The 72089-nt window shown below is 39.8% G+C and overlaps 3 protein-coding genes across 5 annotated transcripts in view; 1 reads left to right on the top strand and 2 right to left on the bottom strand.

The window, feature by feature from the left end:
* Window positions 1-3734: 3734 nt before the first annotated feature.
* On the top strand, window positions 3735-48149 carry EPB41 (erythrocyte membrane protein band 4.1). Its single transcript, XM_053454773.1, has 21 exons — window positions 3735-3840; window positions 14667-15126; window positions 15348-15533; window positions 19154-19258; window positions 20431-20473; window positions 23323-23398; window positions 24003-24221; window positions 24928-25015; window positions 25642-25794; window positions 26205-26302; window positions 27093-27265; window positions 33536-33720; window positions 35186-35245; window positions 35804-35848; window positions 37418-37480; window positions 38595-38774; window positions 44689-44817; window positions 45150-45251; window positions 46258-46338; window positions 46414-46522; window positions 46909-48149. The coding sequence occupies exons 2-20, from the start codon at window positions 14674-14676 to the stop codon at window positions 46513-46515; spliced, it is 2541 nt and encodes an 846-aa protein (XP_053310748.1). The 5' UTR covers window positions 3735-3840; window positions 14667-14673; the 3' UTR covers window positions 46516-46522; window positions 46909-48149.
* A 7012-nt stretch (window positions 48150-55161) lies between these two features.
* On the bottom strand, window positions 55162-57671 carry TMEM200B (transmembrane protein 200B). Of its 3 annotated transcripts, none has more exons than XM_053454787.1 (2): window positions 57569-57671; window positions 55162-56221 (listed from the first exon to the last, which is right to left on the bottom strand). In XM_053454787.1, the coding sequence occupies exon 2, from the start codon at window positions 56205-56207 to the stop codon at window positions 55380-55382; it is 828 nt and encodes a 275-aa protein (XP_053310762.1). In that variant the 5' UTR covers window positions 56208-56221; window positions 57569-57671; the 3' UTR covers window positions 55162-55379. The 3 variants fall into 3 exon arrangements, 2 of the variants coding, with proteins under 2 accessions (XP_053310762.1, XP_053310761.1); XM_053454786.1 differs by having other exon boundaries at window positions 57471-57671; XR_008346216.1 differs by lacking the exon at window positions 55162-56221 and adding an exon at window positions 56857-57053 and having other exon boundaries at window positions 57471-57671.
* A 4194-nt stretch (window positions 57672-61865) lies between these two features.
* The window catches only part of IFNLR1 (interferon lambda receptor 1), a 17140-nt gene continuing 6916 nt past the window's right edge, over window positions 61866-72089 (bottom strand). The window contains exons 2-7 of the mRNA XM_053454800.1: window positions 70950-71067; window positions 70165-70343; window positions 67987-68132; window positions 66079-66232; window positions 63123-63247; window positions 61866-62648 (exon numbers count right to left, since the gene is read on the bottom strand). Coding sequence (XP_053310775.1) covers window positions 61920-62648; window positions 63123-63247; window positions 66079-66232; window positions 67987-68132; window positions 70165-70343; window positions 70950-71067 — 1451 coding nt within the window. The 3' untranslated portion in view covers window positions 61866-61919. The remainder of the gene's footprint in view (window positions 62649-63122; window positions 63248-66078; window positions 66233-67986; window positions 68133-70164; window positions 70344-70949; window positions 71068-72089) is intronic.

The raw sequence follows: 72089 nt of genomic DNA on the forward strand, positions 1-72089 counted from the left end.
TTTCTCATATGTTGACGATCTGTATTTACTACGTTTAAAAATAAGTAAAAATGTTCCGTACATGTGCAGTGGCTTGGCTGGATCTGATGCGAGAGCGTATAGTTGGAAGAAGTTGCAATGGCTGCTTAGTTTAGGTAAATTGACCTGTATTTGCGATAGTCAGTGCCTGGTGATAGGCAGCGCTTTCGCTGCGTACTGCTGTTACCCAGAGGTATGTTCTAAAAGCACAATGGAATCCGGTTCTAGCCGTTTAAATGCACCCACATCACAATAGTATAATCTTCCTGTAGCTATGTGGTGCTCTCCCACCAGCTTGGACACCTGTTTTCTTTTGTATCCACTTACCGTATTTATCGGCGTATAACACGCACCCCCATTTTTGAACAAAAAAACTGAACAAAAAAAACTCCATCAGAATCACTGCTATCTGGGAAACCACACACACACACTCAGACACACACACCCTAACCCCCCTTCTCAGGATCTCCCCTCTCTCTCCCTAACCCCACCCCGGTCACTTACCTTCAACTCCTGTGTTGGAAGCGTGAGGCGTTTGTCTCTGGTGCCGGCGCTCACTGCTGAGCGCCGGCACCCGAGACAAACGCCTCACGCTTCCAACACAAGAGTTGAAGCGCTGGAGGCAGGCGGCGGAGGCTGGAGGCAGGCGGCAGGCGGCGGAGGCTGGCGGCAGGCGGCGGCGGCTGAGGCTGAGGCAGGCGGCGGCGGCCGCCGCCAGCAGAGGAGTCCTGGATTTCTGTCAGTCAGGGGGGCCCGAGAGTTGCCGAGCGGTCGTCTTCAGCAACCGCTCGGCACCCCTTGGGCCCCCCCTGACTGGCAGAACTCCAGGGCCCGGTCGCAGTTGCGACCCCGGTAGTTCCGCCACTGGCTCTAGGATTTATCGGCGTATAACACGCAGGTAGGATTTCAGCTTCAAATTTTAGTTAAAAAAGTGCGTGTTATACGCCGATAAATACGGTATGTGTAATATGATGTATGCAATGCTCCAAGAATACTACAGAGATGCAGGCTCACTCCAGACACCATAAATTGACGCACACATGCACTCATGCTAACATACACCAACACACACTCTTAATGCCATATAATAACACGCTCATATGCTAACACAATGTGCACAAATACACTTACCTCATACAAATAAACATACATGCTAAGATCATATGCTCATTAACACCTTACAATTACCATGTGTACTAACACCATAAACACACACTCTTTAACACCATATGCTGACACACCAATGCTGATGCCATACAGTAACACACACCATGCACTCACACATCCACAGCACCACACTGTAATACACAGGCACGCACACTCAACCACCCTCCAACCACCACACTCAACATGTCTTTACTGCAGGTCACACTTTGTATGAGTTTCTGCGTTACGCGAGCCCACCGGGCACCTGGGTGCTGTGCACCCGCAGCACCCACCTTAGCGTGCACCTGGGATGGAGCAGCGCCTGCCTTACTGACCACAGCCTCTTAACTGTTTTGCACATTCTAATGCCAAGTAGCTGTGCCTTTGTTTGAGTGTATTGTATGTAAAAGATCTAGTCAAAGAAAGCTGGGGATGTATAGTTCACTATATGACCTTCACTTAATCTACCATCATCTTTAAGAAAGGGTTGTGTTGATTCCTTTGGATTTTTTCTTTTGCTAACTTAAAATGAGCTCCCGCGGGCACTTTTGTTTAAAAATGCATAATGATGTGGAAATGGTAATGACAACTTTCCAAGAAGGTTCACGAAAACAGTGAAGTGGCAGCTTGAGAAGCAACCATCGCAATATACACAAAGCAATGCAAATAGATCTCCCCAGAGGGATGGGAGAGAGTCATGCGCCGTGACTCTTGGGTATATTATTTATTTCAGTGAAGTGTCATTGTCCATCTGTATTACAGAGGCCACCCGGCATCTGCTAATGAAATCCAGACTCTTTTGTCAGGGAGCCAGCCGTGTGATCCCGTTTTGTTACCGGTATTGTGTGTTTGTGTGTGTGTGTGTGTCTGACTTATTTACTGAGCTATGAGGACTGACCACTATGGAGCTCAAAATTGCAGGACCACAAATAACTGCACGGGTCTGGGAAAAATGGCACTTAAAGGGGTCACATGAACTTATCTTTTGAACTTATCTTTTGCTACCTAATAATGTATTAGACAAGACTTATTTTTCTTATTGCTTTAAACTTAATCGTATTGTTATGCTTTTGAGCCATCATATCCACTTTAACGCATAGGATAGATGGGGGGATTTTGCTTCTTTGCCCTCGCCCTGCATTTGAAATACTTATTGGCAGTGACTTCCAGTGCTTGATTGGCGAACGCTGTGGTCCCTAAAATAAGTAGCTTTTTTTCCCCTGATTTGAACAATACCCATGAAAAGTCACGAAGTATTATTTGTTTAGGGGGCTCCCGGCAACACTAAAGCAACACTTTTTATGCAAGGTGAGAATTCAGTAACGCTGCAATGGAAAAATAAATGCAGTGTTGCCTGCTGCAGGATAACTCGATCTAAAACGAGTAAATTGCCTTGAAAGCCTGGCCGCTTCACAAGCTTTCAGAACACTTTGTGTACCCGTGTACTGGGAGCGGTACAAAGACGCTGCTATTTTAAAGTGCGAGTTCAACCATGGACAGCGTTATCTTTAAGGTTCTGACAACGGAGTTAAAGTAATTGAAATAAATATACTATATATATATATATATATATATATATATATATATATATATATATATATATATATATATAATGTGTGTATGTATATATATAATATCTTGCCAATAGGTACAGTGTCACGTGTTAATGTTTTCAAGAAGGAAGTTCTTGTACATGTAAGTTCATTATTGCCAGGTTTCAGAAGGGGGTGAGGGAGGACCTACTACTTATTATGAGTAGTGAAGAAATGCAGTAAAGAGTGGCGGGAAAATAATATTCTTCCTCTTCTACAAGGGCTATCTAAAGTGATTATACATTTTTACCTTCCTTTATTTCAAAGAACAGCCTGTAATGATGCTCTCTGATTTTGGTGCACACAATTTAGACATTTGAAGATGGTGTTTTTGATTTATTTTATTTTTTTAATCCGAAAGCTATGGTTTTTCGCACTTTGTCCCCTCTTTGCATAAGGAAGGTACATATTAGCCGATGTATTTATTGCATCTGTCTGTGTATCAGCTACATGTCCAAATCTGAACTGCATGCTAACAAAACAGTATTCTAATAGTTTTGCTATAAAACAGGGCTGGGCATACATGTTCGGTGCCAAACAGACAGATCTAGCAGCCAGTTCAATATATACTTTATGAGACAGAAAGGAGTACGCCCATAGAGTGCCATATAACATGGTACAAAAGGAGTCCGATCTAAAATTCTAGGAATCATGGATACCAGTCTCCTGGGCTTTGATGACCCCTGCTATAAAGTATTATCATTTCTAGTTTTATATAGTGCCATCATATTCTGCAGCATCACCTCTAAGCAAACATCAAGATGATATGCTGTCATATGTTTTGTTTGTTCAGTTATTGCATGCTAGGAAAGGAAATATTGTGTATAGATGCATAAAGAAAATAGGAAATGTGTTCAGCGGAGGTGACTTGTTGAAATATTTGCTAGAGAAGGGTTTTTGCAATGTGGGTGAACTAATGATCCGGGAGGGGCTGGCCTTCTGTACGTAGAGTTTTCTCTTCCTTTACTGGGTGTGGGTTTAACAAAGATTACAGCGGTCTCCTCTCATTGCCTGCTTGCACTTTTCTCCGCTTGTATATCATTACAAACCCAGAGGGAATATCTTTTCTCGCTACTGTGGAGAGGTAAGAAGATCTCTTGCATTCACGTGACCGCGGTCTTTTTGCTTAACGTACAGTTTCAACTACCTTTTGTAAAAAATGTTTGCTTTCTATGTGAACCTGGCTGCTTGTCGGAACATGTGGGCTTTTGTACTCCCATGGCAGGATTTACAAGCAAATGTTAACTTTTGGAAACTTTGCTTCCTTAACTGACTAATAAATGCAATGCATACATATACACTCTCTCACCTAAAAGAAGGTGCTGGTCATCTACCCATCTATTCTAAATGCGTGTGTGTACACGAGAATATAACGTAGTGCTTTAACACTCATGGTGGATGGGGAGATATCTGTGTAATTGTTTAACATGCCGGGAAGTGTAAATACAATTCATCTTGTCAATCAGGTTTGTCATATTGTTGTCTGTAACTGTTGGCTTTATAGCATCCTAAATAACTAATGACAGCAGGTAACATAATATAATATAATTTATGGCTTAATGCCTCTGAATTAGTTGCTTATCATGTTTTTTCATGTAAAAGAAGGAACGCTTGATTTTACTATATACGGATGCTGGATTAATTTTCGTATCTCATATGCATGTATATATGTGTGTGTGTGTGTATGTATGTATATATATATATATATATATATATATATATATATATATACGGTGTATATATAATCTCATAAATGTATTATTATTATTTATTGTATATAGTGCCGTAATATTCTGTAGCGTGCATTATTGGTATTTTAACTACGTATTCTATTTGGTATTTGAAAAGCCGTTGCTTGTATACTGCATAAATGTAAGGGCTTTCTGGAGCTGTTGCTTATATTTGTGTCAGTTCGTTGAATATCCCACCCAAGCGCATTGCCTACCTGGTGCCTGACTTTGTGCATGCGTGCCGTATAATGAGCGTGGGTATTATGCATGCGCAATTACACTGCACATTTGCTGGTGAGAAATGTCTACCCTTCCCTGCTTGTCCAGCAGAGATATTGTCTCCCCGGTCTTTATCTTTGCCCATTTGTCTTCTCGGGACAGAAGTCTCCCTTCTGTATCTCGCAGCTGGAGTGCACGTCCGATAATGAGACGTTTGTATTTTGTAGCAGATCCTGCACCTGAGGCAGGCGTGCGCTAGGCCTCGACACAGCCTTCTGGAAAACAGATGGTTATTTTTATATTTTTTCTATAAATAATAGCTATAAGCTTGCGAGCAGGGCTCTCTCCACCTAATGTAATGGTTTGTCTTAGTCTGTCAATTCTACTATTGTCATACCCCTTAAATATTGGTATTGTATTTAGCTCTGCTTAAACTGTTGGCGCTATATAAATTAAAAATAATAATAATGTGTGCAGAGCTAGAAAAAAAGTATGTACTACTTAACACGTATATCGTCAAACGTCATCCTCTTCCTTAATTCAGTCCACGGAATGTGGAAATGGCGGACACCCTGATTAACATTATATCATTATTGACCCTGTATATCGCAGTACAGTAAACATCCACGGTAAGCAAGAGGGACAGTTATATATATATATATATATATATATATATATATATATATATATATATATATATAAATAAATATAAAGAGAGAGACCAGTACTAATGCAAACTTAAAGGAGCACGCCTCAATTTAAGTGAAATTGATATTGGGGTCCATCTTGCATGTACTCTTAATGACTTTTCTGCATGCATTGGATACATGCAAATCGGTGCATGTTGTCTTCTCTTGTATTGGAGTTGGAAAATGATAATTTTTCTGCTCCCCTACTTAGGTGCATTGCCTGCAGCGCAGGTTTTAGTACCTGCAGTCTCGAGGCACATGCATGCGAGTAGCTGCCGCTTCTCTTGTGAGTACACTTCTGGCTGTAGTAGAAGCAGGAGTCCCGCTTTCCAGTTTCAATAAAAAGGAATTCCTCTACCAATTAGCGCGCGCTATAAATGCATTGGAATCCATGCGAAACGGACTCCCAATATGAAATAAACAACTGGGATCTGGACTGCCGCTTTAAGGCATCTATCGGCTAGACCCATACATGGAATATGATGATATGCAGAGCTTGCAAAATAGTCTGCTGACTTAATCCTGGTGTATGGTTTCTGGCACAGTTAATGTTGCAATTTGTTGTTTTGTGTAATCTCTGTTTAGAATGGTTCACTGCGTGCATGTGATCCTTGCATTAGCGTGGCATGCGGTTTTTGATTTTAGTATCTGTCGTAATCGGAGCGTTTTAAGCCAGTGTAAAATAGGGAGCCATTGTTTATCCGTATCGAGGATGAAGTCTAAGCCGTTGGGACTTATACACTCTCATTTTGTGAAACATTAAATGGCCACTTTAAATGTCCCGTCCTGTTCTCTGTGGTTTTCTTTCTCCTCCTTGGAAATATTGTTTAGTGTTAAATAAATGACAAGGGGGAAGAAGCAAAGGTCCTCTCTACCGAAATCCTTTTCTGTTTTTACAAACTTACCGGCATTACGCATTGCTGGTAAGTTTGTAAAAACAGAAAATGCTTGCATAGAACGAGGCTTGGCTTTTCCATACCAGACATGAGGAGCTGCCTATATATCTGTGTTACTTTGTGTAGGTATTAATATTTATCTAGGTAAAGCAATTCTTGTCGTTCATGGATTTAGAAATTTGGATTGACCCGGCATTTTATAGATGCCTGTAGGGGAGCAAAAAGTTGGGTCTGTTGCACCTCTGCCTGTGAAGCTTTGAACGCGATGTGCATGTGTCCAAACCTGTGTATTCACAAAGCAGACTCCTGAAGCCCTGTTTGGAGTTTCCATTTCCGGTCATTCTATGACCTGCAGCCATGTTCCTTTCCACTTGCGACAGAGTCTTGCAACCATGCACCTTCAGGATTAATGTTTGTTTATTTGACCCCAAATAGGAGCCATTTCAAATGCTACAATACTTATAGATGTCGATGGATTCTTTGCATTGCTGTGCCAGTGGCATGTTATTGGAGTTCCCTGTAAAGGGAGATGATACCTAAAGGTTTTTGGAGGTTTTCTTTTTTTTGAAGGTGGATAGCTTTTTACTGGGACATTATTCCATCTGGTAAGCTCAGAAAGCTTATGTGATGCTAAATCTTTTTCTGTGTGCGCCCAAAAAAGGTATGACCATTGACTAGAGAGTCCATCTTCTCTTGGAACAAATGTTTTTCTTTATTAAATTGTACGATGCATACTTTCCACGCACTCCTTACCTGAACACTCTGATCTCTCCTGCCCTCTCATGTGTGTTAGCTGCTGCTCTTAATATGAATAAATAAAAAAATAATTTAACTGTCTCTTGAAGAACAGATCTGTCAAAGGATTGGCTCTGTTGTTACTTAAAGGAACTGTCTAGCTCACCCTTTTTTTTCTCAATGCATCTTATTGCATGCAAATGGGGCATGCATTACATTTTTGCAGTTAGAACACGAGTCGTCCCGGCTGCCTTTTCTGAAGCCATTTGCATGTAGACTTCATGGACACGCACAGCAGCACTCCCGTGGAAGTCATTGAAGCAGCAGCTGTGCTAGCAAAATGTTTGCTGCTATTACCATTGGTTGATATTCAAGCTCCCATTGTCCAGAATGGGAGATCTTCTGAGCATGTGCAAGAAGAATACTAAGGTATGCTCCCTGCTTTCAGTGTCGGGATCTGGGGGAGGAGTCAGAGTCAGAAGTCTAGTTTTCCAGTTGGTAAAGAATGGCTGCAGCAATTTGCATGCAGTAAAAAGGACTCCAATATGCATTTTAATGTTAAACTATGGCTGGAATGCTCCTTTTAAGATCCCAATGGAGCAGAATAGTTTTACTGTAGGGGATATAAGTTCTCTTTAATGTATTATCCTGGTGTGTATAAGTGTGTCATAAAGTCAGGTGTGTGCATGTATGTATGTATGTATGTATGTATGCAGCTTTCTCAGTGACCTTTAAGTCACTGCTCAAAGAGAATGGTGTCTTTGCTAGCCGAGAATTATCTGGAGGAGCTGGGTGGGCAAAGAGTATTTGCCGTTTGATGCATTTTTCGGGTGGGTGTTGTAAGCATTTCGTTCTTTTTTGTATTGTATTACAAGGCCGCGGAATGCGAGGAATCAGGAAAGGTAGTGGCAGGATACATTCAGGAATAAAGTGTTCTTCCTCGTTGATTTGAAGAGCAAGCATCCTTTGATAGAAATGTTTATCTGTTTATTTAGAATTCGGAAGTGCACAGGATATTGTCATTATCTTTATAAAAATAGACTCAGCAAAAAAAAACAACTCCTCCTCAGAGGGTGTTTTCCACATTCATTTTCAAGAGTTTTAAAATCTATTATTTAAAAATACTACTTTTCAAAGCATTATATATATACCGGTGTATATATATATTTTTTTTTTAGGCATACCTATTCCTGCATAGACTTCTTTAAGGACATTATGTTCTCATGGCACAAAATGATTGGTCAACGTATGCTTGCTAACTATTTCTGTAGCCCAGAGAAGGAAGGTGTTTGGTATCAACTGTGCTGTCTACCTACAGTAGCGATGTCAGAAGGCCATCGGCAAGAGGCAACATGTTTTGTACATAGTAAATTAGGTTGAAAAAAGTCCATCACGTTCAACCATTCCACAAAGCCATATTGGTTAATCCAGATGAAGGCAAAAAGTAACCCCACTGAGACAGTTACTCGTTTAGACAATTCATGGTTGGAGCTACTCCAATGCATTTCAAAAGGGAGCTCTGCGTCACCTTCAATGGAAGCCATACACAGCATGCGCAGGAAAACATGTACTTGTTCCCAGTACAGGCGGCAATATATTGAGGAAAATGAGGACATGATTTTATCTTCTAGACCAATATCAAAAACATGCATGGACCAATTTGCGTGGAGTAAAATATATTACAGTGGATAAAAAATGAATTCTAATATGTTAAAAAATATATTTTTAGGTAAAAAGTGAAAATGTATGATCGTGCATTCATTGCTATGTACTGGTCATTTAATTTTATATAAACGTGCTTTAAAGTACAGCTATGCTTTCTTGCATCCTAAATAAAAATAATAAATTAATAACAGGTTTTGGGGAATAGATTGCCCCTCTAACTTCTTTATCTATAACTGAAATTGGTCTTGCAAGAACTGTGATGGTATTGATTTAAGTTTTTATAATTTAAAACGTGTTAAAAGTTGCTGATAGTCCATTTGCCCATAGTGGTGTTCCCATTGGCTCTATCGCCTGCCGGACACACGTCCATGCCAACATCATTAATGACATGCCATTGGGGTCAGTGATGAGACCAGTCACTGGGAGCAAAGCGTAGTGTGTGTCTAATGCCTGGGCACCCTGGCACAGACCCGTCACTGTCAAATGACTATGTTCTGCCGTTACACGCTCCTTAAGGTCCACTCTCCCACTGACATTTCAGCCAGCATGTGTGATACAATGTTTAACATTTTGACAGTAATGTCCAAAAGACACTCTACACCTGTACACCTAGAGTTTTTTTTTTTTTCCATTCCATAGGAACTTCGGAGGGATAAATCGATTAATTTTATTGTTCTTTTCCAATTAGTCTTTAACTTAAAGCATTGATGCACATCTGGTCCTCAGAACATGCAGGCACGATATGGATAATGTCTGGTATAACAGATAAATGACCCGTTGTAACGCAAGCCTACCCTGTTGCTACCATCTTCCCTGGCAAATCCTATTTACGGCAGTGTAATGGCAGGATGTGCTACTACTGTTTAAGAGTCATTAACCATGATATTAATTTTCTGCATAATATGTAATTTCTTCCCGTCTTAATTAACTTGCAGCGGTTCTGTTTTTGAAACCCGGATAACATCTGTTTCAAGAAAACATTAAGGTGGTAGTGTGTGTGGTTTTTTTATGGACGATAGAGAAGATATGTTCTGGAAACAGAGGAAAATAATTGAAACTAATTAGGAAACTTGACTACCATCAGTCATTAAATGGCACTTAATAATAGTAATCTGTGCGTTGCCTGTGCCTAATTTTGACATCCCCTTTAGTGTTTCTGTGCAGTATATAGAATTCTAAACTCACTGAAGAACATAAATGACTTAATCAATTTCCCATAATTCCCCAAAATCCCCATAATTCCCCAAACTCCCCATAAACAGAAGAACACTTTCTAGGTGGAGTTCAGCACCATAGAAACATTCCCTGGAATTATTGATCTATGTGATTATTAACTATGGATTTTTGTGTATGTTTAATTATTACATTATCTCCAATGTTTACATTTGCCAGTGTTTGCTTTCTATATATAGGTTTAGTGTTTGTAGGAAAGCCTTATTTTTCCCGTGTAAGAGAAAGAGACTCCTTCCTAAAATCAAATTTTTCGCCTACCGGTGCATCTTTTTGCATCTTCATATTTGTGTATGTTGCTTTTTAGAAGACGATGGCGCTTAACACCTCCACAATGCTTTACTAGTGTGAGCATTCACAAGCCAATATGAGTTTTTTTGTTTGTTTTTTTTAGTTCTGTGTAGCGTAAGCGCCAGAGATCTGCTCGTTGACGTGGGTGTTCTCTACATTGACGTTATAAAGTGCATTTGGTTGCTGTAGTAACTTGATAAAAAAAAAAAAAAATACAACAAACCCTCGTAGCCAGTGAATGGCAGAATAGATTTTTCTCGTGCATGTAGGGGTTTGTTGTAAAACAAGCTTTTATTGAGATATGGGTATCGGTAAATAGATATATACCTCCTGGCCAAATGTATTTGGGCACCTGCTTGTTTTAACATCTCTCTTCAAAATGGTGGGTGATCATATGGAGTTATTCCCCTCTTTTGTGATAGAGCAGCTTCCATTCTTGTCGGAGGGGTGTACACTAGGTGTTGGGACACTTTGGCAGGCAGTAGTTTTGGGCGGTAAGGTCTGGCTCTCAGTGTTCCAATTCATCCCTGAAATGTTTGGTGGGGTTGAGGTCAAAACTCTAAACTAACCAAAGGAGAAAGAGCACTAGCGATGAAAAGTAGGCCCTTTGGTCCTCCTCTGGTAAACTTTGCAGTTGGCACCTATACGTTCCAAGCAGGCAGCAGTGTGGCATCTGCCAAACCCGGAGTGGCCTGTCGGACTGCCAATTGCAGCGAGCTTTACATCACCCCAGCTGACGCTTGGCATTGTGTGTGGGGATTGAACGGCACGTGTGCATACTTTTATATGTTGGTGACTCTCTAACAAGCGTTCCGGAATGAAGAAGGGGATCTATTTTTATCGGCTGTCTTTTTCTCCCCCCTATTGAGTTCTTTGTGACAGTTGTGGCAACTGCCGAGTGTTTCTGGTTGGCTTCTATATCACCATCAAAGGGGAGCCGATTATTTGTTTATTCAGGGAATATTTCCTACCCTTTTTGTCTGCTCTCGTACTCCCGGTTTGCATGAAAATCAGCACGGTAATGGGTAGAAATAAAAGAATATTCATAGGAAATGAAGTTAGTCCCACAGAGAGGTTGGCTGACACAATTATTTTATAGGAACTTTTTGTGGCATTTATACCACTGGATGACTATTCTCTGTGACGTAATTTTGGAGTAATAATGTCTGTGGTGTCATTATATGTGCTGTTTTTTTGTGAATTAAGAGCTGACTGATAAATCCCCACGTGTGTTTGATAATTTATTTGCTGGCAGCACCGGCCACCCAACTCCTTGTTGATGTAGGCATTTCTCTGTGCAATGGCTGCTACGGCATGCCGCTGCTAGCCTTGAATATTTGTATGCTCATAAATAATGCAGAGATGCTTCCAAGGTTTGCTTCTGTCTGCGGCTATTTTTAACGCGTTCCTACAATTGAAATCTGCTCACACTGTATGCGTGGATTCCGTGTCTTCTGTTGAATTTTCAGTTCCGTGATCCTTCTAGCATTGAAAATGTATATTGACGCTTATGCCTGTATTGTGCGTCGGCCATGGCTGCTTTAATATTTACCCTAGTATTTTCTTGCAGCATAAGTAAAAAGGTGACAGATTGTCCCTAAAACATTTATAGGCAGTGTTAACCAAAAAATACCTTTTCCCAGACTGCATTTAAATGGGGTATCTGGTTCTACTAAGGACTGCCAAGAAGTCTCGACCGAGAGTTACTAACACAGTAGTGTAAAAAATAAATAATTCTGATTCAATGTTACGAAACTTACGATTCATTGCATTTCTCACTTTAAGCTTCTATGCAACGTGGAATACTTTTATTTGTAAGGGGAAGGGCGAAAGTAAAATTTAAAGCAGGATCGCCACAGCTTTTAGTATCAGTAGTGTCACTAGGGGGGTACAGCGGGTGCGGACCGCACCGGGGGGGGTTCATGGAACTTGCTTTCCTCCATCCGGGAAACTGGTATGGGAGGAGGTCCATGTACATGAGTTACTGCACTGGGTGACATCAACCCTAGTGATGCCACTGGTTAGTATAACTGAATTAATTAAATACAACCAGCTGTAGCTTGTAATGTTTGGCTGACAGTGTAATTGTTTTGGCTTGTGCCTTTTAACATTACACCTTGTGGATGCTGAGACGTGCCCCAGAGTGGCAGGGCCAACATTTTCTGATCAGGTTCCTGTCCTGGAGTTATCGTTCTTCTCATCCATCCTCATAGCCTGCCTAAATCATTCGCTATACATATGTATACGACGATCAGCTATAGTATTATGACCACCGACAGGTGAAGTGAATAACACTGACAATCTATGGCACCCATCAGTGGGTGGGATATATTACGCAGCAAGTGAACATTTCATCCTCGAAGTTGATGCGTTAGAAGCAGGCGTAAGGATATGAGCAACTTTGACAAGGGCCAAATTGTGATGGCTACATGACTGGGTGAGAGCATCTCCAAAACTGCAGCTCTTGTGGGGTCAAATCCAACTGAAGAGCTACTGTAGCTCAAATTGTTGAAAAAGTTAATGCTGGTTCTGATAGAAAGGTGTCGGAACACACAGTGCTTCATAGTTTTGTGTGTATGGGGCTGCATAGCCACAGATCAGTCAGGGTGCCCATGCTGACCCCTATCCACTGCCGAAAGCACCTACAATGGGCACGTGAGCACAAGAACTGGACAACGGAGCAATGCAAAAAGATGGGCTGATCTGATGAATAGCGTTTTCCTCTACATCACGTGTGCCTCGACGGGTCAGGGCTGTTCTGGGGCAAAAAGGGGGACCCACACAATATTAGGCAGGTGGTCGTAATGTTATGGCTGATCGGTGTATATATATACCTTTTGAATGTTCCTTTTCTTAAAGTCAATTTGTTATTTTTCCCAAATCCTAATTATTCAATGGTATTGAGACAGAGTAAAATGATTAGCGTAGTCATTTTAATTTATGGATGGTCCTTTAAGGCAAACATTCCCATGCATAGTATGTTTAGTGTTTTGTTTATGATTTAAGTACTTTTGTTGACAGAAAGATAATTAATATAAGAGGGTATTGAAGAAAGACACGGAGGGTGCGGACACCAAGATATTTGTTAGTAATGCATTACAAAGGAAATGCCTGCTTGCTGCAATTTCTGTTCTTGTTATGTTTAAGTATCTAAATGATGTTGAGTTATTTGCGTATCCTACATATCCTACATAAATAAACATGGGTGGAGCGCTTGTATCTTCCTCGAAGTTTATAAACATTTTTTCTCCCAAAGAAATATTTACAGCTAAGTCGAGACGCTACAAACACTGGTTCCGCTTTGACTGCTTAAAGATGTAAACGTCTGACGTCTGTTGAATTGTTCTAATATTTCAATGAGAAAGCTGCATGGTATGCTTTCCCATCTATTAGAAACAGAATTAAATATCCATTTCTAATATGTCAGTTGCTTGCAAACCAAACGGTGCCTGAGGATTAAAAACTTGCCATGGTAATGTGTTGGTGTAATATTGTTCTGTTTTATTGGTACAGACAATAAAATGAAATGTATTGCCAAAGAATTTGTTCTGCTTATATCTTGTTCTTCATCGGATGTGTGCGTGAAACATGAATGATTCTTGAACTCTCCAATTAATATATAGCACACTAGCCTCTTCCATTTTTTTTTATCTTTTTCTTAAAAGATATGGATTTCCAATTTTTTTTTTGTTTTCTGAGGACCCTGTCAAACCTGAGAAATGTTTGATGGCCTACAAGAATAAAAGACAAATGCATTTTAGACATTGTTGAGGGAACCTCTTGAGGATTCCCTGGATATCACTTCACGTCCCACACATTGGTTAGCAGTGCAATACATGATAAATACCATTAATAAGTACTTCACCAGCCTATTATGGAATTATTTTCTTTATCTAGAATGTCAGACGTTGCTTTAAGGTATACGCTAACATACTGGGATTTGTGGAGTAAATGAAGCATCCAAGTTGACGAGCGTGCCTCTCCAGAAGTGGAGGCAGCCTGATATGTTTGCACGTTGGTGTTGTCATCATACATACAGCAGTGTGCTTTTTAAATGCTTGGTCGGACAAGAAAATGGTTTGATTGCTTGCCCTACAGCTTTGCTCAGTTCTTCTTTCTGGTATTTTCTGTACCCTGTCAGAAATGATATCTGTCCTCTTCAGGTAGACATATTGTGTATGTCTCCATTAATCAGACCAAACTTGAGTGAGCTTTTGAATCAGGCAGTGTATGCTAGCCTGACATCTGCTAATCCAGACATCGTAGTGTTAAGGGATGAGGATCTCTCTTTTTTTTGGGCAATATAGGACTGCATTACCTGATGTTCCTTGTTCAGGCATGAATTATCTTGTAGCGTTTCCTAGTATATGTATTTTCAATGAGGGTAGTTGTTAATGGCTGCCAGTGTACTTCTAGTTCTGTAACGTGATGAACTTTTTTTTTTATTTCTTCCAGCGTCATCATGACAACAGAGAAAGGTTTAGTGGCTGAGGCAGAAAGTCCTCCTCAGGATCAAAAGCAGGAAGGTGGGGAGGAGGCAGAAAAGTGCAAACCTCACCCTGAGGAAGCTGGTACAGAGGAGCGTTCCGAGATAGAGCCGACCCAGAGCTCTCCATCCGCTGCCTCACCAAGCACTCGCAAAGCCAAGGACCGCAACTCAGAAGGCAAGGGCCTATCACGCCTCTTTTCATCCTTCCTCAAGAGGCCGAAGTCTCAAGTGTGCGAGGGAGACAAAGACGTTCAGTCACCTACAGAAAAAGCAGAAGAAGAAAATCAGAAGCAGCTTGATGAAGGTTTGGGAGAGCAGCTGGATGATGATGATGTTTTTCTGAAGGCTCCCATTGCCGACCCAGAACCTGAACTACGAACAGACCCGTCCTTAGATCTTCATTCTTTGAGCAGTGCAGAGACCCAGGTGAGTAGCATTTACATCAGAAATGTGCATTCCTTTTTAGAGGTGGGAAAGGTCCATACAGGCATGCTTAGTAATTGCTAATTTCATTGAATAGGAAACTTACCCTTTAGGCTACTTTTATCGTTTGTGTCTTAATGTATTTTAGTGCCATATAATTTAATTGGGTCACAGTTCATCAGCTGCACATGTAATTTTAATGTCTTTGGAATGGGGACTTTTAGCCTGCTCAAGAGGATTTAAAGGACGACCCGGAACCCGAGGAAGAAGAAGAACCAAAGAAAGGAGACGAACAACCATCAAAAGTTGAAGTAGAGGTGAAGGCCACTCAGAAAGCACCCAGGAGATCTCCCAACATGCGCTGCAAGGTCACCCTTCTAGATGACACCTTATATGAATGCGAACTGGAGGTGAGGGATAGTCTTTTATTTTAGTCAATGACTATCTTTTTTTCATATGCAACACTACAACCAGACCCACCAAGTTAAGCTTGAACGTGTCCCATTAAGATGCAGCTTTGAAAGTTCCGGATTTGTTTTTAAAATCTAGAATTTTATTTTGTTGTCTTTAGGTAAAGATGTGTTTTAGGGTTTGTATATCTGAATCTTTGGGTGATCGTGTACTAAGTGTTTTAAGGAGTAATATGAACCATTATGGTAGTGGGTTGGTTTGTGTGTGGAGCCAACACACCATGGAATAATTATTGTGAACTATACATTTATTTTAGTGAAAGTACTCAAGGCCTTGTTGACTGCATCACTTGTGGCGCAAATGTACATGTTTACAATGTGTAACAAACGCACAATATGACAAAAAGTATGTGGGTACCTGACCATCACACCTATAGAAGCTTGTTGACCATCCCATTCTAAAACCATTTGCATTAATATGGAGCTAATTTGGTCATGCTGGAACAGGAAAGGGCCTTCCTCAAACTGGTGACACAAAGTTGGAAGCATACGATTGTCTAAGATGGCTTGCTGTGCTGTAGCATTAACATTACCCTTAACCGGAACAAACAGGACCAAACCCTGAAAAACAGCCCCAGACCATTGTCCCTCCTCCACCAAACTTTACAGTCCATCAGACTTCCAGCTAGTGAAGCGGGATTGAATACTCCAGAGAACACGTTTCCACTGTTCCAGAGTCCAGTGGCGCTGTGCTTTACACTACTCTAACCTGCATCTGGCATTGAGCTTAGTGATCATTGACTTGAGTGCAGCTGCTCAGCTATGGGACCTAGCTCACGAAGCTGCCGAAACACAGTGCTTGTGCTGATTAGGCTACAGAGTACAGGTGATATTAATGCGCTATACACTTAATCACCAAACAGAACCCCCGCTCTTTAAGAGTACATGTTCTACCTCTTTGTGTCTGAGCTGGTGTAACTCTTAGATGCTTCCACATGCAACAAAAAGAAGCAACTCTGTTATTTTTGTATTTATTAGCACTTATGTTGGTGCCTAGTTGCAACTGTATTCTAGCCCACAAATGTCAGCCCCTATGCTTCTTGTACATGCATTTACTGAGGAAGTCCATAGATTGTGTAGATGTGCAATACAGACACCGGCCACCTCTGGGTTGTTCTTTCTACACGCAATATCATGTTATCATACCAGCTGGAATACAGACATCAGATGCCTTTGCCTTTGACAGCACAATTACTGCCTAGAAATTAGATTGTTCTTTTCTCCTCTGTATGGGCGAGAAGCAACATCCCATGCTGATAAATTCAATGTCTAAACCTTTGTGATGGATAACTGATTTGTTTTGTTCAGGCTGCAAATCCCCTTTAAGTCTGAGAACAGCTGTCCTCCCATTTACTAATCTTTTTGTTTATTTAATTTTTTTTAATGTATTTGGGTGACGCCTCTCTGATCTGAAACCAGTTACTTTGGGGATTTCGTCTCCATCTCGCCCTCTGGACGGCCATGTGTGTCCCCCAGCTCTCTTTTCTCACCGCTTCCCTTACTAAACACAATGTCCTAGAAAACAAGAGCAGAAATCAAAATGCATGCTATTTAGTTCCTAATATCCCCTGGCAATACAGCTGCCGCCCCTCCAGGCAGATGGAGTAAGCAGGTGCTTCTTTTCACTGTTTAGGGGTACAGATTGCGCTTTCATCTCCTCCAAAGCAGAACGCTGACTTGTCTTTTACCAAATCAGAACAGTGTATACGGTTAAGCATATAGCTGAAAACGTAAATAGCCAAACGGACAGGGACAGATCAGCCATCTGAACTCATCGTTCACACTACTGCTTTTTTGCTGTCCCGAAATGTATGTCCCGACATCGTGTCTGTCTTTCACATGCCTTAGGATTTGTTTCAGATTTAAACGTGAAACGCTTTAACATGCTGAACGTATCCCATTTGTTAGTTTTTTTTTTTCCTTCTGTTTCTGCTTGGGTTAGATTTGTGCGGAAACTTTGAAAAACGTTATTTTAAAAAACTGAGTAAAGAAGGACCCTCGGTGTCCTGAGTGCTTGTGTTAGATACTGTCCTCTCTGTTTAAAAATTAATTTTACTCTACTTTTGTGATTTTTCACAAAAGTACCTTGACTCCCGTCTACCTCACTTGCTTTGTTGATCTACGAGGTAAAGGAGAGTTTGCAAACATTAGTAAATAGGCATTACAGAATAACATAGCAAGATGACATTGATAAACTCTCATAGTGCACCTGACTTGCTGCAAGTTCCATTTAAAGACCTGTAAATCTATAAAAAGCTGCAGCCCCCTCTTTGTGTTGCAGACCTCGCTGGCGACAGGGACCTCAGTGCTGTTTTTAACCTGTTAATCCCTGCCATTCCCTCCTGGATTTGGTGTGCTGGGCTGCTTTTAGACTCACCCTAGAGTGTTCGGACGTTTAACTCTTGATGGCTTCCACATGTACAAAAATCAAAAGGAACCATCACAGTTTTTTAGACACAAAAGCCATCTTTTTCTGTGTGTGTGTGTGTGTATATATATATATATGTATGGCTCGGTAGTTTGGCGGCTGGCATGGATGTCTGGTACGATAGGGAGTGATGAAAATGAACGCTATTTTCTTCATTGTCATGCCTTTTTTGTTTGTTTTGTAATACTTCGATTGTCAGTGATTGTTTTCATTCAGGTTATTTAGATATTGTTTTTGTTATTAATGTTACGGTGTGCCTATATGTCCAGTAGGTGTCTAGGTGTGCATCTGCTTAGTGTTTGTGTGAGAGAGAAGTGTTTCTTGCTTTTTCCTTTCCCTATTCCTTTCCCTTTCAGTCTACATTTGTTTCCAATAGAGAGGTTGATAACATTTTGAGGCTTGTCCTTCCATGGGGAGTGTGTTGCCAAACTTTAAACATACCATTGTTGCCCTTAGCTCTTATTTTTCAAGCAACCTTTTCTGGCCAGTGTTGTCAGCGTGCCATCAGAGATCTGGCTGGTGATAGCTATTCGCTGCTCCTCAACAAAAAGATTTCACTGTGGATGAGTAGAGGACACTCTAGCTTAGATACCATATGCCGTTCTCCGTCTCCTAATATTTCTTGTTTCTTCACGCCAGTTGCAAATTATGTCTCAAAGCATCAAACAAGTAGTCAGTCAGGATGAGGAGGACAGATGCATGCTGGGATTCAGCATATTTTACCAGAAGAGACAAAAATGTCCAAATATTTTCTTATAGCATGGTGTTCTAGTTAGCATAGAATTTAGTTTATCTTTCTTGTTTTCTCTTGACGGACAGTCTCTAGGCTGACAGAACTATTTTTACTGCAACTGTGCTTTTATGGCTAAATCCCTCCAGTAAATCCGCTTCACTCCGTATCTCCTTCGTGTTTCTAGTTTTAAACCACATCTGTCGCTTCTGCTAAATTCCGCACTTTACCGTTCTATACACTAAATAAACAAAATAATGGTGTTTACAGATGTAATGCATAATACCTGCATCATGCATATAACTTGTGGAAAGGTACAATAACCTCCCTTTGTCAAGGTATGTATGCTTATTCCTTCCCATTAAGTTAAGTTGCTGATCTTTTTTTTGTTTTGTTTTTCAGAAACATGCTAAGGGTCAGGACCTGTTTAAGAAAGTCTGCAGCCACCTGAACATTTTAGAGGAAGACTATTTTTCCCTCGCGCTCTGGGAGTCCCAGACTAGCAAGGTGAGTGGAGAGAAGGTAGCTCCTGGTAGACTAAGATCCCTGGGGGTTCTTACAAACCTTCAGAAGTCTTTCCAGCTCTAAAATATTACCAATAGTTGCTGGCCACCATGTGCCATGCCTTTGACTAGACAGTATATCTGAACCACATCCGTCTCTGGACTGGGGTTTATTAGTGAATTTGTTATCTGGTGCAGTGGAGAAATGACGTCCTTTAATTACTTGGTTCCCCCCTGGCATCCAACCGGTCAGACTTCATTGTCTTTCAAATGAATGCAGACAGGATGAGCTTGCAAATGGATGACCGCACTCATCCACGGACATAGAGAGGCGCCCTCTTTGTAAAGCTCTGATCAGCATCTCTTTGCAGACACGCTGATTAACAGATAAGCTCCACGAGGCTCTTGTCTAAAAGGTTCAGTCTTGTGTACTTTTGAAAATTAACACATTAAAATAAAGCGTGTGCGTGTCTGCAACAACCAGACAATTCCGTAATATTTTTGTTGGGTAATTCTGTACAGTACCAACATATGGGGGACATTTAACAATTTTGGATGTTTCATTTAAGAGTCAATTTATCTGTTTTGTAAGCCATGAGGTGGAAATCTGACTTACCTCCCCACTATGATCCTTGTTTCTCACATGGGAAGAGCGGGGCCTTGGATAGTAAATAGTTAAACTGATGAGATGAACAAGAAATAAACAATAGATAGTATTCTATTTTACATCATCCTTGTTGTGAAAGAAAGAAGACCTCCTGGTACAAACTTAATTCAAACAAATAGCGGTATTGACGCAAGTGCGTTACATTTCATTTAGGGTTCCACTTGTTGATAGAGTGGATTTTTCTAGTTCTTCAAATGCTTTATGTAATAAAATGACTAACTGATTTTTGTATTTGAAGATAGAGATGGAACAGATTACCCACAATGGGCTGGACGCTCTTTTAGTTTTCAATCTGCTGAAAAGAATGACAAATTGAGATAAGGAAGCAAATATTCCCATTACTGGTTAGCGGCAATACTGTAAATATTTCAGCCCCGTTCCTTACTGTTAGCTTTGCGCATGCTCAGCGGCACTGAAAGGGTCTTTAAGAGGCGGGGGGATTCTATCAAGACAATCAGGTGTTCTGAAAAGAAATACAGATGCAAGTGATCTTCTACTTTTTATCACAGGTATGGATCGACCCATTGAAAGAAATGAGGAAGCAGGTTCATGGTATGTAAATTCCATCGACTCGTAAATGTTTTGCTGAATATTTTGTTTTGTTTTCTTCTGTTCTCGTCTGTACTTTCATGACCCGTTTTTGCTGAACTGTAAGCCTTATGGGTCATTGAAGGCCAGCTTCTGCTGTTAACGTGCCTTCTGCGTAATAAATACAGCACCTTTGAAGATGATGTACGTGTACCCCATTGTCTGCGGTTTTGTTCCACAGTCTGGCTGCATGGTCATGTCATCCTACTTTGCAGAGCCCTTGTGCTACAGCATACGCTTGGGCAGTCTCACCAATGGACTCTACTGGGCTTGAATGTGAGATCGTTATTTTTATGCGGGGATAAGTTTGAAGAGAACTTCAAATTTACCATGCAGAAATAATAAATAAAAAAATAAGCATTTTGTCTCCAATCTGCCCGAAAAGTTTTTCACTTCCCTTAGCACATTGTTCCCTAGAATAGTCTCTAGATCTCTGTTCCTTCTGTACTGTTCAGCATGAGTATACGGGAATGCGTTTTAGTGCATGGATACTGGTACTCATAATGCAGGTAGACGAACGGGAAACAGAAGAACCGATTTGGCCAATAAAGTCTTTCTGTTAGTTTTCGATACCGGTGAGCTACCGCTATACGTTTCAATCTCTAGAGACAGAAGGATTGCAGCCTGAGGAGAAAGGTCAGGAAGCTGGACAGTGGCAGATTGTTTTCTACCTGCCCCTCATGCACGCTCAAACAGCAGATGAATTAAAACAAAGCTCTTAGTCAAGGATTTTCCAGGCAAAAAATGCCAGGGGTCGTTTAAGGATTTTTCAGCAGGATGAACACATTGTGGTTGAAACAAGCAAATCTCCTCTTCATTAGATCGTGCGTCTTTGTGTATCCTCACTTAGCTCTCACTGGTTCTGCATTATATTATATGCTCTGGGCAGTGTTGTACCCTACACGACATGAGTGCACCTTGTTGGCTTCCTAATGACAGCATTATATTTTTTATTTTTTATTTTTTTACAATTTTCGGGCTATGTAATCGGCACAATGCTTAGGAATGGGGGTAGGGTTAGTATAAAAACCTTTGGCACACAATCTCTGTGCAAAACTGGTGGGGCGGGTGGGAGGGAGCTGACAACACTGATCCCTTTCCAGATGGCTCAACGGCCTTCTGATGTAAGCCTCTTTAGCCGATCAGCCGGCCGAGCCGCGTTGTTTGGAGATGAGTTTGCACAGTAAGCAGGACTGCTTTTCCTCATCCCATCTCCCTTGTTCTTCCGTACAACACTCTTTATTATAGTGGACATTGGATGCTGCACATAATTGAACCATGCCTTTCAACTTGGAAATAAATGTTGCTTTGTCTCACGGAACAAATAGTTTTCTCATTCTGAAACTGCTTAGACAGTTAGAACTCTTCATGATTTCTAAAACTTGAGTAAGCAGTTCTAGGTGACTAGTTTGTTTCATTTCAAAAGTAGCAGTCTTAGATATGATTAGATTGATTGTGGAATAACCTGGATGTTTCCTGATCGCCTGCTACTTAATAAAATGAAAGAGGCTAGCAGGTTTATCTGCCGTACTCCTGCACACAAGTCAACAGTCTGATTACGAAGGTGATTATAGAAGGATTAGCAGTCTAGAGCTTCTGATGGGTTGTACAGTAACACAGCTTTTATTATCATCATTATAGATCCTATAAATAACACTTTTACTATTTTGTCCTGCCTTTTTTTTCTTCTTTTTTTTCTACACGCTGTACAACCTGGTCAAAGCCCCGTCTGATATCTGCCCATTGTGTCCTCTCTGGCTCTACACCAGGAAGAAAGTACCAATAAACATTTCTTCCTTTTTGTTGCGTGGTAGCAGCTGGTGTAATGTAAAAACGCATGTGTAACGTAAATAGTGCCGGGCTCAAAGTCTTCATTTTCACTCCATTTTAACTTTTATTAGCGATGCTCCAGATACAAATCATGTTCTTACATCTGAGGAAAAACATTTCAGTGTCGTACCGTCTCGTGTGTATCAGTAGAGGATGCTTACATTTATTACTCCTATATGTCACCACTATTTAGAGCCACTCGACTTTATAATTGTTGCTTCTATAACTCTCTTCACCATGCATTATAAAGGGCTGGCCGTGGCAAGCTTTCTGGTTAAACATGGACATTACAGGACAAACCAAGTTCTGCTTACAGGAGAAAAGCTTACTTACATTTTCCTTTCCTAATGAATACCTCATAAGTCATTTAGTTGAAGCTGCAGCTCTCCTGCAAACCCCCCTCTTTATTTAAGGAATAAACCCAAATGTGTGCAGTATTTACCAATAGTATTTTGACATAATTTGCTTATTCGCCCATCTATCGCTAGCAAGTAGTCTAGTGCCACCTTGTGGCCTTTACTGGAATGGCTTGCAGCACATACAAAGCATTGTATCACTTTCATTAAAGCTGTGTTCTTTATAAATCTGGTAAAACGGCAAAATAAAGTGAGGGCAACTCACAGAAACAGAAAAAAAAACATGTTGTGCTCGAATTAAAGCTTTTTTTAATTGATCTATGGTACAAGGTGAGTATAAGTCATAGGAAATCCCTCTGAGCAGATGTGTTGTAGAATATTGGAAGAGCTGAATGAGTTAACTATCATTTCATTGTGATATAAAAAGTTTATTCCCCACTGTCAGCATTACCCTGACTGGAGACAAATGCTTTCTAAGATGTTTTCCTATATTGACTGTGTGACAAGGGCACTAGAGGAAAGTATTCAGCAAAGTCAGCTGTGGCACATGAACTTCGTTCTCATGTTCCTGTTCACATGTGTCTATAGTCATTCGACTTCTAAGTCCTCTGTGTCTTTGCATTGCAGGAGGCCCTTGGGACTTCACCTTTAATGTGAAGTTTTATCCACCTGATCCTGCTCAGCTGACAGAAGATATAACCAGGTAGACACACGCATTTCAACTTATTTTGTCCGAATAATGCCAGGTTATGTATTTTTTTATTTTTTTTTAGGAGTTATGTTGACTAGATTACCATTAAAATATTGTGTCCGCAATTAACTGGACCCTAACATTTTTCTCAGTGACTATCCACTGTATCGGTGTTTCTTCAACCATTTCCACCAGCAACAGATATTTTATATTATATTTATTTGAATTCCATCCCAAATTCAGCTGCCCCTATGAAATGTTATTACTCTTTGATTCATCCAGGTATTGAATTAGCACTGATCAATAAAACTGATGCGATCACATGTATGCTGTTAATGCGTTTACCTAAAAGATTTGAGAAAATAGAGATAAGCACTGGGGTTATGGGAAAAAAATTGTTCTGGTTCAGAAACTTTCAAATGTAGACTTATTAGCATACCAACCAAAAGAATGGACTGTTTACACCAGAATCACCCCCCCCCTTCAAAGCACCCATCATTCATTATGCAGAGCTGGGGCAATAGTTAGATGCTTTGAATAAAATATGGTTATATAGAGGTTCACGCTGTCCTGTGATCTGGGCCTTGCAAATAGTCTCATGCTTCCTTTTATTTAGGTATTACCTGTGTCTGCAGCTGCGCAAGGATATCCTGAGCGGCAGCCTACCGTGCTCTTTTGCCACTCTAGCCCTGCTGGGCTCCTACACAGTCCAGTCTGAAATAGGCGATTATGATGAAGATCTACACGGCTCCGACTACGTCAGTGAGTTTAAACTCAGTCCAAATCAGACCAAGGACCTCGAGGAGAAGGTTATGGAACTGCATAAGTCACACAGGTGAATTCCGGGAGTGCTTGACACTTTCTTGGTGAAACATTGTCACATGTTACCAGCTGCATTGTGGCTCCAATGCCCCTACCTGCTGCAAAAGCTTTATTTTGTGTCCCTTTTTCGTTATCCTTGCTCTCTTGGTGTCTACCCTTACTCTCCGATCCTATATCATGAATACTGGATTCTATTATATGAAGTCAGGAAAACATTTCAGTGATTCTTTTGGAATACCCTTAGGAACGATCACATTCCAGATTATCCCGATTTACAGTTCTCACACACCATACACTAACCTCTTGCACTATATTAGAGCAATTCTATGCAATTAATGTAAACATGTCATTTTAATAAAAAAAAAAGATGTTAAATTTTGGCAATACCACAAGTTATACAGTTTTCGGTACTGGATTCAGTAATGGTTTTTTATCTGAAATGTGAAGCTCTTTCCTTTTTGTTCTGATGCTTTATTCTTCTAATTGCACTAGATAAAATATATATATATAATATAATTGTCTATTCTTTCTTAGTCGATACATTCTGACATTGTAATCATATTTAATGAATGTCATAAGCCATATTCTTGCTGCCTATGCCAACTTTTTGTCAGTGCATCGTATTGTAGTTCCTACCAACGTATGGCCGGTCCTGTTTGTGTTTGGTGTAGCGTGGAGGGTTTTGTTTAGCTGTTAGAAAATAATTACCTGTTTCTCAGGTCAATGACACCAGCGCAGGCTGACTTGGAGTTTTTGGAGAATGCCAAAAAGCTTACCATGTATGGAGTGGACATTCATCACGCTAAGGTACGGTATCCTTCTGATTGTCCTTTATAAATCTCAAATGGTGAAAACTGCACTTGTGCAACATTTATACCCATACCTGTGGAACTTTATTACTTTCTAAATGCCTGATTTAAAGTCCTCTGGTAGAACTTCCCCCTTGGAAGTAGTGAACTAGTGAAGTAGACCAGCCAAGTAGGCATCAGCGTACAGCCGTGTACCTCCACAACACGGGGCAGGAGAGAACATGCAGGTTGATTTTGCTACTCAAGGATTATTCATACACCCCAATAGTCAATACTAGTCCACGGACTCCAGGCTATTGACCAATTACCTTTTCCATCTGGCCTGGTAACCTTTTGTTCTGGCTAGGTTAAGTATTGTACATGCTAATATTATAGGGCAAAGCAGGTGTCCTCACTAGGTCATGAGAAACATTTACTATATCTTGAAATGTATAATAACATTGGTAATATTGACCAATAAACTGAACATGAGTGAAATGCATCCCTCAGTGACTCGCAGCATTCCATGAGGTAAAGAAAATTATGGGGATCGGAAGGTCTTGGATCCCAGAAAATATCTATCCAATGTGCCGTTTTATTATTTATCTTTTATTTGTATTTACGCATTCTTTTTGGCTACGCTAGGATTTGGAGGGGGTTGACATCAAACTTGGAGTCTGCTCTAGTGGTCTCATGGTCTTCAAGGATAACCTGAGGATTAATCGCTTCCCCTGGCCAAAGGTCCTAAAGATCTCCTACAAAAGGAGCAGCTTCTTTATCAAGATCCGACCAGGGGAGGTATGACGATTCCACCATTCATATAGTTTATGCATATAAAATTTGCTAGTTTTTGTTTTCTTAAACTACACCGGTCAATCTCTAGTTCCACCAGTAGCTACTATAGTTGAATATATATTTATCCTATTACCCTCTGCATGACCTTAACTGTTGCTAAACAAATTATTTTAACCACTTTAATGACCAGCAGTGTTGGGTTTGGTTTGAATAAGCATAAAATTGAATTTGAAAAGAATCTGCAATAAGTGCATGGGCTAGGACTGAAACACATTTGTTTAGTTCTTGAATGACATGTTCTGTTGCAAGTATTACTACCAAAGGAGATTTTTCCTTTCAAAAATATTTCTGATTGCAAATGGTTGAGGGTTGTACGGGTATATACCAGAATATTGAGACATCTTGTTATCCAGCAGGAGCAGTACGAGAGCACGATAGGATTCAAGCTGCCCAGCTACCGGGCTGCTAAGAAACTTTGGAAGGTCTGTGTGGAGCACCACACATTCTTCAGGTAAGATGCCTGCCCCTGGAGAAATAAAAAGGGGTAGCCAGTGACCGGTAGGAATGGGCTATAATAGGATCTTAACCACAATCTATATTTGACTATTGCCATTTGCTTTTTCCGTGACCCTAGTACCCTCCAGGACAGATTCTGTAGCGCTGTTACAAAAGCGAATAAATACAGAATTACCAATAACATTAAAAATGACAATAAAATACTGGTACAGGAGGATGAGAGGGTCCTACTCTTGTGATCTTACAAGCTATGGAGGTTGAGTTAAAATAAGACAGAACAATGAAGCCTGGATGTGGATGATTGTAGTTTGGTTAATGTAAAGGCATCAGTGGCCTTCAGTTCATTAAAGTGGGGAGAATAGGTGGTTTCTTACAGAATACAGGTTGTGAGTATGAGGACGTATTGTTCTTCTCTGAACAGGTGGGTTTTTAGTAAGCATTTAAAGTTAGAATAAGTAGGGGACAGTCTGCCAGAACGAGGTAGGGAATTCCACAGAATAGGGGCAACATGGGTGAAATCTGGGAGACAGAGAAGGTGGGAAGATTATCATGGTTGTGCACTTGGAAAGCGCCACAGTAGCATTTAAGAGTTGCAAAAATGCATGCTGTCTTATCCAAGTTTTATTAGGTGGGTTCATTAAAATGATGGTCTATATGTAATGCTAAAAGCAAACAAGAAAAACCATTACTATTAAGCAGTAACCTAATGTAATGGTCATGTATATTAAAATATTGTTTAGTTTACTAAAGAATTACTTTGATTTGTCCTTTGTTTTTGTTCTTAGATTGACATCCACAGAAGCCATCCCTAAACACAGGTTCCTGTCACTGGGATCCAAATTCCGCTACAGTGGGCGTACACAGTCCCAGACCAGACATGCCAGCGCTCTTATTGATCGTCCGGCCCCCCAGTTTGAACGCACTGCCAGCAAAAGGATCTCCCGCAGCCTGGATGGAGGTAGACAGAACACATGCTGAATTTTTGATTACACTATTGCACAATTACGTTTGACCTGGCTCATAATTGAGTGAATTGAAAACATACAAATATAGAAACAGAGTCCTATAATTTGTCCAAAGCTCCTCTATGTATTACATCACAGCAGTCTGAATGCCCAGAGGCACGCCCACCTGCCATTTCATCCTATCACGCACAGTGGTGACCAGGTGGTTTGTGTGATAGGAGTGATGTGTGATAGGTGTGAAGACGTGAGGTCCCTTACAGACCATACCAGGTATTGCCCCTTCTGTTTTGTAAGAGATTGGCAGCTAGAGCAGTGAAGACTGTGACAGTGTTAAGAAGCCCCACCAAAATATTTACAAAAAAACAATATGTTCATTTTAAAAAGGAATACATTTAATATAAGGACCTAGGGAAGTTAGGAAAAAATATCTATGTGGAACTGCACCATGGAATAAGCTTGATACTCTCCTTACCAGAAGACAAAGCCAAGTGAAATGATTTGAGGTTTAACAGCAAGATGGGCCAAATTGTTAATGTCTTTCATCAGGATCAGGGTCTTAGACTAGCCAGGCCTGTGTGTTATCAGGGTCTTAGACCAGCCAGGCCTGTGTGTTACTCGCTTCTGTCGTATTTTGTGTTTCTTTTGATATGTTTTACTAAGCTGTCGCTGAGCTCTCTCATGGCAGTAGGGTACACAAAGCCCTTTGCCTGAGTGAATTCTAATGTTCACGATCATATCTTCAACAGTACTGCAATGTGGATTTGCTTTTATTTGAGTGTTTGTTTCACAGAGCATATGGCAGAGCTGTCTGCCAGATTTTCTCCAGCCACAATTCATGTCCAATGTCCCTTCTCTGTGTAGGAATGTGATAGTAAATCACCAGCTGTCCATGACTTATGGTATTAATAGCAAGTTCAAGTTCTAAGCCTGCTGTGATATTGGAAGTCTGTTCACTCTGCAGTGGACAAAGAAACATTTAGTGGTTTTCACCTCATTAGGGTTTATTCGCCAAACATACACTCACTGGCCACTTTATTAGGTACACCTTGCTAGTACTGGGTTGGACCCCCTTTTGCTTTCAGAACTGCCTTCATTCTTGGTGGCATACTTTCTACAAGGTGCTGGAAACATTCCTCAGAGACTTTGGTCCATATGGGCATGATGGCATCACGCAGTTGCTGCAGATTTGTTGGCTGCACATCCATGATTCCACCACATCCCAAAGGTGCTCTATTGGATTTAGATCTGGTGACTGTGGAGGCCATTGGAGTACAGTGAACTCATTGTCATGTTCAAGAAACCAGTTTGAGATGATGTGAGCTTTGTGACATGGTGCATTAACCTGCTGGAAGTAGCCATCAGGAGATGGGGACAATGTGGTCATAAAGTGATGGACATGGTCAGCAACAATACTCAGGTAGGTTCTTGCGTTTAAACGATGCTCAACTGGTACTAAGGGGACGAAAGTGTACAAAGAAAATGTCCTCCGAACCATTGATACCAAGCAGGATGGATCCATGCTTTCATTCTGTTTACGCCAAAATCTGACCCTACCATCTAAATGTTGCAGCTGGAATCGAGACTCAAGGCAAGGCAACGTTCTTCCAGTTTTCCATTGTCCATTTTGGTGAGCCTGTGCAAATTGTAACCGTAGTTTCCTGTTCTTAGCTGACAGGAGTAGCACCCGGTGCGGTCTTCTGCTGCTGTAGCCCATCTGCTTGAAGGTTTTGACGTGTTGTGCGTTCAGAGATGGTATTCTGCATACCTTGGTTGTAACGAGTGGTTACAATTTGTTGCCTTTCTGTCATCTCGAACCAGTCTGCCCATTCTCCTCTGACATCAACAAGGCATTTTTGTCCACACAACTGCCGCTCACTGGATATTTACTCTTTTTCGGACCGTTCTCTGTAAACCCTAGAGATGGTTGTGCGTGAAAATCCCAGTAGATCAGCAGTTTCTGAAATACTCAGACCAGCCTGTCTGGCACCAACAACCGTTCCACGTTCAAAGTCACTTAAATCCCCTTTCTTCCCCATTCTGATGCTCGGTTTGAACTTCAGCAAGTTCTCTTGGCCACGTCTACATGCCTAAATGCATTGAGTTGCTGCCATGTGATTGGCTGATTAGCTATTTATGTTAAAAAGTAATTGAACAGGTGTACCCAATAAAGTAGCCAGTGAGTGTATAGTTGACAAGAGAGTTTGCATAATGGTTGTGTTTCTGATCATTGACTTCGCTATACATTAAGAAGGGCCCCAATTAGCTTTTGCTGTAAAAAGAGCTTGGCTGACCTTGTTTAATGAGCCAGAATTCTTCAACGCCTCTTTACGCATTTAAGTATGCATTATGCAGGGCCAGGTCAGCCTTTCAGTGCTTGAAACAAGTTGGCCCTTCATAATGACCATTATGAGAGTGTTAAAACCACATTTCTCTAGCAAACTCTCCCTTTAGTGAATAAACCCAATTGTGTCAGAGTATTCCTACCATCTTAAATTCATATAGCAATCTTACACAATGTGCGCAGACTTTATACACTGGCTTCACTGAAAACTATTTGTAAACGTTGGAGGCAAACGGCCATCTGCTACTGCATTCAGAACATCGAGACCCTTCCCGTTTGCATGTGTACGGCTACATCAGATTTCTATTTATGTCATCTTTGCCCACTTTCCTCAGCGAAGAGGGGGCAAGCCTCAGTTGAGTTCAAAGCCCCGGAAGATGAGGATAATGAAGTGTTTGTGGCGGAGGAGCCAAGACGTGAGTTACCAGCGAGCCTGTCTCACGCAGGTATACAAAGCAGTGCCTGAAGTGTCTTCTGCTTGCACGCTCTGCTCATGTCCTTGCAGCCCACACTTTTTCTGCTGCTTCTTAAAGGAAGAATAAAGCTAAAGTACAGGCTGGCCCCCTCTTTTGTGCATGTGGTCTTTAATTTCAGGCTGAGCAATCTTTAGCACCTTCCTGCTGCATCTTTCAGGAGTCTATTGCTTAATATCATACACGGGGCAAAATAAAGTGTCTTCCCTGCTAACTAGTAAACTGCACATGCAATGTTCAAGTCTATAAAATGGAAGAAAATTACCAATTTTGTGTGAGTGTCCTAAAGTAAGTATCTCTTCGTTGAAGATACTCAACGATACCATATGTTTGTTTTTGCAGTAGTTTCCTTTAATACATTGCATCTACCGTGTTTTATTAATGTTCATTAATTGGATTGTTTGCAGTTCAGTTGTTTTTGTTGCATTACTTTAGTATACACTGCCTAACTTAAAAAGTCATACTTCCTACGTTTTGGAAGATTAGATTCCCTTCCACAATGGCCATTCCCCAATAAGGTAGAGTAAGTTGAAACTTGGTACCGCAGCCCTTTTGGCGGTGGAAGCCTAGTACGTGTACACTGTACGTGTTTCATCCCTTTTCATCGTTTGTCACGTGAAAGGTGATTTTCTTGGATAAATGGCCAAATCACTAGGCTGCAGCAAACAGTTCCGTAAGGGAGTTTTTGTATTACGTTATGAGTTCAGGTGACTGGTTGCTCTCCAGACTTTGTAAAGGGCACATCTGTTTTAAATCCACAGTCCGTGAACAAAAGAAATTATGGTAAAAAAAAAAAAACAAAACAATCCTCCTCTTCTGAAGTGTTGCGATCAGGAAGAAGACTATTTATTTGCTACTCTATTAAAGGGATACTTCAGGCATCATATGCACTTGTAGGAGATATATATATATATATATATATATATATATATATATATATATATATATATATATATATATATATATATATATATACACACACACACATTAGCTTCATAGGCTTCTTCCTCCTTTACATTAACAAGTGGTAGCGTTTGCCTTCTATAAGTACAACTAGGCTTTATTATAGTTCCATCATATACTGGATGACATCATCCTTTCATGTCGGAATTTGTAATATTATCTCACACAGAATTTTTACGTAGAGATAATATGACCGGCATTTTTTTTGACCTACAGCATGCTCCATTAAGACACACAATGCTCTGGCAGACTAACCAAAACCAATTGAAACAGTTTGCATTTCAAATTATGATCTCGCTTGAACAGAATAAGATAAAACATTTTCTTTAGCGAATGGAGTTATGTTTTTATTATTCCATTTTTGAGTGCATACCGTTAGAAGGGCTTGGCTTTATTTACCGCTTGCCATATCCAGGGTTTAAGCAGGCATCTGTATGCCTTTTCTATGCCTGGTCCTGGATAATGGGAGTTCCACCTTGCTTGGTGCATCTGCATTTTAATGGCTTTGCAAAAGAAAGTATATTTAATAACCACTAAATGTTTATTAAAATTCTTGCTTTTCTGGACCATCTCCTTTTTTTACTGCTGAAATCTCATTATTTTGTGAAGTATTTAGATTTTTTATTTTATTTGGCTCTGTCTATAAATAGCATAACGTCTAAAGCATTGTTTCTTCAGCATTCCTGAGAACTTCTCAGCTCAGGCTATCCAGAGCCCTCCCTCCTTGGGGTCTAGCGGCTTATGTGGGTGTGGCTCATATCATATGTGGGTGTGGCTTATGTATAAAAGTGGAACTAGCACCAAAGATCTTAAACGCCACTTCTGTAACCCACAGAGTTCCCAGTATATTTCATAAAAAAGTTCCTCAATAACATCTCATGGAGGAAGAAGTGTAATTACACTTGCTGTATCATTTTTAATGATGCTAAAGATGGTTTAAAAATATGCAGTTTTTCTATAATCATAAATATCCTGGGGTCAGACCGCAAATTAAGATATAGTTTGCAGCAGCAAAATTGCAGCTTTCACATACAGTCTGGCTGACAATAACTGATAATTTCTTATGTTATTACAGTATATAAGTGAAAAGGAATGTCTGGGGCACACACGTAAGAATTAGGATTTTAGATGATCTGGAATGCAATAATTCTAAACCTCCATCCCCGTATATATGTCATGTTACTTTTCGGAGGTTGGAAAACATGACTTTTTATAGACTGATTTTAGGGCTTTATTCGCTAAAGTGTTTAAGGAAAGAGAGTGTTCATTGTTAAGCCGATGGAGTTCTATGATTCAAAATAATGGCGGTATCTTCAGGTGCATATTACAAACCTGCTTTCAGCAGATGCGGTGTTGGAAAAAACTGACCAGGCTCATCTCGAGATGGAGAGAGAGAGAACTGGAGGTGGACAGATCCACACGTGTGTGGAGACTGAGCAGCCAGGTACCCATGCGGTATAGATTGGGTAATATGCTAATATTGCTGCCTGCCCTGACATTAACCCCGCTGTGCCAGACCGCTTCATGTGTAATAGGTCAGTCTCACAAATAATAAAAATTAACCCCTGCCATCCACCTATGTCATCTTGAAGGAAACATTTACAAATGGCAGCTTTTTCCTTGCATAACTAAGCCACAGCTGACATTTCTAATTATTTCTTTTGGGCCTTTGCTCTGGCATGGATTTGTTTTGAGTTATTCCCGATTATCTCTCTACAGTTACTAATCAACTGTGTACATCGCCGTTCGGTGGTGTTGGAGACTTTAAGCAAATATTTTGTAGTGCTGTATGATGGTTATCGGTTTCTCCCGATCTGTTTTAGAGAAGTACACACATATGGCGGCTTGCAAATCTGCTGCTATGAATGAATCGTTTTCCCAATTGGTTTCAAATGCTACAGTGTGGGGATTTCTAGAAGTTGTGCTTCAACAGGTCATGTTTAATTTTGCTGCTTATCTTTCCTCGACTGGATTCTTTGCTGCCTGAAATAACATACTTCCTGCAGGCCAGAGCAATGAATTTACTGTCGTGTTATTGCAAGAATGCCGATGAGATAAGAGACGTGGCCGCGTAGGGATTTGCACGCCTTTCTCAGTTAAATGATATTTTGCATGTGGGATGCTAACTGCTCTGCTCCCATATTATTTAGGTAGATCTTTTGTTTGTATGGTGGTATGATTGGAATCCCGTTGAAGGGCATCCTATCTCTTCTTAATGTCTGTGGGAGGGCAGATAAGATTTGTACAGAGAACATAAGAACCTCTCTGCAGACTTTGAATTTATGATCCAATCTGCCTACCTTTATTCCAACTCAAGAAGGGACATCTGTGATCCTGAATGCTAAACATCATGTGTAACTTTACATCTTTTTGTGTGTTGACCCCAATAAAAGGTATCACCTTCTACTAAAAATCTTCTTGAGACATAGGTTGGTTCTTTGTGCATACATTTGTTCACTTTTTGGCATTATAACTTTTCCTTGCAGCTGCTATGACCCCAGAGCAAAGCCCCCGTCCTGTATCTGCTCCAGTCATCGCTCAGAGTCAAGTAGTTACACAGCCCACAACGTCCAAAGAGACTGCTGCCAAGAGAACGGAGGAGGCTTCCACTAAGGCCGAGGAGAAAGAGAAGCCCCAAGAGAGGGTGCCAAAGACACGGGAAACACCTGAGGTGATTTACCAGCTTCTTATTCTACTGCATGTAAATCTGCTTTACTTTGTCTATAAACTTTCCTACAGCTTCATAGCACTTAAAGAGCCGCTAACCTTTTTAAATAACGTTGACATATTAGACGTTTAAGAAAACAAGGTGTATTTTAAAGAAGCCCTACAGAAACCCAGCAAACCTCTATGGCAGCTCTGACAAAGACCCATATTTTACCATCCCTGGTCTAAGCCTATTAAACTTACGGAAATGTCAGCTGTTGCAGTTCCTTAACTAACAAATCATTGATTCAAATTCCTTAAAGGTCCAGAAGAGTAAGTAGTCGTTAAACCACACAAAAAAATATACAGAATGGGAGGCACAGCCTAAAAAGCATAAAAGGTATACCCATTCAGATTTATGGGTTGCTTCTCAAATAATAATAACCAATATGCACACAAAACAGAGCAAGACATCAGAACATACCATTCAGACAACACCTGCGTGAGGGATAACTATTGGGGATTCCATCACATTATATGGCCATGTATTGGTTATCCCGCCGCTACATCATCTTGCCTAATTTTTCATGGCTATATTGCTTACCAAGGACCAAGTTGCTGCATCAGTGGGACTGCGCTGCATTTTAACCCAAAATAGACTCTCAAGCAATTTAAAGCCCTCTCTGGACACCATTAATGAAAGACCTGTGTGGCAGGTGGGGTGCTCAACCCTAATGTTTGGTGAGAACCTGCAAATAAGCACAACAACAAAAATATACAGAATGGGAGGCACAGCCTAAAAAGCATAAAAGGTATACCCATTCAGATTTATGGGTTGCTTCTCAAATAATAATGACCAATATGCACACAAAACAGAGCAAGACATCAGAACATACCATTCAGACAACACCTGCGTGAGGGATAACTATTGGGTATTCCATCACATTATATGGCCATGTATTGGTTATCCCGCCGCTTCATCATCTTGCCTAATTTTTCATGGCTATATTGCTTACCAAGGACCAAGTTGCTGCATCAGTGGGACTGCGCTGCATTTTAACCCAAAATAGACTCTCAAGCAATTTAAAGCCCTCTCTGGACACCATTAATGAAAGACCTGTGTGGCAGGTGGGGTGCTCAACCCTAATGTTTGGTGACAACCTGCAAATAAGCACAACAACAAAAATATACAGAAAGTAGTGTTGTCATGCTTAAATCAAAACTAAATGAGTTAACGTGCAGGCTGTGGTGTCAGGATATGTACAGGTTTAGTTGTCACCATGAGATAATTAGCTTTTCTCCATTGCCAGTTGTGGCTCATACTTGATTGGAACTAGGCACCTACACGTTTTGTAAGTAGCCTGTAGCAGTAGATAAAGATCTGAAGTCTGATCTGAAGTAGAACTGCAAAGAAATTATTGCATGTACACAGGTCAGTACACAGCGATCATATGTTGCTGATATAATGCTCATTTATGTAATTCATTCAGGAGTCCGCATCAACGCCTCAAGACTCTCATTCCCCAAACGTCAATGGAGGCCAAGCACAGGTTAGTTTGTCACTTGCTTTACCGGACTGTGCTTATGTCATGCTTACTAAAGAGTGACCTATTTGGCTAGTTGAGTACCAGATAGTGTGTGAGGTCATATATTCTCAGCACGATAGTTGCTGACGGTAAATACCCTTTTTTTGAGTGGCAGAGAAGCATATATCTCTGGCATTTAAGGTTAAATGTTTGCTAAGCACCTTACGTAACATTACATTTATTTATAGAGCACCAGCAGATGCTTTAGCATTGTTACATTGTTAATGTACTGGTACAGAAGGAGGAGAGGGCCTTGCCTTATGAGCTTACAATCTTAGCCTGGATGTGGATGCTCTGCTACACACGCCAAGCCAAGATTGTTATGGGCGCCCTGACCTTACGGCACCTGTCTGTGTTCAGTATACATTCGAACATGCAGATACTTGAGGACAGCCGTAGGATTTATTAGTACTGATGTTTGCCTTTGTTATTTATGGTTTATTTTGTATGCTTGTAAATATACTTGATAACATTTTCCGAGCATTAATCAGTCTTTCCATTTCCCTCCCGTGCCTTATGCAGCAGCAGCCGCCTGAAAAGGAGGATGAGATTATTCGCATGAGGAAGGTTAGCACAGTGTCATCTCAGTCATCCACACAGGATATGGAGTTGTGCATATTATTAAATAACAAGTGGCACGCGGACTACATGCAAAAACATATTTGTGTGTCTAGAGAAAATAATTATTTCATAAATATACCACAAAATTCATAACTGAAAATATACCAAAAAAAGAAACACTTTTGCTTGAAAATATTCTTAATATAGATGTGCTGCGTTTTGTTAAAAAAGTAACGTTTTTTTTTAGGGTAAATAAAGTGCTTTTTTTGAGCAAAAATACCTTTTGGGTTATCAAAAAATAGAATCGAAGTTTCAATAGTTTCTCGCTAAAACGTGTTTTCCCAGATAACTCTTTTGTAAACTTTTGGTTGTAAATATGCACAATTCTACTGCCTGCAACTTGTAAACGTTTCTGAATCCCATGTATGTATACGCATACATACATGCATTAATACCCTCTTTACCTTTTTTATGGTGGAGGCTATTTCTATTTCCGGAAAACTCATGTTTCTGTGTGGTTTGTGGTTTCTCCCTGCACGTGTCAAGTTAGGCGTATTCATAGAATGGAAGGACAGGTTATCCTGCCTCACCGATTACCTTCTAGCATGCCAAACAGTGGATGCAACACAAACAGGCTGGGGAGGTCCTGTCCTCTTAATAATGTATTACACATATTACTCATCTACAAGCCACGTCACACCAAGCCGGAGCTGTGCATGCTGCGTCTGCACCTCTAACTAACAGCAAGTTCTGGGCCGTTCACTTCGTTATAAAAAAGTGATGATGTCTAATAAGTAGCGTGAACAGAGTGTTCCTGCTATGTTCTAGTATACCGTTGCATGGGCATCAGTGAATATGCATTCTGCAGCCATTTTATTTGCTGGCATAAAGTCAGTATGTGTGAGCGTGGCTAAACGGTGGGAGTAGTTTTTATGGCCCACAGCAGGCAGCCCCCCCAGCTGTTATCGAACTTGATTCTTTGCAAATGTTTGGCTAGTGGGCCGTCGTGTTTTGTGTAATGGGAGTTGAAGTTCCACAATAGGATCTGTCAATTGGCTGTCCCGGCTCTACGTACAGAATCCCTTGTATTGCAAAGAATATATTGTAAGTTAAACGTTCAGGGAGCTATACCCGATAGCTCAGGCAAAAAAAAACCTCTGTTCTTATTTCTGGCCAAAGTAAAGATTGGACGGTACTTCTCATATAGCCAAGGAGTGAAGTTTTCCGCGGTTTAAAAGTAATTGGGCTCCTAACTGGGAGGAAAATTCTACAAGTGGCCTTAATTACCCTTAAAAATATGGTCCTTCCTGCTCCGCTCTTCATCTAATTTTATTATTGAGCGCAATTTGCGTATATCGAGTACACAGCCCGCTTTCATGGGCTGATGGTGTGCTGTTAATCTAAGATTATAAAAGCCTTACTTTATTGTGTATGTAAGGAATGTCCCTTTTTAAAGCAAAATCTATTTATTTTTTTTTATCATCCGCCAACACGCAGCCCTGTACAAAAAGACCTTTTTATTACTAAATTTCTGCCACTTTATCTCTGTCCTGTTTATTTTGTTCACTTTCACAGAAAAGAGCAAAGAAACTAGAGGGGGAAAACATTTATATCAGGCATAGCAATTTAATGTTGGAGGTTGGTATAAATCCATGAGACCCCCCCGCTATTTTTTGTCTGGATTCTTGTATCTGTCTGTCCATATTTTTGGATTTCCATTTGCAGAATCACCTCCGGTCTTTCTGTCTGCGTTTGTTTGTGTGCATGCCCTGCCGTTTCTTTTATCCATCGTGGCTTTTGCATGTCCTCCGCTGGATGCAGAACGTCTCATCCACACCTCTGCTCTGGTTACTTTCTGCTCACACTGCTGTGTACATGGCATTTGTGCATTTTACTCATTCAAAAGCTTGGGTTTGTATTATTCATTTCATTGTATCTCATCCGAGCGTTAAATGGGAGGCAAACGGTTCCGGCTGCCCAATTGTAAGTGAAATTATTATATAAAAAATGTTCCACTTTACTAATTATTTTTTTCAGTACGTAGGGTGCAGCACATTTCCAAAATGTAGGTGTTATTTTCCTCCACAAAAGATTCATCATTTGCAGAAAATTCAGTAGAGTGTAGTGAACTTTATAACAGTAGGTTCTGGGGGTTTTGGTTAGAACTGTGATACAGATTTTTTTGCTATGTTGTAGCAACACAGAATATCTCTATATGGTCTCAACCCATAAGAAAAACGTAAAAGTTCATATTTAACATGGACATCACACTACCAAAACGTCTTGAATGTCGCGATCACAGAAATTAATCTGTCATAAAGGGTTTTTTTTACCCTCCATGTGCCAGAAAGCAATGCATTGTTCATTATTTTAAGAATTGGCTTGTCATCATAGCTTGAAAGTCCACTCTGTGGCTTTTATATCGATAGTGTATTTGGTGTTGGTTGCAGCCATACTGTATACGGCATTTGAAACCGTTGATACTGCTGTTTGATACCATTTTTTATTGCTTCGATCTGTTGCAATACTATTGTAAGGCTAAATGCTTTTACTTTGCTACTGCCGTGTTCTGTTTTGTTCCATGTGATATATCCATCTACTCCATGTGCTCCGTCTATTCGCATTCCCCTCTTCTATCTGTTTTCTTACTTTTATTTTGTCTTTTCTTAACCAAATTTTTTTTCTCTCTCTCTTCTTTCCCCACCAAACCCTTTCCTCCCCCCATGTCTACCTCTCTTACTTGTGCTGTCAGGACCTTGAGAACGAAAATGAAGAAATCATCCGACATCATGCCAGTATCCGCGAGCTGAAGAAGAGCTTTATGGAGTCTGGGCCAGCTCCCAGACCAAGCGAGTGGGACAAGCGGCTATCTACCCACTCTCCTTTCCGTACCCTCAGCTTCAATGGACAGGTCCAGACAGGCACAGATGGGGTAAGGCTACAGCCAGTTCAACAATCTACATAACTATTTATAAGCATAAAATATATGTAATCTAGTAGCCAAAACTTGCTTGATTTGAATCATATTATAATATTTGTCATATAAATTAATATATATATATATATATATATATATTGTGTATTGAAATACGTATGTGGGCCTATGTCAAATTATCAGAATTTATAAAATTGCTTGCACAGCAATCCACCTTTTGGTGAAAGTTTTCAGCGATTGGTCATTATTGGTCTTATGCACTATGTGTTTAACATATTTCTACTATTATTCTTCTGGGGAAGGTTTAGCTCTCCTTTGCACCACCACTTTCCATCTTTATATCTGAATAAATAATAATGTGGTGATGTCTTAAAGGGGGTTTTATTGCTTTCCTGTAGTTATTCTGGTTCTATGGTCTTCTCGTTTGTCTGAAGCACAGTTTTGATGTGCATATAATGCTTGTTCACTTTTTGAATGCACTTATGGGTAGTATGACATTTTGCAACTTCCCGGTGCATTGTACCTTTAAGTTAACACATTAAAACATGACCATCTTGGAAGCCTGGGTAACTAAGTAGCATGGTAGCCACACATTTTACATGCTCAAAACCCCATTATGCTTTCTAATATTTGCCTACAGTATACCAAATGTGAGAAACACCTGTGACCAAAATGAAGGGCTTCAAGAACGCTTTCAAAACACTTGTAAGGATGGTCACCAGTTGGGAAGCCTCTACAATACATATGAGCCTGGCAATTACAGTGTTATTTGTTGTGTGTGTATACAATGTAGAAAAAGAAGTGACATAAATAGCAAGGAAAGTTGAACTATGTGCATGCCTAAACCAGTGGAATACTTGGAAGTCTTTTTCTAAACTCACAAATTGGCCTTGTTTTGTGGCCGGTATACATACAATATTTTATGTTCTGTGCAGTTTGAGTTCTTATTGCATATTGACGTGTCTAAAATGTGAGTATTCACAACATTCTGCTGGAAATGAGTAATATCATTGAACACCTGTGCTAAATTGTTGGTGTTTGAGAATAATGCAAGCTTGACTTCATTATGATATAGAAGGTACAGTATGTATTACATTCCGTTTTTATATAGTGCCAGCAGATTCCTAGCACTGTCACGATTGAGAACAATGAAAACATTTTGACAAAGGCAACTAAAAATGTTAACACATGGTAAGACATACTGGTACAGAAAGAAAAGGGGGCCCTGCCCTTGAAGCTTACAATCTATTTTTGTTTGCTAACATCTCTCATCAATAAACATCATCACTTATAAGGAGGAGCGTATAGAGTTTTTATGTAATTGTATTCCTAGCTAGTATATACTTGGCAGACCAATGCGTGGCACTTAATAAACATACATAAGATCTATTTTTCCTATTTCAGAGGTGATTTAATACTACTTTCATGAAGTTAACGTTTCATTTACAGTACATTAGAAAATGTCAGTTGAATGCCATGTTTTATGTGTGCCCAGGTAAAACGTGCTCTGGTGTTGCCAACTGAGAGGAAAGTGCACGGGTCAGAGGTAAAACCAACCGTGATTTCATGCTCTGGCCGTGCGTTTACCCGGCGCTGTACCACCCCATCAATGCCAAGCCCTTTCCTTTTACCCCACCCAAAATAAAAAACGACACCCGCTGCACTGACGCTTCTCCTTATGGCCTGCAAATTCTCATTTCACCTGCCGAGTCCTAATAAACAGAAATCACGCATGAGGCAACAGAACTAGAGTGCGCTCGGGGTTTAGTTGGGCTGCAGCATGGTTAGTTGTCTTGCATCCAGCGCCTGTCCTCCTTATAACCTTTTAGGAATTGCATGCTTATTTAGTTTATGAAGCTTCAAAGTGCTGGATGGCCCCGCACCAAGGCTGAGCTCCAGTTAGTTAAACTGCAAGTCCCGATAGATCTTTGGCCAATGGAGCATCCCAAACTGATGAGCAGCTTGTTGCTCTCCGGTGTGCCACGTGCAGTTTAAGAACTGGGTGCGTATGAAGTGCCTTACTGTGTGAGCTGATAAATGGGCTGGTACCACTGCATATAGTGACTTTAAATAAAGAGAAATACATTATTTTGGAATATGCTGCACACAATACAAGAAAACCCTGCTTGTTTTTGTATTTTTCTGTAAGAGAACATCTGTTATATAATGGTTATAGGTAGTTATAATTTATGCAAATGTTTACAACTAGCACTAGTAGCTGTAAAAGCCAAGTGAAAGATGTGCTTTTTGTTTGATAACGGCGACTTACATGCTGAATAGTCGTTGGCCTCTGTTATAGCAATTCCACGTAGAAGTGCAGAATGATATTAAATTGCACTGTGTTGCACGGGCCAAGTATATTAAAAGAAGAAATTAAGTGCAGCATTTATCTGTCTTTTTAAAAATTGCACATGTAATGTCTCTCTTGTTAATATAGGTTTAAATACTTAAATGGTAAATCATTTTTTTGGAAGGTCAGTAAGTATTGGGGGGGTGCAAACCTTCCAAAAATCTTTGATAGTAATACGTGTTCACCATTGGCATACATTTTTTGGTTACAGTTGGATTTAGATGACAGCTCCAGTTGAAGTTCTCTTAACGCAAAATCCAATTCAGTGAAGTGTTCTGTGGGGTTCATTGTACCGTGTGCAGAGTGCCATCGAAAACCAGTCTATCAGCCTCTACGTTATCTGCCACATTAACAGATGCTGTGGGCTCTTTCACCATTTGAAGGATAGATGAATTAGACAGACTTTAAAAAAAATAAAACAAAAAACACAGACCACACATCTTTTTCCTAGTTGCGCTTGGCAGTAGATAGGTTATCTTCACAATAAGGCTGGAGGTAATCCATCTTCTGCTGCTCTTGTGGAATCAACTATGGTTCCTCTGCTTGCGACGCTGACTTTAACTTTACCCTGTTCTTCTTTTTTTCTTTTTCTATTTTTTTTTTATTTTTTCATAACTTTTCCATGGTTATATATATCTTTTTTTTCATTAAACATTCTTGTTTCTTGGTGCTGGTCAGACACCTTCCCATTTAGTTCCCGAGATCTGTGACGTAGGGATGTGCAAAGATACACCTGAAAGCCCCAGAGCGGTCCCTCTTCGGGAGCTAAGAGCTCAGTTCTTCTTGTCTTAGGATGAAGCATGATGTTTACAATACTGCTTCATTTTGGCTTTTGATGGCTTAATGCCCGTCCCTGAAGAAATTGTATTCCCTAAAGCTTCTCAAGCAAAGTGTCTTGTCAGGGTTCATTGATATCAACATTCATTTCTATTAATATAAATCCTGCCTAAAATGTTCTATTTATCTGATAACTGCCACTGGACAACTATCCATTTGTGAATGGACATGTCACTACCATTAGTACTCTGACCTCTGATAGAATGTTGTACACTTTGGTCTTGAAAGAACCGACCCTACGCAATTTCACTGCCATTTATGCCTCCCAATTCAATCAGACTGGACCCGGGCCCTTGAAAATAACCCTTTTATGGGAAATTCTTTACCCTTTAAGCACTTTGCACATACCTGTCAGGCACACCCCATGTTTCCTTTACCCCCATTCTCCATCTGTGATTTTTTTCCCTTTTCCTTTTTGTTTTGGTTTCACATATCTCTTTCTCTTCCGTCGCCCTGTGTGGGCAGACTCAGGAGGAGCCTTCGACGCAGGGTGAAGGCCTTGCAAAGCGAGCAGGGACTGATCAATGGGGCCTCCTCCAGAAAGTCTCCATACCAATGCCAGAGGAAAAGTCTGTCGAGAAATGTCGTCTACACCCCCTTCTCCTCCCAAACCCCCGCATTCCTTTCCTTATGTCCTTTATTATATTTCTGGCCGTGACACTTTGGTGGCTAGTGTTTTTATGAACTCTGATCTGAAGGAGCGTTCTTTATAATAATATTGACATGTTACTGTTGATCAAGGTGGGGAAGGTGGATTCATTTTTCTTTTGACCTCCCACATTGGGCACATTTTTTTCAGTTTTTCCCTTGTTCATTATTTATACTATTGTTTATTATGAAACCCATGGTTTTTTGTAGTATGTGTAAATTGCATTCACTTCTGCCCATTTTTTTTAATGATATTCCACCGGAAGTACAGGACAAGTTGATGAATATGGGTGCAAAATAACATATATACACCCATATGTATGTCAGTGTCTTTGTTTTGTGATGTTTTTTATGTGCATTAATTGGGTTGTACTGCCTTCCGACGTTTTCTTGAATATACTAACCAAAGGAATTGTTCCAAATAATACTGTGTGTTCTATGGTGGACTCTGGACTCTCCTTATAACCTACAAAATCTCTGAACCTATTTCCCGGTTCCATAGTGGCCTTCAAAACTTAAGTCTAATGACTGATGGAATTAACCCGATTTGCTCCTTTGCGTGTGACCTGTACCATATAACAGAGCTATTTCTCTGAATGAATCACAGATCTGCAATAGTGCATATTATGAATTGAATTGTGTGACTTGTGCATGTCTATTCATTCTGGTTAGTGCATAACATAATGTAGGTGCTTGGAAGCTATTTCTGTATCAAGGCAGAGCTTTTTACATGGTATCAGTCTTACTTGAGAGCCCAGTAAGTATACCTGATCTCAAAAAAAACCTACTACACTTCCTAATTTAACAGTGCAAATATCATGAAATAACTTTATATAGGCATTACACGATTTACTTCCAGTTCCAAGAATATGGTGTTTTTGTGAAAATATTTAATTAAGCTACTTATGTCAGGCATAAGGCAGGTTTGAATGTCGGTACTGGCTTTGGCAAACTCGGCATAGAGGAAAACCATATAATCATGCTGTGACACCTACTCCAAAATGTATTAACGTATTAGAAAAATTACCTCTGTTTGCTGTCGGCAATAAAACTGGAAAACTGAAAGGCTTGGTAAAGGGCGGCAATCCCACATTGTATATTCCTGTGTATTCTTGTGTTTTTCTGCGATGGTTAAATGCATCTCCTTTCACCATGTATGTGAAATCATACTCCTATGTACTGTCATCATTGTCTTACATCAACTCTTCGGCTTAAGTTCTTTCCATATTATATAATGTTTAGCCAATGGCTTTGCTTGTGTTGCTGTGAAATACATTTCAAGTTATTCTTAGTTACATTTTAAACCAATAAAACATCCGCACCATACCTTCGTTAATGTCTCCACGGTGCACTGGGCCGATGGCCCAAAATGTCCCAAAATGTTTATTACAGTTCTGCTCTTAAATAAATGTGGGAGACACAAGTGTGCCAATGGCTTAGAATAATGGAAGTTGTAGTTTAATAACATCTGAAGAGCTATGTTTTCATATATAGAACCTCGTCTTCTTAGGGGAAACATTTTTGTATGCAAACGATTTGTATGTATATGTATATATTTGGTTTTATGGCTTCTTGAAGAAAGGAAGTTGTTTTGGGGTAGGTATACACTATTGTATGTGCTGTTACAGAAACTTGCCATTTGCTTTTTACTCCATTAAATGTGTTGACCTGAAACACCCCAGGCATTGAATGATAATTGTTTTGCACACAGGCTATCAAATGTTTCATTTCAAATATTGAGACCATATTGAGCATTTTCTTTATATATTTTTACTTTTACACAGGTGATTTAATTAGGTAAAACATTTTTGACGGAGTTACCTGTGCTCAAGCTAGGAGACCAAAAACATGTTGGCCTGTCCCAGAGCCCTTTAGGCCGGTACTCAATAGCTTTGATATGACCATAATTATAAATGAATCTCCATCTTCCCTATATCGTAAGCTGATAAGGAATGTACACTTTTGCCGTTCGTCATGCTAAAGATGTCCACTGTTCATTGCTGCATTGAGAACTTTGCCTAAAATAACAGATCCTTAAGGAACGAGGTTATCTTAAGTTTCCATATCTCCTTGCAGCCTCCGTTGGTAAAGACCCAGACTGTGACCATCTCCAATGCGACAGCCGGTGAGAAGGGCCAGATCCCCACAAAGGAAGTACCTTTGGTGCACACAGAGACCAAAACTATAACTTACGAGGCAGCTAGGGTAAGACACAAATACTGATGTTTCCAACTGTATAATTTATAATGCGTGTTAACTGACTATTTCAGTTTGCACTGACTCATGTATCCCCTGACCTACTCCCAGCCTAGCATATCTCTAACACAATGTAGCTTGATTCATCCAATTTTTCCCCCCAGAGATTGGCTATTCTCGGTGGTCCTAATTTTCTTGGGAACTTTCATCAATGTTTTCCAAATGCTACTACTCGGTAAATCTTGTTGTAAGTGTGTAGTAGCAACACTAAACTGAATCTGTGTTAAGCTTTTTTTGTATGGGAGCTTCGTACCCCTGAACCCTTCCTTCTCTGTCCCTAGACTGATGACATTGCCAACGACCAGGAACCTGGAGTTTTGCTTACTGCTCATACAATCACCTCAGAGACCACCAGTAGCACCACTACCACACAGATCACCAAGGTAAGACACACAGATGCTGTCCACAAGAGTAAAGAATGTGTCCCGCCACAAAAAGTGTCTTCTGACTTCTTAACGTTGAATTGTGAAGACTATTCACAAACATAGGCTGGTAATTAGACTCTGTTAAATGAACTTCGTAATTCAGTTCTAGTATACTTTCTTAATACAAGCGCGTGACTGGACTGGTTGAGGCACCCCATACCTTATTTCTAATTTTGAGACAATATTTTGCTTTCTCTTTTATGGAGAAAGTAAGCAAAGTGGTTCCGGTAGGTTACTTTCTCAAACTCCAGTCTGCGGAATTAAAATGTTTGAGTTGGTTTCGTTTACCGGGCTAGTACAAATTTAATGACTTTTTATCTTTAAAGAGACATTACTTTGACATAGAAGATGCAGCCTAGCCAGAACGTATGCATATAGAAATACTTTGCAAGTACTTTAGTGTTCTTTCTTCAACCCGTTAAAAAAATCTTTTACCTTTAAGAAAAGCCGCAGCTCCAGAGATGTGTTTAGCCAAGCAGATCGCCTGCAAACCTAGGAGAAGGGGATAGGGAATGCAGAATCCTCTCCATGTATTTACAAGCGGGACCTTTAATGGAGACTTTAACATATAATGATGGCTGCGGACTTAATTCATGTTTAAATGACACTGCTGTATGAAAAAAGCGTATGTACTGTAATGTCTCATGGAGCCTGAACTCCTTTTACCCGAAGCTCGCCACATCCTTTGCGGCACTACAGTTTTCATGAATCAATCTTTTAATGCTTTTGTACTGTAGCAAAATGTTTCTCTGATGCTGATAAATTGTAGACTGAGATAAAATACATATATTTTAGCTGAATTACACGTTTCTTCATGTAGTGGAGAATTCATCCAGGCAGTATGGTAATTTAGATGTTAATGACCAGCAAGGTCACGTAACAAGAGGACAACTCAGGGATGAGTGTGTCATTTCTATTATAGAATTTGGGGATTTCCTAAACAAGCTTTTCTTACTCAATTTAGACTGTAAAAGGTGGAATCTCCGAAACCCGGATTGAAAAGAGGATAGTTATCACGGGTGATGGTGACCTTGACCACGACCAGGTAGGGGACATGTTTTATTATAATGTGACAATTTTCTATACAGGAGAAAGAATACTTAGCAACTTTTCTGTACAGGTTCTGGTTCAGGCAATCAAGGAAGCAAAAGAACAACATCCAGACATGTCGGTCACCAAGGTGGTGGTTCATCAAGAGACGGAGATAGCCGATGATCAATAAGCAAGAGGTAATGTATCACTGTGATCTCACTATGCTGTATATTAATAACACTGCAATATAGTGTTATGCACATGAGAATGTAGCTGCACTTGATTCTACTCAATAATGGTATTAGTTTGCTCTGGAATGGATTATTAGTGTTTTTCTGTATTAAAAGCAAAGAGCAAATTTAGTTTTAAAAAACCCTCACATTTTAGTATATTTTAGGACAGCAATTATCCTAAAAATCCTTTGAAGCATATAGGTTTTAAAAATAAAATGCACGTTTTAACAATAGTAACATAGTTTAATTGATTCTCAGAATGGAAAATGTGGAATATGAATTATGTCACTATAATGTATCTGCAGACCTCTCATCGGTTTCTAATTATGTCCCTATTTGCTGCATTTTAGGTCCAGCTGAATCCTCTATTGGGACCAATAAATAATGTGAATTTCACTGAAAACCAGCAAGTTTCCTAAAGAAGCTCCCCACCCTTGGCACATGGCCCTGATGATTCTACATTGTTGATTCCACCCTAATTTTAACTCCTCAGTTCACTCAGACATGGAAGAACACGTGTTCGAACACTGCATTTCCATAAAAACAGCAATTTTCGTGAAAAAAAAGAACAGGTCCACGTGCATTATCGATGGGTTCAATTCAATACCCATAACACAAGCCTCCTTCTTAAGCTGCATTTGTATTCTATGAGTAATGAATGTGTTTTTCGCTTCCATGACACTGGATTATTGTGAGGGACGCTGGTACTGTAAGTGTTACAAGAACTGGATGTGTAGGATTGACCTCTGTCTATGAGAAATGCCAAACAGTTTAACTATGAAAACTAGATAAGTTGCAGACAATGGTGGCAGTGGAAATAGAAAAGACTTGTCCTCTCCTTTGAATCAGTTCTGATGTTTTTATGAACTACAATTTGATGAAAAGTCCAACTTCTTACATAGTGTTGGTGATAAACGTATTAACTCACTTTCATTCTGTCGCGACACTACAGAGATTAAAAGAGAAAGTTGGACAAAATCAGCGGTAGCCAGTAGGTAGTTCTCTACCTGTTGTAGAGCTGCATGTCCCACGAGGCTTAGCCAGAGCCACTCTTTGACTGACTAAGCATTATAGGAGTTCCACAGCAGCTGGAGAGTCGCTTACTTGCTACCCATGATCTAGCCTTTAATTAGTGTGTTACCCTGCAATACGTTTGATATGTGCACTGGCCTCTTTCTACCTGCTTGTTCGTGTCGGACACAGATCATTCTTTTGCCTGCGTGTGTGTCACTGTGTCACCCTGAGATTGGACAAATAGTGTCTCTTGCTTTAGGAAACCTGATGCAGGTGTGAGGGTCATAAAAAAAACTAAAATGTGTGAGAACTGCGTTTTCTTTTTAAGTATATTTTTGAACATATTTACAATTATTGGATGTCGGTCTCAAAATCCAAAAACTCACAATGTATTATTTTCTACTTTTAAATAATGAAGGATATTTGTAAATGTGGTTTAATTCAATTTTTATATATATATACGGTATATAAATGAATTGTGATAGGTCGTATTTTAGCACATTTTACCAGCTTTCAAAGTTAGACATCAATTTGTTGCCGGATTACACATTAAGATAAATATTTGTAGCATCTGGAATGTGTTTTTTCTTTTTAAATACAATTTTTGGGAAAAAAAAGTGTGTTTTGTCTTTATATATCACTGTACTTCCAGTACTTCCAGGCAGCTTATTGCAAGTCTGCGAAGTACAATTGTACACCTATGGTTTTAGCTGTGAATGTGCTGTGTCTGGTGTTTGAGAGTGAGTGTCTGGTGTTTGAGAGTGAGTGTCTGGTGTTTGAGAGTGAGTGTCTGGTGTTTGAGAGTGAGTGTCTGGTGTTTGAGAGTAGGTTCAAACCATTAGAGGGATCGCAGTTGCTGGGATCATGAACGCAAACTGTTAGCTTTAGTGGGCCTGGTTTCTTACTCTGCGATCGGTCCCAGAAAGCTTGTGTGTCACAAGCTCTGGAAATCAAGGCATGTCTCTCTGCTGTGCAAGTAGTCTCGTGTTCTCAGTGCTATTTACATGATGCCTTAAAAATGGACATTACTGTACCTTTAAGTGCGGCAACTCGGCAAGTTGCAAGGCACGCTCCTATTTAACTTCTCTCAAGGCAACACCTTTAGTTCTCCAGCTGGTCCACTTAGCTGCCATCCTCCTGTAACTGGTTATTAGGGAGGATGTAAGTAAGTATGCAAGTATAATACACCCAGTTCTGTCTGCAAGAGGCCCAATATTGAAAGTTTAAGGCCAATTCAGTTAATGACACCTACTGATAATAATTACTTGGCGTGCCAAGTTTTTACCATGTTACTGGTGTTTTTTGTCTCCAGTATTTGCAACGTATGTTTTGCTCTGTAATGTGTACTAATTGAACACATATGTGGTAACCAGTTTCAATCCTCTTTCATGCTCCCCGGTTTGAACCTTATATGTTTATTTTATTTATTGATTTTGATAATACCGTCATATTCCACAGCATTTTGGACTTGCACAAAAAACATTAAGTAGGGCTCAAAGAAAACATAATCAATTAATATTATGAGACATAAATCCAGATTGACAGCATGGGAGAAGCTAGCTAAGGTGATATTTAGGTGGGAGACGAAGAGTTGACCAGTCAATTTACAAGTGTTCATGAGGAAGGATGGTGGCAGCCCTAGTGAAGCCCTGTACATGCGTGCATGAGAAGTAGAAATCAGTGCTGAGGACAGGTGATCATCAGATGAGTAAAGAGATCAAGTAGCAGTTATAAAGAACTTTTAAAGGTGAGAGGATTTTAAATTAAATCCTGAAGCATACGGGCAACCAGTGAAGAGATTGACAGAGAGGGAGTATGGATTGTTTGTGGACAAGACTGATAAGAGGGAGACCAGCTAAGACACATTTGCAATAGTCAATGCAGAAGTGAATAAGAGCATAAAGGGGAGCCTGTGTTGCATGTGTGTTAGGATGGAGTAAATACCGTATTTGCTTGAATATAAGACAAGGTTTCTTTAAGAGAAAAACACCCCTGGTCTTATATTTGAGGTACTCTTATAATTGCACCTCAAATATATGTCTGACTATAAGACTAAGATCTAGATCCCCTGCAACGCTCCGGGGGACGTGGATCCTCCTCTCTGGCAGCCGGTGATTGTCTGCGTGATGCGTGCAGACATCCTCCGCTACTGGCCTCCACTTCCCCTGGGGCTTCTACGATGGAGCGCCGGTATCACATGACCTTCCTGTGCTCGGTCATAGAAGCCCCGGCAGAAGCATCGGGTAGCAGCAGAGGTTGTCTACGCGCATCACGCAGACGTCCACTGGGCGGCAGAGTGGCATATAAGGGGGTATAAGGCATATCAGGAGGGGCAGAGTGACATATAGGGGGTATAAGGCATATCTTGGGGGAAGAGTTGCATATCAGGGGTGTATAAGGCATGTCAGGGGCAGAGTGGCATATCAGGGAGTATAAGGCATATCTGAGAAGGCAGAATGGCATATAGGGGGTATAAGGCATTTCTGGGGACAGAGTGGCATATAAGGGTATAGGGCATATCTGGGGCAGATGTGCATAACTGGGGGGCAGGTTGGCAAATAAAAGGAAATAACAACAAATGCATTTTTCTCAATCGTAGTTTTTATTAAATATAAAAATAGCTTACATGGGAATTAATACTGATAAAACATTTGTTCTTATAAGGTAGTCTTATATTCTTTCTTTTTTTCCTAAATTAATATTCAAATTGGTGGGGGGTCGTCTTATAATCGAGCACATACGGTACAACATTTTTGAGATGCATGAGGCAGTTTTTTTTAAACAGACTGGTTGTGAGGTTTGAGTTAAAGGTGACTCCATGGGAGTGACTGGGGAAGGGGTGATGATGGTGCCATTGGCATTGAGGGAAGCTGTTGATCTTATGATCTAAGACAGGGGTTCTCAAACTGTGGTCCTCCAGCTGCTGCAGGACTACATCTCCCATAATGCTCCTTCAGCTAAGGGGCTGGCTGAGGAGTATGGGAGATGTAGTCCTGCAGCAGCTGGAGGGCCGCAGTTTGAGAACCCCTGATCTAAGAGAACAAGAGCTTGGGAAAGATAGGTTTATCTGGGCGGCAACAGCTCACATGTGATACTGAAAGCCAAAGGATTAAATTTGTTTGTCAAGGGAGGTAGTGTGAATTGAGAAAAGGAAAGGGTCATAGAATTGAGCCTTGGGGTTCACCACATAGGAGAAAAGGAAAAGAAGAGTTAGTGGAAAGGGAGAAGCTGGAGGTGTGATTGGAAAGGTAGCAAAGAGCAGTATCACATCTATAAGTTTGTGTAGGCTTTGAAGAAGAAAGATGGTGGTTCACAGTGTCAAAAGGAACAGAAAAGTCCAGAATGATTAACAAAGAGTAGCTGGCCTTGGGTTTGGAAGTGAATCACTGGTGACATTAGAAAGAGTGGCCTTAGTTGAATTTTGAGCAGAATCCAGATTGAAGAGGAAAGAGTTGAAGTCTTGAAGCCGGATTAGTTAGATGTATACATGTAGTTCAAGAGCAAGTAGAGACATAGGGGATGGTAGTTTGTCAGATTGGTGGCAAGACGTGATTTTTGAGATGACAGTTATGGTAGCATATGCAAAAAGGGTAATTATATCATTATCCAAGCCTCCCCTCGCTTTACAGTATTTCATCCTTTATCCCTCATTTTTTCCCATTGTATAGTTAATATTTCAATGGTCAGTGCCCTCCTGGGTGATTGCAGCTGTCTGATAATATTTCATGAAAAGCTAGAACTGTTAAAAAAACAATATTTTTGAAAACTGTTTTAAATACATTTCTAATCTGATACTAGTAATACAAAATTAGTTGCCATTCCCCTTTAAGTGTTAGATAGTGGAAGACACAAAGACAAAAGTAGCCTAAGGGTTTCATTAGTTTCTCATGAGATAACAATATCTCCATTGGGACACTGCTATTTAACATAGACAAAATTAGTTTCCCTAATTTAAACACATTAAGGGAAAAGAAAAAATGTCGGTGCGCTAAGCTAGTCACAGGCTCAAATAATACAAATGTATAATACGAGGCCTACCAAACAGGTGTAAGCATGCTGCAAAAACAGTGTATTGGCTGTACAATGTATACAAGAAACAAAAACTGTCTGCGCTTCTTACCCTAATAAAGTTGGCAACAAATATATAAACATAATATAAATGAGAGGTTTTGGTTATATGAATTGGCCAAAGCATAATTAAGCTCACCCGCCACGTCAAGGCACACTCTCAATAGGGTGCTTTGTGTGCCCACTATGTAGGAGGTGAGAGTAGGTTCTCACCCTATTGAGAGTGTGCCTTGATGTGGCGGGTGAGCTTAATTATGCTTTGGCCAATTCATATAACCAAAACCTCTCATTTATATTATGTTTATATATTTGTTGCCAACTTTATTAGGGTAAGAAGCGCAGACAGTTTTTGTTTCTTGTAAACACATTAAGGAATGGTGCATCATGAAATAATCCTACTGTTTAAATGGCACGGGTTCTTATATCATCTCTCCTGGAGGCGCGCACATTAATCAAAACATTTCAACGCAAGCTTGAACTTGACACTGATAGTAAGAACAAGGTGATCTGTGAAAAAGCTTTGGGGACATCTGTTGGGTCTTTAAGAAACCCCTTTCATTCTCCTGTTACAGTGCTATGTTTCAGCTAGAAAAGCAAAAGTTTATCTGTTATAGGGTAAGCTAGAGAGACAAATGGGTTAATAGTGATCACAGTGGCTCATGGGATACGTGGCATGTGTTTTAAGCTGCTGAAGCTTGTATTTTTGGTCTCTGTGCAATCCTTCTCATTTTCATTCTGTAACAACGGTTTATTTCAGCTGGAAGATCAAAGATTTATTCCAGTCCTATAGTGAGCTAAGGAGAAATGCGTTGCAAGCAGCTACCCCGGTGGCTCATGGGATTGTGGCATCTGCTACCAATTACAGCAACTTTCTCATGTAAAAAATGTGCCAATAGAATACACAAGGTTGCACTATATTTTACTTTTTAGAAATGTACAGTAACCAAACTCGCATTCCTTCAACCGCTGTCTCTGTTTCGGTTTTTACCAATCACTGTTTTTAATAGATCGGTCAGTACAAGCAGTACAAATGTGTAATCTTCTAACACACTTTGAGGGTTCTAGGCAGACATACAGAAAAGGAGCCAAGGTATGTCACAATGTAGTCCCCTTTGTGGACATATATTGGCTCCATTGGCTATTTTTACTGACAATATCTGTTAAACACTTATATGCCACAGGTTTAATAAGATTATGAGCAAAAAAGTGCATGTTACAATTCATGCCAGATACATGCAATATAAGAACATCTGATTTTTTACCGGTTGTATGGGTACATCGTCACTTTGACACTGGTATGCCTTGTCGTATAAAATTCTGAATTTTTAGCATAGACCAACAATACTTACCACAACTGACTGGTGATTTGAAATATTCAGTGAAGGACCAAGTTGGTGGCTGCCCCTTTTACTTTAAGGGAAACCAGATAATCTCTGGTGTGGTGACATGAGGCCCCTAGGTGGGGTATGCGACCAATGTGGATCCCAAGCACCCGCACTTCTGTCTATCCGTCTAAAAGCTTTAATGGGTGACTTATATATGGAACCGGTCCACAGACTCAACACTTGACACATGACTCATCCCAATGTGGAGAACTGCCCCAAAATCTTGATTTGGACAATAAGCAGCCAAGCATCCTGATTAGCTAAAGCAGAATGCATAGAGTTCTGGCCTCAGCAGGGCATGCACACTCGGCATTATACCAACTAGCCGCCATATTGTCACTGTGCACAGGTTACCATTCCCCATCTTTTGTTTGTATTTAGAAGAAGGTGAATGCTGGTCTGGTGACTCATGGTCGCTGGAATGCATCATCAGGCCCATTAAGAGGTAAACCAAATGTTAATTCTAATTTGCTAAATCCTGAAATAACATTTTCAACCCAGTCCCCACAACTTAAATACATTTTCTGCACCCCTTTTCATAAAGAAACATAGGAAATAAGGGGTAGTGTCTGATTGAACCTTATGTCACAGATTAGTATAGAGTAGCACAGAAAGCGAAATATTCCAGGATCAGCTGCAGAGCACTAATGTGAAACTGATCCACGGAATTTTATTTAACAGATCGGGGGGGGGGGTGATTGAAGTGGGAGTTCAGTGAAATAGTTAGTAGGAGCTGGCTCTCCATCCCTGTTTGGGTGGGTGTAGGGAGTAAGTTCTCGGCACATCTGGATCCAATCGTTTCCTCCCCCAGATGGCGCCCATGCAATGTACATACAAGACGGCAAAATGGGTGTGCCATTAAAATTCTGGTATGTATTATTTTTAACTTTAACTGCCTCTGTGCCTTTCTTCAGTTGTACATATCCATAAGCATCTGATGTGAGCATAAATACTTTTTACCATGTAACGAGCCTTTATATTGGGGAAAATGGGCAGACTAGATGGGCCAAATGGTTGCTATCTGCATTCAAATTCTGTGTTTCTATGTTTCTAGTTACAGCGCATAAATATATAAGCTTCGGTACTGCATAGTAAGATAGCAAGCAGGACCCTCCACACCTTCTGTTTCTTTGAATATGCTAATTTTATGTATAAGCATGTTCTACACAATTCAGTTCAGATGAAAAAGAGAGTGGCATTTCCTTTATTTATTCCAGAAGAACCTGTTTTTCATTTATTTTTGGAAGGACTCGACACACTTATTTTTAAGAAAACTGCTTTAAGAAACGTAACTTTAACCCCTCTAATTTTTCCTTATGACTTTCCATAGTATTTTCACATAATAACTTATGGAGAGTACTTGCCCCCTCATCCCACCCATATTACAGACATCGGCACCCATCCATGCCAATGGTGTCAATGCTAATCCCCAAGGTAGCATACGGCAGGGTTTGGTGCAGAACTCAACAGCAACTTACCAAGTGCTAGTGCGCACCGATACCTGCTGCTCGCTTCATTCAATGAAACTATGACATCAAGAGCTTGCTGGGCCACAAGTAACTGAGCAGTGCACTACACTGAAGTCCTGCTCAGATCTATTTCTGAAGTTGACAGGAGCGACGTGGTCTTATTCAGCACAACTGTCCCTTTATTGCACCTGTATTAAGTATATCACGTTTCTACATAGATGGAGCCTTTAGTGGCTCATGCGTTCCGATTTAAAATATCTCATTTATAAATGTTATGGGGCTTTGGGCACAGGTTGACATTAGTCTCTGCATTTTCTGGTTTTATAAAAACACCAGAATTTAGATTTCCTTCCACACGTGTCTTTTTTTACTTGTACGCACCCTTCTCTCCTTTCTTGCTTTAATCTAAAATCCCAGGTTTCTTGCAGTGACAAAAGACATATTTTTAAATCATGTTTTTTAAGATCCGTAATAAAATTTGCCGACAATTTCACCTGCAAATACTAAAATACATCTTTAAGTTTTTCTTTTAACGTGTGGATTTCTGCTATGGCGTGGCACCTAGAAAACCCCCAGATATCATCAAAGCTGTGTAAAATAAACAAGAGTCAATACCAGTCCCTTTCAATTTATACCTTCGTCCAGGGACTGGAGTATAAGATTTGGGATGTTATGGCTTCACATAATGGAATACAGTATTCAAGTACAACAGAAACTTTCTTTCTGCATCACCTATGGTTGAAGGGCAAGGTATTTCGAGTCTTTCGACACACGAATGAGATGAATGAACTCCATATCCCACTATCACTTCTGTCTTTAAAACTTTGCTGAACTTTCCTTCTGTTTCGGTCACAAAACCGCCTTTCAGTATTTCTCGTTTCTGAATCATGCAACATCAGGTACAGTTTCTTGGCTGCTTTCCCTTGCCTCCTCCACCTCGGTTTCTGTGGAATTCTCCAGCTTTGTGTAACCCTCTTCGGCCCTCTCCAATCTTGGCCAACTCCTACACTTTCTTCCTCTATGCGGTACCTTGAGGCAGCCTTCTGCTGTATTCAGTCTCATGTCGGAGCTATAGACCCTTTCCCCTGCTTCCTCCCTGTGCTTCTGCATGTCCCTCACTTGGGGAATGGAGGAAATACATGGGTCAGAGTGGATACTCACAAGAGAACCGGACAGATCATTAATGGGAGGACACAGTAACTGTGCCCTGATTAATAGATTCCTTCTGTTATCCAATTCTCCTGAACTTTCACCCCATGCATTTTGAACCGGAATTTCTCCCTTATGATTACTGGACAGGGCCACATGATTGGCTCCCTGGGCAACCACCAGGTTTTGCAGAAGCTGCCGTGTCTCTGTGTCCCTGTTTTCGTAGAGAAGTGTATTAGCACATATGAACACAAAGAGTCCTACCCCCATAATCACAGGACCAATAAGTTTTAGCCTCTCTGCATGTGGTCTTGGTGGTGGAGGTGGAACTGATGGAAGTGGGCCATTTGGTCTGTGGGGCCAGTATCCAATGACGGCCACCGTCAAACCTACTAGGACAATAAAGATGCCCACAAATACGAAGGCTCCTGGCAGGGATCGGAAACGTAGCTTCCCTTTAGGAGGAGGTGCAGGGCCAGTAGCAGGAGGGTGGCATCTCCGGAACAGCCAGGAGAGAAAAGGAAACTGGCGCACATCCAGACGATGCGTGGAAATGCGTTTCATGCCTAAAGGGATATCTGGAAGCAATGAAGAAATAAGAGTCTGAGACATTGTAATATGCATCTGTGTGTTCCATATTAACATATTTATTATATTTAGAAACCACATCTAGGACTACAAATGGAAAGGACTGAACAATTTATGAACAATAGACAGCTCTCATCAGGTTCCTGCATATGTGCGTATAAGCAGTTTGCATGTACTGTATACCATACCTTAGTTTAAGTACTTTTTCAGTGTGATAGACTTGTGTATGACAAATGGTCTGTACATTGTTGGTACGCACACTGTTATTACGCATAAGGGTAAGTCTACTACTAAATGTTTTTCTATACAAGACATACGGATTCTATAAGGACTATCAAGATGATGTTCCTTAGCAGAACACTGTATAAATGGAAATACATGTACTCTCACCTAAGTATTAATTTGTATAATTCTAACTTATTAAACAATGGTACATATTCATTATCATTATAATATAGCACAGCTTGTACGTTAACATATCATCACATACACCATATGTATTGCATCATTATACATAACTTGTTATCAGTGTACAGATCCTTGACACTGCTATATCCTAACGCATGATAATATGGAGAGATACTCAACACAATTAATAAAATTGTCACTTTTGTGACATCTTTGTCCATAATGCAGTCTCACTGAGCTTGTCTGAAGTTAGTATACGGTTTAGAACACCAAAATGTAATAACAAAATCTTCCTCTCCCAACCAGCTCTTCACTGGGCACAAGATGTTCCTACGAATTGTAGGTCAGTTATGTCCAGAAATATACCAGGACAGGACCTTATATGGCAGTATAGGGACAGATCTCATCAGGGCCCTAAAAGGGAGGGGTAGACGGAGAATTAGAGCGAAAACAGTCAATTTTAGAATGGGCAGTAAAATGAGTTTAGGCGATAGGTGTGAGGCCATTTAAATATTTATTTCATTCCTACATTCAATTCCACATAACCTAAATTTTCGATTATGCCTTATGCCCTATACACAAAACAGGACAGTCTGACCCTGTCATTAGAATCTGCAATTATCATACAATCCATGCATGTGTCCTAGTGGACTGAAGTCATCTACAGTCCACCATATCATTCTTCTAGATCCTGCCACTGTTTGGGTCCATACTGATCTGATATTATAAAGGTGACACAGTCTACAAATGTTCAGGTATAGGTATTGTAAGTTGTCTTTGATCATATAGCCCTAATCAGGTTTATAGAACATATGAGTTGATTGCACGTACCTCTGCACGCATCAGAAATATAAAAGTGGTTTAAATTGCAACCACCTAGTTTCTTCCTCTGTAGGATTACTTTTTTTTCTGTCCTCTCTGAAGTTTACCTCTTTCTTCTATGCATGGAAAAGGAGCCTCTGCCTGTCCCTCCTTTCCCCTTCTCTTCACTGAAACTAAACCGACCTCTCACACTCCCACTCGTCTCCTGTATCCCTCCTGGGACCAGTAAATTTGGGGTCATATGCAGAGATTCTGAGACCAGGAGGAGTCTGGATATAGGAAAGGCTAGGAGGAGGATGGCAGTTTAAAGAGACAGCAAAGAACTGCAAACTCTTCAACTTTCTAATGTGTGATCTAAGAAGCTACAATGTACAATACCTCAATTATTATCATTATAGGGAATTATATATATATATATATATATATATATATATATATATATATATATACAGTATATACAGTAGATACATTGTTTTAAATGTAGTTATTACACACCTTTATTCTTGTCATAGACTTTAAAGGTTTAAATGATAGAATCTGCGACTAAAAGGTTAATATTAAAACAGAGGACGGCATTTTGTTTCTGGCTTTTTAAACCCACTGCAGCTTTGGAATCCCACCACAGCTGGATGTTCTGGAGCGATAAGGGGGATTTACTTTTTTTTATGTTGGAAGGGTTAGTTACAGTTTTGCTGAAGCAATGTAATTTTGGCTAATGAAACTTCTATGATCTGAAAGTAAGCATATTTACCATATGCTTGTATTCACAAATTGATGCACATTGCCATAGGATGTTGTTATTATTATTATTTATTGTTTTATATAGCGCCATCAAATTCCGTAGTGCTGTACAATGGGTAGACAGGACATAACAAGTAGTATATAACAAATAGATTTTCTTTATATTGTGGGCTAAGCTGTACCTGTACACATTTAAAATGTACTGGGTAATGTGTTTTGAAAGTGATGCTTCTCAGATATATGTAGTTCTATTGAATAAAAGTAGGGTTGGCAGGTTTTGGCATGTGTGATTCATATACGGCTGGTGTAGAGACTGATTTGTTTATTTGGTTCATATTAGATCTCAGTTTTATGTTTTGCTGTCTTGGGAAGTGATCATGAGATCTACATAGTCTTTTGACCTATAATGTTGTTGAATAATATTAGTTCAATTTGTTAATGCCACCTAAAGGCATTGTTATTTGTCATTGTTACAGTACTGGTGGCTGTATATTGAGTTATAACTGAAGCACAACCACAATAAAAATCTTCAGGCAGTGGGCAAAATGTTTAACCCACAGCTACCCATTAGATAATTGCCACACATGCACCCCGTGCAAGCTGCACCCTGACAGTTATCTAAATCTATATTCAATAAGAATACTTTAGGGTGCTGATTGTGTGTCATACATAGCCTCTTAAAACTATACGCCATCCAAACGCCATCCAAACTCCGCGACTTTCAAAATTTGTGTGGCTCCACAAGAAGCCCCGACTTCTGCTCCAAGTTCTGCAGCGCCCTAAATTGCTGGGAGGTCTGGGTGTCCCTAATCTCAAAATGTACTATTTGGCTGCCAGTCTTGCACAAATCTGGCTTGTGTGGCTTGGGTGCATCAAGAGTCATTATCCACATCCCTGTTTCTCTTGCAAGACCTTCTTTGGCTTCCTAAGATTTGCAGGCCTCACCTACCGAATGTCTTAGCTACAACGTCTCTCTCACTGGCTGTTTGGGATGAGTATTGATCCCTGCTAAAATTTCCTCCTCAACTTAGTGCCTGTGCCCTGTTGTCTACTCTGAAACCTCTCATCCCACATCTCGTTAGATAACTGGATACACAGCGGTATTGTTCATATCTCACGCCTCCTGTCACAGGGCCGTTTGCGGTCTTCTCAGGAATTGCAAGATCCTTTTTTCCCTACCTAGACAAGACTTCTTAAGTACCTACTGATTAGGCATGCCCTATTACCCCATTTGGGGGGACCTTTCCTTTCCATGTCCCATTACACCGATTTTTAAGCTTTGTCTGAGTGCTCCTTGCGTCCTGCAGCCTATTTCTGTATGCTACGCGGCCCAGCTGGGTCACAGGTCTGATGATAAACTTCCATATATAGTGCAGTGGGAGAAGGAATTGGGTCGGGAGTACGATGTTCAGATTTGGTAATGGGCCCTTCTCTTCGTTCCGGGGGGTGTCTAAAAACGTTACGCATTTTGAAACCGATCGTAAGGTTCTCTTTCTGTGGTATTCCGTGCCTTCTAGACTTGCTAAGATGTTTCCTTCCTCCTCCCCCTGTGTTGGAGGTAATGTGGTGAAACCAGTACTATGCTTTACACATGGTGGAGCTGCCCGGTGCTCCGACTGTTCTGGAGGGTTGTTTTCCATCTAATTGTTCGATTGCTGCATATCCCGATAGATGAAGGGGTGGAGGTGGCTTTGCTTGATATGTTCCCGCACTCGTTGGCTTCCCCACATAAAAAGCTCTTGGGGCATGTCTTAGTTGCTGCTAAAATTTGCATTGCGCGCAAATGAAAAGATGCACCCCCACACACGATTTATAAAGTCTTATACTCGGTTGCTACGACGTGTATTTATGAACGGTTGGCTCATTCGGCTTTTAACACCTTGCATCTTTTCCAGAATACGTGGGATAGCTGGGATGAGTACTATGTTACCACGGTCTGTCCTATGCATAGTGGTTTTGTTCTGGGTGGCTTGCGAACTCCCTGGTATGTGAAGGTGAAGGGGGGGACTGGGGTCTGACTGGCCTCTGACTTTCCCTTCTTTCCTGCCTCTCTCTGTTCCCTTTTTGCTTCCCCAACTTTTTTTCCCCTTCCTTTCTCACCCCATTTATAAATATAAAACTTTTGTGAGATAATTTTGGCATATGTCACAAATACCAAGTGATTAAAAAAAATAGCTCTAAAATAGCAAAGTTTGATGTGATGTTCACTTCATGCAGAGTTCCTTACTCTCCATCCCAATGGGAAGTGTTGGGCGCCGCAGTATGTAATACTAACCCGCAGTGTCCATAAACGCTGCTGGTGAAACTTTTAATACAAGATCTCACGGTAGCTATTTTTGAAAAGAAGAAATAGAATAATAGAGAATATAAATAATAAACCCCTAATAATTTGAACAAAAAGTAATAACACTTAATAAAAACACCAACATCACTTAAAATGAACAAAAAATTTATTTTTTTGTTTTTTTATTTGCTTTTTTGCATTTTAGTTTTGTCTAGGTGATAATTACCTAAAAGTTATTCCAGTTTATCTTTTTCTTTAACCGCTATAGTTGTTTCTGTACTAAATACTATTATTTTCATTTAGTGCCACCTGGTGGTAATATGAAAGACGTCACACCACGTTATTTTTCGTCAACCATGTTCCATCACCGGCTCATGCGGTCACTAGGAGGCTGAACGAAAACTGGCAAGACACTTGCCAATGTGAATAATCAGACACAGGGTAAATACATTTTCACATAATTCTAGATACATATACACTACATGACCAAGTGTACCTTCCATCCTCTGCCCAGGGCCCCACCTGATCTTCTGCATATACTCTACTGGGATCTCTTATGAACCTCTCTTACTGACCACACATACTCTAAGCCCCTTTTCCTGATTTCTATGTGCTTACCATACAGTGAGATCAGAGAAGAGACAAAACTTCCCAATGATGTCATCTTACCATCAATAGATGCATCTTTAAGTTACAAGCATGACTTCTGCACTCATCTCTAGTTTACATAATAACAACACTCCAACACCTTTCAAATGTACAAGGAGTCTATTAGACACTCGAGAATAGTATAGCTGAATAGTCAACATGTGTGTGTTTAAGTATATTGCAAGTATATTGCGTGTATGCATAGTGCCAAAGTCAGTGTGTGTGCTGTACAATCGATGCCTGTTCTTTTCATGCAATGTGTTAAAAGTTTGAATGTTGCAAATGACGAGTATAGTGTGGTATGCTATGTAAATAATTTCAATATATATATCTATATATATCACTGAATTACATCTACCAGCCTAATGGAAGGATAGAGCTAAGTCTAAACAAACAAAAACCTCAGGTAGGCCATACATGCAGTAAAACCTTTTCTGTCCTTCCACTGTTTGTTATGTTATTACTACCCCATTTTTTTTAGCACAAAGGTTTAAATACCTTATGTTTTTTCCTACAACATCATTCTATTGCCTCACACCAAAGGGTTTATGTATTTTTATTAACACAAGAAAACAGTGTCAAAACATTATCAGGCACCACCTCATAGAGGTTTCCATTCAAGCTTCCTAACCGGAAGTAAGTTTTACTTTTCTATATTTTTCTAGTTAAATATATAGTGTTCCTTCCACAGACAATGGAGGTCCTAGTAGGTCCATCAAATTGTTCATTTGTTTATAAGCAGCGATGTATGCTCATGTGAGCATTAAATCCATTTGGTATACTGTTTAAGAAGAAAGAAAGCAGTGTTCAGCATTCCTTGACATGTAACCCATCTTCTTTTCGTAGCCCGTGCACCTAGTATTTTGCTCTCTTTTGCAGTAAACGTTGTCAGTAATTCTGCTGAGATCTTCCATTGACTGCAACTCCAAATCTTCGCTGTCAGAGTAGAACTGATCGCATGATATACCATCAGCATTCTCCATACCACTGATTTCACCTGCTATCTGCAATGTCTCAAAGGGGACATTTTTGTTTCCATTAAGGTCCAAAGTACATAGCATGTCAGTGAAGCTTGTTGTCTTTGTAGGTTCCCTTACATGTAAGCCATGTTTGGTGCTCTCTGTTTTTAATATAGTAACACTCTGATCATTTGTCTTAATATCATCCAATGTTAACACAGCTGTTGGTCCAGATTTACCTTCATATTCTCCAAAGCTTAACCCAGATGAAGAACTCTGATCTGTATTAGAACAGGTGAGTAAGCTTCTTGAGGGTGTTTGTATATAACAATCTCTATTTGTAGAGCAATGTTCTAAAGATTCTTCTTGGAGTGTACATCTCTCTGTATATCCAAGACCGGGTGAAAAATAATCATCAACACCATCAGGTGTGGGCGAAAGAATGGCCTCATGGTCCTTATCTCTTTTTTCCTCACTGGTAACCTTGTGATATTCCTCACAGCTGATTGCTGTAAAGGCTGAGGCCTGGAAGCAAGGTGCATATTGGGTAAAAACCTAAGGTAGAGGAGGAAATAAGAATCAGATCGCAATCCTTTGTTAATGTCTAACTTCATTAAATGACAACAACAGAATCATAACATTGATTGATGCAAAATAATTTGCTATGCCAGAAAGAGAGAAGAAAACAATTAAGGGAACAAGGATGATGTTATATGGGAGACTCCTTTATGGCAGAAAAGTAAAAAGAAAAACATCTAATTAGTGACGCATGTATCATTACTACAGAAATGTACCAAAATGTTTAATGGCAAATTGAAAGGTAGTACTTTTGCTCATACTTAACCATAGGATGGAATATAATCCATACGCACAGTTATACAAAATACCAATAAATTGCGTGATCTTGAATTATTGACATACTTATACATAGGATTAGAATATAAACCACAAACATCAATAAACTGAATATGCTTAGGCTTATAAAACAAAGTGTTTAATTGATGATGTGATCGTTAAAAACTATCTTACCAATGTATTAGGAACTTTGGTTGCAGGAGTTCTGCAATGCTTAATGTAGATTATAAATAATCCACAACACAGAAGAAACAGAGACAGTGGAATTCCAATAATCATTCCCCAGAGAGGGTTTTCACCTAAAATTAAAACCAAAAAAACAAAATCAAGTGTGAGTTAGTGGGCCAGTAATTATCAAACATGGTACAGTGTGTAATTTCTGTTGTGGCATCAAATGCAGTGTATAGGAGTTAAAAACCATCCACTTCTGGTCCTATCAATGCCACATCCAGAGCAGCACACAACCAGTCTAAAATGTGTAGTTGATATCGCTAACAGGCCTGGGCAATTGCCCCAGGTGGCACTTTTGAAGAGGCACTTTTTTTTTTTTTTTTTTTTTTTTTTTTTTAATCGGAGGAGAGAGGTCTCGGTGCTAGCTTCTAATGCTGAGCGCCGGAATATGAAGTAAGCAGAGCAGGGAGATTCTCACCGCAGGACTGCTGGAAGGTAATTGAAGTACAAAGGGGGGGGATAGGGTAGATAATGAGAAGGTAGGGAGATCAAGGGTAGATAATAAGAAGGTAGGGAGAGGAAGGGTAGATAACGAGCAGTGGCGTCGGCAGGGGGGGGGGCGTTATTTCAAACTTCGCCCCAGACGGCACTATGTCTTGGGCCGGCCCTGATCGCTAAAGTCAATCTGTCACTTACCTAGATCAGATAAACATATTAAACTCATTTAACCAAACGTTTGGGCAGTTCAGCTATATGCAGGGCGGCCTGGCCTACTGAGATTTCCGGGTGGGCTAGCCGGTTTGGAGGCTGGTAGAGCATCATTGGACATCTATGCTAACCAACAGCCTCCAAATGTCATTAAGGTGGGACCCAATAGCATAACAACCACTGTGCACAGGTGTCCTGGGGGCAGAAATGGCGCAAGCAGGCTGGTTTTTGGGGGGCAGAAATGACACAGACAGGCTGTTTGGGGGTCAAAGATAGCACTGGCCTTCTGCTTGGGGCAAAATGGCACATTCAGGTTGTTTGAGACACAGACAAGCTGTTAAGGCACAAATATAGCACAGACAAGCTGTTTGAGGATAAAGATGGAACAGACAAGCTGCATCTGAGCTATGGGAGTGGTGAGAAGGATGGAGAGGGTGAGAAAAAGTAAAGAAAGTGTATTGTGTTTGTGAGCATTCATGCATGTATGTATGCAGGGCCGGCCGAAGACTTAACGCCGCCTGGGGCGAAGTTTAAAACGCCGCCCCCCCCGCCGACGCCGGGGGGGGGGGGTTGGCATTTTAAACTTCGCCGACGCCATAATCTACGATCCCCCCCGGTACTTACCTTTAAACAGTCCTGCGGCGAGTCTCCCTGCTCTGCCACAGTGCCGGCTTGTAATGCTGAGCGCCGGAAATTGACGTCACTTCCGGCGCTCTGCATTACAAGCCGGCACCGGGACCGAACAGGGAGACTCGCCGCAGAGGAGAGAGAGAGAGAGAGAGGGGCGCCGAGCGGGTAAGCGAAAACCACTCGGTGCCCCCCTCTCTCTCCTCCGCTTCAAAAAACAAAAAACAAAAAAAAAGCGCTTGGGGCGGCAAAGTGCCGCCCCTTCTAAAGTGCCGCCTGGGGCAATTGCCCCAGTCTGCCCCATTATAGGGCCGGCCCTGCATGTATGTATGCAAATAAGTGTGAGCATGGATGCGTAAGTGTGTGTGTGTGTGTGTATGCATGTGTGCGTATTTGAGCACGGTATGTGTGTATATGTGCAAGTGATGTGCAAGAGATTAGAAAATACAGAAGATGAGATATAATGAGGAGAGATAAAAGAGAAAAGAGTGGTAGAGAGTAATAAGAAACAAAAAGTAGGGATGATAAAGGGGAGTAGAGAGAAAGAGGAGGGGAGACATACAGCAAGAAGGAAAAAAAATGAAAAAAGGTGAGGTAAATAGAAAGAGGAAGGGTGATTAAGAGAAAGGTGAGAAAAGAGAGATGCAAAGAGAAAAGAGACAGGGCAAGAAGATGAAAGATAAAGAGAAAGGTGGGAATATAAAGAGAACAAAGAGAGATAAACAAAAAAGGAAGAGATAGAAATGAGAAATAAAGAGAAAGAAGAGTGATAAAGGGGAGATATAGAGAAAAAAAATTGATAAAATCAAGGGAAAGATAAAAAGAAATGGAAGAAATAATGAGAATCAAAAGGAGACCTGAGACTCTGAGAGGAGACCCCTGTGGGTGCAATCTGGGTTCGGGGTAAGCCTTTATGTACATATTATAAAGTTAAAATGGGATATCTAAAGCAGACAGACTTGGTTGCATATTTCACACAGGTTGCTGGTGGAAATAAAGAAATCCAAATTTTGTTAAATGTTTTGTAAATATTTTGTGTATATAGGTAGAGTACACAGCGACTACTTCCAAAGCGGACTACACTGCTATCAAATTGGGTGTGGGCTCTTTGCTGGATCTTTTGGAGACCTAGCAACGCCCCTGGACAGCACCCACAATCCTGTGATCTGTTACTGACGTGTACATTACATTCTGACACTGCTGGGATTGTTCTGGCCGTGTACTCTCTTAACAGTTATAATTTTATATCTAAATTATAATAGCTTATATCATAGAGATGCTTTTTAATCTTTCCATCAGCACATCTTTGACAAATGTAAAGCCCCCACCTTCTCATATTTTAAAAAAAAGGTGCCCTTTAGTGTGTGTCATTTCCTTTTTGTGTGTGTTTTTTTTTAACTTGATCAAACTGCTTGCAAATGATGGTCAATGTACATAAACAAATCAATATAATTATATTCCCCAAAATGACCAATGGGAATTGACACTCTTCAACTTGTTCAAGTGCTCATGCTTAATTCTCTCAATTTTGCAACCATTGGATTCACAGGAGTTACAGGTGGAAAATAAATTAGTTGGAAGTAAATGAAATACATAAAATATACATAAATTACTTTAATTGTACCTTCATTTATTAGCTGGCAAAACGGACTGGAGAACTTGCTGAGTTTGGTTTGATCCACTGTGTATCTTGTCCGAGCAGCTATACAGTATGTCCCTTTGAGTCCAGTCATTTCCTTTGTCAGTATTGAGCCGACCATCTCATTGCTGTATATGCTCTGTTAATGAAATGGCGGATACAAATGCTGCTGAAGCTATCAAGAACCAAACATTCTAGGTGGCTTTAGTTATGTCAATATTTATCTAGGTATATATTTCCTAGCTGTTATCTAAATGATCAATATTATACTTGAATGTTAAGTATATCTGTCAAAAGCTGTCTAAAAGGTACAAAGATGTATAAAGATGCTCAAGTGCTTTAAGGGTGTCAGGCCAAAAGTCGGAATGGTCAGTGAGTATCCACTATCCAGCACTCTTGTCACTGGTAATGCTTTTTTAATTGCCATTTATGCCTGTTGTAAGTATCTTACAACATTGCACAGTATTGCTTTATTTTTTGTAATAAATAGTGTATTTTTGTATTTCTGTGGACCTTCTTCTTTTACTTTTGGTAATTTATGGGCTTTTGTGAGTATAGTACAGGGGTGTTGCACCACAATTTGCTATTTTATTATATTAATTTAGGTGTGCCTCTCCACAATTTGTCTTTTTTTTTTTCCAAACATACAAACCCTATATTATCCACCTCTGTATTTGGATCTATGGTGTTCTTTACTACTAACAATAGTGTTAAATTAATGTAGTTTTGGTTAATTTCTCCATATAACAATTATTACCTGACTGTCCCTTTAGTCACTATAAAACAAGGTGCATGTTTTTGTTCAGTAATGTTGAAATATATTAACAATACATCAGTACTTGTCATATCCCAAGTGTGTAGAACATACTGGGCTCAGATTAAGGACCCCTCCAAACATTTACTGTACTTAACACATGTGAAAAACACATAGTGAATCCTGGACTTGCCTAAAATTACATTTTTAGTCATAGGGTTAGGACTGCGACTGCTAAAATATTACAATGAAAGCTAAGCATCTACATTTCAATCAACGGTGATTATTGAAAATCTGTGCTTGTTAAATTAATACATCTCAGTTTGATTTTCTAAACAAAGAAAAAGTAGGTCTAGAAAACAAACACACAATATACATGTAGAGTAGTCTACACTATATAACAAGATAAACTAACCATATAAAATTGATTAGTGTAAAATTGATTAGTGCAGATATAACCTGGATTTCATTTACTTGTTTCCATTTAATTGATTTCTGGGATGTTTGCCAGCACTTTACTACAAAAGTATCACTAGAACAAACCTCATGAAAACCTTTTATAGCTTGCTACAATGTATTAATGTAAAGTATAAAATGGTTTTCCTAAATGGAGGTTGACAGAATTCTGTCATGACAGCTATACAACTGGTGAAAGGCCTCTTGTACAGTGATGCATTGTAGCAAGTTGCTGACAAATGTCCTAGAAATCAATTAAAAAAAAATAAAAAATATATCCATGCAATGCTGGATTTTATTTAATGTTTTTTTTTTTTGATAAAAGTAAATTTTTTACTTATTCAGACTAATATTACCTATAAAATATTTCAATTCTCAATATGTTAATAATTTGTAGAGTTCCAAGTACCGTATATATGTAAAGAGTGAATTAATTACAAATCAGTTTCTGATTGCATCAGGTATATCTTCACTGCCATTTCTTAATTAATGATGACTTTCCTGATACCTTCTCGGAGTTCTGCTATTTTGATATAATCTGTACTTTCTATAATTTGGTGATTTAAATTGTTTTATTCATGTCTGGGATGTTTTTATAGTGTCAACCTATACACTTAAGATAAGATGTTAGTATTGTGTTAAATTAATAGTGGTTTACCAAGGGAGAAAACCAGTAAACATACCTGTGTAGATTCTCCACTCTTCCAGATCTCTATGTCATACTTCAAGTTGAAGACATATGTGAGGCATGTTGGTGTTTGTGCTGCTGCCTTAACATAGATGTTGTTGTTCATTATTGTCACATTTATTGTGGGTGGATCAGGCTCTACTGAAAGTTAGAGAGAGTAACATCACATGCTATAGGTTATGTGGTACTGTGCAAAAATTTCAGACAAGTGTGAAAACATTCTGTAAGGTAAGAATGCTTTCAAAAATAGACATGTTAATAATTTATTTTTATCAATTAAAAAATGCAAAGTGAGCGAACAGAAGAAAAATCTAAATCAAGTCAATATTTGGTATGACCACCCTTTGTCTTCAAAACAGCATCAATTCTTCTAGATACATTTGCAAACATTTTGTTTTCACGGAACTCGTCAGGTTGGTTATTCCAAACATCTTATAATTGTCTTCTCATTCTTCATAAAATCCCAGACAGACTTGATAATGTTGAGATCAGGGCTCTGTGAGGGCCATACATCTCCTCCAAGATTCCTTGTTATTCTTTATGCTGAAGATAGGTCTTAATAGACTTTTGCCCAAGGCCCTAAATCATTTCAGACTCATTTTTTTGTTTCGTTTTTGGCTCATTTGTTTGTGGACAACAAATTCTGTTTCTTACCCTTCAGTTCGGACAAAAGTATTGCCAATAACTTGCAGAAAAAAAAGCAAAAAACATAAAAACGTTGGGTATTTCTAAACTCATTAGTTTTTGCAGATTAGTAAAAGATTTGTGAAATAAAAGTGAGGAAAAAGTCATTTTTTACGAAAAAACACCATATTTTATCATTATTTTTTTTACAGTAAATTAGATCATATGATAAAATAATGGCATCTAAAGAAATCCTTGCTTGTCCTGAAAAAAACAATATATAATGTGTGTGGGTGAGAAAGAAGAAAACTACAGCTAAACAGCAACACCGCAAAAGTGTTAAAAGAGCCTTTGTCCCAAAGTGTACTATGAGACTATTAAGGGGTTAATTGTCATTACCATTTTTATTTTGCTCCTGGGATTTTTAATTTTATTTAATGTAAAGAAGTTTACTGGGAGACATGTAGCCTCAAACTTGCGAGGGACCTCCACCATGCTTTACCGTTGCCTGAAAACACTCATTCTTGTACAACTCTCCAGCCCTTTGGTGAACAAAATGCATTCTGCTATAGCCAAATATTTAACATTCAGTCCAGAGCACCTTGTGCCAGTTTTCTGCACCCCACCTCTATGTTTGATAGGTGAAACGGTTGGCTTTGTTTACACATCAGAGGTATGGCGTTTTTGCCGCACGTCTTCCATGAGGACCGCTTCATGGACCAGACCTTTCCAGACAGTAGATGGGTGTACCAGGGTCCCACTGTATTCTGCCAATGCAAAGCTGATATTCCGATTGCGAAGGAAAATAAGCATGATGTGTTTCATCTGCTGCATTAAGTTGTCTTGGCCGACCACTGCATCTACAGTTCTCAGACACTCAGAGCTTGGAGAGAACATCTGGAAAATCCTGCCTGTCTTGACATTTCTGCCTGGGGAGGACCTTGCTGATGCAGTGTAACTACTTTGTGTCTTGTTACTGTGCTTAGTGTTACCATGGTGTATTGGAGATTTAATTTCGATTTTTCTTCTGTTTATTCATTTTGTATTTTGCTAAAGTTTAACATGTCTGAAACAAAGATATATACATATATATATATATATATATATATATATATATATATACACACACATACACACACATATATATATATATATATATACTGTACATAGCAACATCAGGCATTTAATGCATTGTCTTTATTAATATGATGTTTGGGTCATTAATGCTGCTTTGTGTGGTTTCTTAGTACCCACTTGCTCTGCCTCTTTTGGCTCGATGTCCATTAATATGCTTAGCCATTATGCTGGATACGAGCCAACAAGGTGCAGTCATGAACCCTACCAGTTGATAAAAACGAATTGGCAGTGTGTCCTCAATGCCTGTGAACAAATTTGTATACACAGTACACCTGATGCTGCTGCCTGCGTACTCTCCACCCATTAAACTAATTCAGAACATTTCTACATAAGGGCATGAAGGAAGGAGTACTAGTCTTTTGTGTCTTGGAGCCCCAACTGAATCATTTTCCATAATCTGTCAAAGACTTACTTGTAAACATGTAAGAGATCTTCTCGGATTTTATCCAAGGTGACAAAGACGTTCCAAACAAAGTTCTAACCCGTACTTCATAATTCAAGTGGTATTCTTTGAGAGTACACGTCAAGTCACACTCTGTCATGATTATATTTTTGCAACCTTTAACAGGTTTCCAGATTTTCTCAGAAACTCTGAAAGAGAATAAGAATGACTTGTCATGTTATACTTTTCTAGCTTATGTGGCAAAACATAAAACTGCATTTTTCTCCCTAAGTTTTCAATTTTACTTAGAATTTATCCCGCTGGATAGTAGGTACAACTGATATTCAGCAACATTCCTGGCTTACAGTAAAACCCCATTCATATGTTCCTTATGTTCTGTGAATTAAAGCGCTAAATGCATTGGATATAGTAGAATGGATTGTATTAAGTAGGCCAATGGAAATAGTTTTTATATATAGTTTTTTGGGGACGCTTTTTTTTCCCACCTAATTTAGTTGCATATAAAATATCACAGGTGAATTTTTTTAAGCGTACTTTCATTGACACTAAATGATTAACTGAAAGTCCTACCTGTCTAATATGTAATTTGTGTAGGCGCAGTAAATGATAAATAAGAACAAACATGCCAGGCAGCTCTGGTCACATTGGTTTGCAGGTACAAAATAGCATTCTTATGAAAGGGCGTAATGCATCATTCGAGCGTCATTCAAGTTATAAAAAAGAAGAGTGACTTATAACTAGACTATATCATGTGTGAGATTTTTGAAAAAGGTTTACTGTGTAGTTCAAATTACAGTTGATAGGAGACATGGTAGAATACATCTGTGGGATTTCCAGGTGCTGGAAGCCATGTGAGGAATAAACTGAAGTTCCGGGAAACTGTTGTAAGATTTAATGGTGAATGAAGACTACCTAGAAGCAAAGAAGGAGAAAAAGTTACTCATGGGTTCCCAAGGGCCTTGTACAAGGCTAGACCTGCCCTCTGGAAAATGCCAGAGACTTAAAGTGAAAAAAAAATTTCAACCTGTTTTCAACAACATTCCGGTGCATCATTCTCTCTCATTCTGTCACATTTTTCTCATTGACAAGTCATTTTGCTCCAGTTTGTAAGTCTCAAACTTAGAAGCTGATGAAAAATCCAAACAAAGTGAAAGCTTCAAGCGCTAGACGTGCATTGCGGAGAATCACTCGCTTACTTCATAAACGTTTTTCTCACTCCCGGGTGCCAACAGAACTAACGTCATTGATTGCTCTAAATCAGAATTGGTGAACATTATGTCATACAGCATCTTAAATCACAAATAATCTAAGGGACCATAGTCCCTTCACCATACCACTTTCATTTTCCCTTTTTTGTTTACCTGAGAATCTATTAGTAAGGATCCATTTAAATCAATATTTCTCAACTACACCTCTGAGGAAGCTGTGTGTATGGCGAACCGTCTGAGGTCTCATATTTATCACCATACAGCATTTCAAAATACACTATATATGTGAACATTGTTTTTTAAGGTGTACGTCTATTTTTCGATACATCGTTTATTTACGGAATATTTTTTAATTATTCATTTTTTTTTTGTTTTATAGATCCTGTCTTGTACTTTTTACATTTTTATGTACGATTGTTCTACAGTCTGAGTTTAAATATTTAACTCCTTAAGCGCTCCCACCAATTACTGTTTCTATATTTGAGTGAGAGAGCCTGAGAGTGAAAGAGAGTGTCTGGGTCACTATATAATGATAGGAGTCAAGTTTTACAACCGTCTGTGTCTAGATCACTATGTAATGATGAGAGTTGTGGTGTACCACTGTCAGGGATCAGTATGTATTGATAGAGGTTATATTGGACCACCTCCAGGCTCAGTACACAATGATGGGAGTTAAACTTTACCGTTGGCAGTGTTTTCCTTGCTATATAGTTATGGGAGTTATGC

Source organism: Spea bombifrons, chromosome 2 (assembly GCF_027358695.1).
Source record: "Spea bombifrons isolate aSpeBom1 chromosome 2, aSpeBom1.2.pri, whole genome shotgun sequence".
Lineage (NCBI taxonomy): Eukaryota > Metazoa > Chordata > Amphibia > Anura > Pelobatidae > Spea > Spea bombifrons.

What these genes read in the sequence shown, in the direction of transcription:
- EPB41 (XM_053454773.1), top strand. Translation starts at nt 14,674, where the DNA reads ATGACAACAGAGAAAGGTTTAGTGGCTGAGGCAGAAAGTCCTCCTCAG. An exon ending in TATATGAATGCGAACTGGAG is followed by an intron (nt 15,534 to 19,153) that starts GTGAGGGATAGT and finishes TTTGTTTTTCAG; the next exon opens with AAACATGCTAAGGGTCAGGA. An exon ending in CTGACAGAAGATATAACCAG is followed by an intron (nt 23,399 to 24,002) that starts GTAGACACACGC and finishes CCTTTTATTTAG; the next exon opens with GTATTACCTGTGTCTGCAGC.
- TMEM200B (XM_053454787.1), bottom strand. Translation starts at nt 56,207, where the DNA reads ATGAAACGCATTTCCACGCATCGTCTGGATGTGCGCCAGTTTCCTTTT.